This window comes from Artibeus jamaicensis, unplaced genomic scaffold (genome assembly GCF_021234435.1).
Source record: "Artibeus jamaicensis isolate MK-2021 breed Jamaican fruit bat unplaced genomic scaffold, CSHL_Jam_final scaffold_847, whole genome shotgun sequence".
In the NCBI taxonomy this organism is placed as follows: Eukaryota; Metazoa; Chordata; class Mammalia; order Chiroptera; family Phyllostomidae; genus Artibeus; species Artibeus jamaicensis.
The window spans coordinates 24205153-24275244 of record NW_026522057.1 but is presented as its reverse complement, the minus strand read 5'-3'; the positions used below and the strand labels follow the sequence as shown (position 1 = coordinate 24275244).

The window sequence follows — 70092 nt, the reverse complement described above, 5'->3', positions numbered from 1 at the left end:
GACTGTGACAGCAATGCCGGGGGCTCCAGGAATCCAGGGCCTGGGTGCTTTCCCAGCTGCAGAGTGCAAAAGGACGGCAAGGTTCCAAGAAGACACTCGAGGAAAACCGTGCCCTGTGCAGGCAATCGGCTCTCACCCGAGCCCTCTGTGTGAGTGTGTATGTGTGCGTGTGCACTCATGAGCACTGGGAGAGGCCGTCTGAGAGTTAGCTCGCTGTCAAAATGTGCATTTTTTCCCTTCCACTTGACGCAGTGGCCTGCCTTCACGTCCCCAGCAGCTCCGCGTGCTCCAAGCCCCCACCCATGACGGACCTTCCGAAAGTTTCCACCGTGGGCTGGGCCTGGCACCAGCTTCCGATTGGACAGTGAAGTCTGTTAGAGCAGGTCAGTGACCCACTTTGTTGGGGTTACAGATGGAGGACTCACCCTCCTTGAAAATTCAAATCCCTCTTTGGTCCCTAGAGGGAGACCTTAGCGCGGTGACTCCAGCCCACCCTGCCCTCCCGGTTCTCCGCACCTCCTAAGACCCCTCCTTCCTCAGGAAGAAGGACGACAGCCAGGGAACAGGGCGTCTGGAAGACTTGCCTCCTTTTGTCGCTTTGCTCTGAAGCAGACGGGCCTGATTTTAATCCTGCAGTTAGCACAGAGCACAACCTACGCATTCACCTTGTCTGGTTCGAATCCTTGAGGTTTTTGGCTGATCGTCTGCCTTTGGGACAAGGAAGCAAATGGGATGCTGAGTGAGGAAGGAGATGAGATAAAGGGATTTTATTTGCCAGGTTCCTGCGGGGACAGGGAAGTAAAGGGGGAAAACTGCCTCAAGGAAGCAAATGCCATTTCCGAAGAGAGACAGACCAGCCTAGTAGGTACCTGAGCATTTTAGTCTGGTGCTGGATGTGAGCATACTTTTTTTTTTTTTTAAATAAAACTTCCTTTTGCCTAATGTGGATACCACTGGAAGTTCAAGTCTGAATTCTGGGATAATTAAGGAACAGTATTTAAAAAGCAGCTAATGGTGGGTATTATGTGTTTTTTTCCCCCCAGAGAAGCTCAAAATTGATTTTCCATATTGTTATTTACCAGGGCAGTCTCCAAGAGGGCCTGCTCAAATGTGATAAATAGGGTGATTAAGCTGGCAGCTGCCCCCCCGCCCCCACGACCCTTCCGTCCCAGGATTTGGCCAAACCCTTCTGGTTTCTCAATAATGCTTCTTGCTCTCAGATAGCATCCCCCTCGCCCGCAGCGGCTGCCGCTTCCTGAGTGAGTGTGCACGCAGGCACCGCCTGTCCTCCGACTGGCAGGATGCCAGCATGAAATGAATCAAAGAGCTGCCACCTTTCACAGCAGCACAGCGCAGGGGACATTAACTCACTTCCAAACAAGACAGCAGTGGCCTTTCTCTCTATGGGGTAAAATGTGCCGCCACCAGGGTGGGCCGTGGTGTAGGAGCCACAATGGGCCACATAACCTTGGCTCTGGGGGGTGGAAGGAGGCAGGCAGGGGTCCTCTCCTCTTGGTCTGCAATGCTTTGCCGACCCCACTCCTGCCCCATCACTTTTTACTAGACCGCTCCTTCTGGTCCTCAAGGTTTCAGCTTCTATGTCACCTCCTCAGGGAAGCCCTCCCTGACCACCTCTACTGTTCCCATCACCACCCTGTTGGTTTCCTCCCCGTGCCAAACGCACCACAACTTATGGTGATGAACATTCTGTTCTTTCTAGATGACCAGCTCTGGGCGGGGCATGAAACCTCACCTGTCTTATGTGTCAGTGTTGACCCAGCAGTCACTGGCCCATGTAGGTGCTCAGGACATGTTGTCGTTGAGACTTGAGGAGTAATACCTGGCCATTCCTCTTGCCCCTGTCTCCATATTCAGCATCGAAGGAGAAGATGTGGGACTTCGGCAAGTGCAGGTTCAAAGGTCGGTTTCTTCCAATTACAGGTGGACTGGGGACTCTAAGTCCCCCACTTGAACTGACCAGGTTAGAAGCAATCTGAGGAATATGGCTTCCCTACCTGTGACCCACCTCCCAATATGTGATCCTCCCCCCGAAAGTGATTTCTACTACTTCAGGGGGCCCGATGGGAATGGACTGCCTCTTGAGATGGTGCTGGCAGGGGTCTGGCAAGCACCCTCACCTCGAGGCCCACCGCCAGTGGGTGGGCCCCTCAGGAAATCCACGGGCAGGTGGCCCATCCCATGCAGGACGCAGCACCCCAGACACTGGAGATACCGGTACTCAGAGTCACCCAGAGCCATCATTTTCTACGGGAGGCCCAGCGACCCTGGTTTTGCTTCCATCCCAGGGTCCCCTCTGAGTCCTCTTTTCCATGCACAACCGCACAGGCGCCTGCATTTGCTGTCTGTTGCTTTCACATTTTTTTCCAGTGGTGCATGTCTTTCCTCTCTTTCCGTCAGGGACTGACTGCTTGTGAAGGGACTCGCTGGCCATCTCCTGGGGCTGTGGGGTGGGGGAGGCGGCCAGCTGTGGCTTTGGGTAAAGATGAAGGATGACAGCCGTCTGTGCGGCAGGCGGAGGGGGTGGGAAGACAGCAGCAACCAACGCCCAGTCATATATAACTGTCCGCCCGTCCACCTACAGCGGGGCCAGCCCCATGCCAGCCGGGAGGGGGGAGGGAGGGGGCTCTGGCCCCTCTGCTCAGCAGAGCTAGGAGCGCAACCTCTCTGACCCGGTTTCTGAATTTACCCCAACCCTCCCTACGAAGCCCGCACAGGGGCGAGAGGGAGAACCTGATTGGCCAGAACTGAGTCCAAGCCCATTTGCTGGATGCCCATGTTGGGGGAGACCCCAACCTCTCCCAGCTGGTTTTCCCTTCCATCAAATGAGCTTAATGGCTCCCCGCTTTACGGGAGTGTGGTGAGGACCTTGGGAGAGGTGTGTGCGCGCGCACAGTCAGCTCTCATTGTTCATGGTAGTTACCTCCCACCAAGTCACGAAAAGGCTGAACTAGCGAATTCCAAACATTGGGCCCTGGGGGAAACTCAGAGTTGGTTCCTTGAGCCTCTGGTCACAACATCTTTGTCAACCGACCGATACACAACCTTGGTTTATGTATGTTTCTGCCCAAGACGTCTCCTTTCCTGTGTTTTGGGGTGATGACTTACGACCTCGACCCCTCAGCCTGCGGCGCTCTAATGCAGGCCAGAGTGCAGCTCACCCAACACACTATCTTCTCCGTGGGGCACCCCGCAGCCTCCTGGGGCTTAGACACAGGGGACAGCACATCAGCACTGCACTCGGGAGCCGTCGTAAACAGCAAAATCACCAACAAAATGCACAACAGAAGCCCCAAACGCGACACTAAGTGGACAGTGCACAGAATGTTTGCAGGAGGGGAGCCAAGACAAGAGGGCGGAGCGCCACGGTGTCTGACGTCAGCTGGGAGCGGGGCTACACGTCTGGCGGGTCCAGTTTTGCCGCTCGGAGTGCAGGGAGCTCCGTGAGTGACTGTGGAAGTGTCCTGGGTGTTGAATTTAGGGCTGCAAGTATGTTTTAGCGAGTAGGTGAATCAGAAAATGCAGATCAGCTGAACGTATGCATTCCCTGCCAGGGCCCCAGTCCCAGGTCATACCCGAGACTAAGGCTGGCTGAGGGAGGGGTCAGAATTTCCAGAGAAACAGATATAACTCATGTATATGAGATTTCTAGTTGCCTCCCGATACGCAGTCTCCGTTTCTTCCTAGTAAATAAAGCAACATTCTAATGGTTACGTGACCCTCTCAGCTCCATGGCTTCCTTTCTGACTCTGGTAAAGGAGTTGCAGCCTGGTGACCCAGTTCAAACCAATAGGAAATAAGCAGAAGTGTTGTGTGAAACTTCTAAGAAGTCCCTTCAAAAGGGAGTGCAGTGTTCATCCATTCTCTTCCTCCTTCTTGCCGGCTGGGATGCTGAAGTGATGGCCGGAGCTCAGGCAGACATCTTGAACTGAGAGGTAGAAGCCAGGTGCTGCAGATGGCAGACCCCCAGGGAGAAGGAACTTGGGGTTTCTGGAATTGCAGAGCAGCCAAAAAGTCCTTGACTGACCACCTGATCTGAGAAATACGCTGCTGTCTTGTTCCCAGTTTCTGTGGTTGTTGGCTTGTGTGTTGTTATTCATGACCAAACCCAATCATAGGTGACACAGGAGGGTTCCTACCCTGCGGTGCCAAGAGCCAGCTCTTTCACCGGACTGTGGTCACTTCACCTCTTTGTGTCTCAATATTCACATCAGCAAATTGGCAGGGAAATAAAGTAGCAGTAATTAAATAACCCTCATTCTCATTCGTCTGAAGTATAACCCTTTCAATGCATTTGTAAGGTCATTCTCCTATGAATGATGAAAGGAGAGATGTCATTGTCACAGAGATGCCCTTGTGACACCATGGCTAATCAGCCACAAGAAAATGCTCCAGGCACGTTCCTTAAATGAATGACCAAAGGAACCGGGGCCAGGAGGGCAGGCCAGCACGCGGTCGGAGAGTCTAGCCGGAAGATGGCGGAAGCCTGGCACTGGTCAAAGGCAGCCGCTGTTCCTGCCCATACTCAGGAGCCAGCAAGTGGGGAAGGAAGCAAGGGTTACTTAAGCAAGAAAACCACAGGCGGCTCCAACTTACCCCGGGCAGAGGTATCCAGAAGAGGGCAGTCTGGGACATTTAGAAAACTGGACCCGAAAAGTATTGCCCAGTCAGTGCTCCTAGTCCCAGCAACAGATGAGGCTTCCTGGTGGGGGTAGGGTGGGCGGGTATGTGGCCCCCAAAAGATGGAATTTCAGGTCAAGATCAGGGCCTCTGCCCAGGTAGGCCTGGACCCAGAAGCTGCCGTTACCTAGAGATGTCTTCTCTGCTGTGGAACCGCCAGCTACTGTCTTGTTAGAAATGATCGTTATGGGAAAAGGTGAACTCTTTTCAGAGAGGTGAGCCGCCTACTGTCTCCTTTGTCCTCTGTCTCCACGGATGCCTGGACCCCTGGGAAGCAGGATTTGACGTTAAGTCTGCCAAGGGGACACAAAGGTGTTCCTTGCTTTTGTTTGTTTCTCTCTTTTCCTTTTCTTGACTTTTTTTTTCCAAACATGTTTCATTTCTTTTCTAGGGCAGAGGCTGAACCCTGCTGGCTCCTGCTCACCCACTGCTCTATTTATATTCCTCGCCCAAGACCCCCGCAGAAAGGAGGGCAGGGCAGCCAGCCCATCGACCTTGCATTGCGATCGATCCTCTCCACGTCTGCAACCCCAAAGCAGAATTCTCCTTTCAACTTAGGAGACATACACGTCACATAGAATTCATTGTGTAAAGTAAGCCATTCAGTAGCATTTGGTACGTGCACAATGTGGTGCCCCGGTGCCTCCTTGAAGTTCCCCAACATTTTGTCGCCCCCCAAAGAAACCTCGTGCCCATGTTGGGGCTGTTCTATGAGCTGGGAGGGGGTTGCTGTCAGCCCAATTTAAGGGCTGCAAGCTCACCCTCCAGTGATGGGCAAGGGGTGATCTACATCATATCTCCACCAGGGGGCGCCACCTCAGCAGTTGGAAGTGGCAGTTTCAAGTACCTTTTTCAGTTACTGATTTAAAAAAGAAATCCGCTGGCTGAGGCCTGTGGACCTGTATACACCCTCCTGGGGGCGGGGCGGGGACCTAGGTTGAACTTGACCATATTTATTTGGATTTAGAAATGCACGTTATGAGGAAAGAAACAGGCGGGATTTAGGATTATACATTCTTTGTTCAGCTTCCTTAAAGAAATGTTCTGTCACTCAAGGGATCCCACAGAATCGAGACTCTGCTGCGAGGAGGCAGAGGTTTTCTTCCAAAAGCCTTGGCCAGAGCGCCTTCTATGCTTGTCTCCCTTGTGGTTAATCTGAGAAAATCTTCCCTTTTCATAAGAGAAAGATCCCTGGGCACCACTCATCAAAGCGCTGGGAAGGCGTTGGTCGGAATGGCATGGCCAGGGTTACAAAGCCGGCACTGTTTGCGCCGGGGACCGGCCAGCCTGCCTCAGTCCAGACAGACACAGGCAGAGAGCGCCCATTGGCACCTGTTTCTGTAAGGGGCTGGCTGCTGGGTAAGCGCCCCCACGGCCGAGGGCCCCCCTGCTCCCCTGAACTCTGCCTGCCCCGGACGGGGGAGGACTTTACAGTGGGCATGTGGCGTCCAGGGAATTCCCAGGAGCTGGCTGCATGACTATTTCCGTCTAAGCGATGGGCAGCTGGAGCTCTCCTGCTTCCCCAGGGACCCTCCCAATGCTGCCAGGTGGCCCACCAGGGCTGCAGAGGCAGCAGGGAGCCTGGAGGTTCAGAAAATGTCAGGATCCCTCCTGCCTTGCACAGCGTCACCCCAGGGTGACCATGCCCTTGCTTAGGAACTTCCGATGGCTTGCTGGGACACAATGTGGCAGGCCCAGTGCCTCTGCCTGGCTCTCAAGGACTCCACTGGCATGGAAAGCCACCGTTCCCAAAGGCCATCTTCTGAGGTTTGCTGGGTGCTCCTGGCTCTGGGGTTTCACCCACTCCCCCAGTGTGAAGAAGTCTTTGTGCCTCAGCAGCCACCCAGGGCCCGAGGAAAGGGCCCCGCCCCCAGGTGCAGTACCTGGCCTCCCTCTCCCACATCCCTATTACCCCCACACCTCTACCTCTCTCTTGAGTCCCCAAATCTCCTATGTCTTGCAGGAGCTTCTGCTTATAGCTGTGAGGACAAACAGAGGCACCTGGAGGGGACTGCCTGGGTCTGAAGATGGCAGATGAGAGGGGACGCAGTTGGTGGGGGTGTGGTGCTATGAGGAGAGCTTGGACAGGATGCACAGGAACTTTCCTGGCAGCCTGAGGGCCGGGGTCTTCCTCAGACCGCAGCCTTATGCTGCTGGACCCCTGCTAGGGTTCAGTGGCCTCCCGGTGCAGGGGCTTGGACGAAGTGGCTAGTTTTCACCGGAGGCATTGTTCCTGGCCCCTCACCCTGAGCTGGGCTTTGCAGGTGCCTGGCACTTCCTGGCGTTGACTCGTTTGCAGAATCCCTTATTTTACTTGTCTTTTCTGGTAGAAAACTGCATGTGGTCAGAGGCTGTGTGTGTCCCTGCCACTGCGTGACCAGTGCCAGGCCAGGGGGTAAAGAGTTAACAGCCACCGAATGAATGAATGAGTGAGCAGTCCGCGCCAGGTAAGGAGCATCTAGCAAAGAGGCATTTAGGCAGGACAACTTGGGGACATGAGGGAGGAAGGCAAACCCAGATGACCCTGGGGGCCTGTCACACTCTCCCTGGGACCTGGGGGACAGATTGAGGATGTCTCGGGGATGTGCGGTGGTGGCTCGAGGGGTGTGGGCGCTGCGGGTGGTTATGTTCCGCCTGGACGGGCTGGGCTGCTCCGTGCTGGGAGTCGGAGTGAAGACCGGAGGTCACCTATCATCCCCCCACCCCTCCTGCTATCACACTTGGTTCTCCCACCAGCAGCCAGGCTCTTTGGAAGATTGGGGCTGAGCGACAGAGCGAGCTCTTCGAGGGAACTCATCACGTGACAGACTGGCCTCCACGGGGAGCCAATCCTCAGGAACTTGAATAACCCCCACGGGACTCTGTCTCCTCCCGCGAGAGGCAGGTGGTGGGCAAGGACAAGCGAAGGCCATTTCTTCCTACCATCCCTGGGATTTAAGCCCTTTTGGCAGGGGAAGCCTGCCCAAGTAATTAATGGAAGTAATTAGGGGTCAGATGGTCACAAATGGAAATCACTCAGTACCCAGTCACAGATGCCAAGGCTGGCCGTGCGGAGGAGAGGAGGTTGCAGGGCTGGGGGGAGGGGGAGGACTCAGAGAGGAGGGAGGGTGGCTTCCACCGCCTAACAGGGCGTAGCTGTTCCATGGGGCTTGTTCTCCGGGTTCGCAGACCAAAGGTGAGGTGCAAAGTCTGGCTGGGGGTTTGTGTCCGCGCTCAGCAGCCTGCGCTACGGCTGAGGGGGAGCTTCTGAGCTGCAGCAAAGATGGGGGGCTGCTAAGGAAAGAAATGCCAGAGGTGGTTCCTGACACCACAGCAGCCCTGATCTCAGAACTGTGCCCCCTGCAAGATGAAGAGGCATTTTCCTTTAATGCAGTCATTGCATCTTATAAATCCCTCCTTGGTTGCATTCTTCTCATTTTATGTGTGGCTTTCAAGTCCTGGGAAAGGGTAGAAAAATTTTCACCCAGCCATTCATCCATCTATCTATCCACCCACTCACCCACTCACTAATCACTACCCACCCACCATCCATTCACTCACATACCCATCCATCCACCCACCTCATTCATCCACCGCACAATATTTATCGGGCTCCTGCCAAGCCCACGGCAGATCCGGGCTGTGGGGATGCAGGAGAAACAAGCCAAGCATGGACCTCACTCTGGTGGTTGCCATCTGCAGAGCAAACAGGACCCGGGCAGGCCAACAGGACCCAGGAAGCCCACACAGCCATGAAGGAATGCGATGGGGTGACGGTGCATTAGAGGGTGACGGATGAGGGTCTCTTTAGCGGGGACGGGCAGGGCGGACCTCTTTGAGAAGGTGACCTTTGAGCTGAGACCTGAATGACAAGAAGAAGCAAAGAGGGAGGGGAAAAGCATTCCAGGCGGAGGGAACGGCCAGGACAAGGGCCCTCTCTGGGGAACTGTAGGGGTGCCGAGGGGCTGAAGGCGTGAGCAGTGGGGACAGGGACCGGAGCAGGACCACTCACGTCAGCATCCCATAGCCTAAGACGCAGCCCCGGGTGAGCGGCACACCCAGCTCCGCTATGCTCCTAACACTCCGAAAGGGAGCGCTGAGGAACTCTGTTAGAGCATTTTGTTACTCCGGTATTGTAGTACTCAGGTTATACTACTCGAGAATATTCTGTTAGAGCCATTTCGGTGGTGGTGGGTCATCTGCAATTCACTGGCGTGGACCTCGGCTGGGACCCTGCCTCGCCTCCTTGGACTTCCTTCCCCAAGGGAGGGAGACCCCGTGGTGCGGCCCTCTCTCCAATGGGCAAGGTGTGTGTTCCTCTGTTCCTGTGACAACTGAGGGTGGTGACAAGTGAGTGTGTGAGAGTTAAGGGCTCCTGTCTGCCAGGCTTGGTCAAGGGTTGTCATTTAGTGATGGTGGCCCGCAGGCCCTGAGTTCATGGAGCTTACGGTCTAGAGGGTGTTTCTGGGGACAGAGGATTCCTTGGGGATACCGGGGATGGAGGAGGTGTCCGTGGTACCAGCTCAGAGCCCCACAGTGGGGATGTCCCACCCCTGCCTTTGTCACCTTCCCAGGTAGCTCCGGAGGGTGTGGGGAGCTCACAGCTCCCCACCCAACCCCCGCCCCTCCCACCACTGCCTGGCCATTCAAGTGGGAAGGATCAGAGCTGCTAAGAAGCCCCCTTCTCTTCCTGTCCCACTTGAGCCGGATCATGGCGGTTGCCATGGCTGCAGGAAGGGACAGCCCTGCCCCAGGGAAGCTATTTGCTGGCATTGATAAACCTGGACAGCAGGAAATCTGACAAAAGGGAGGTTTTGGCTTTCGGGGAACTGGGGAATCTCAGGAGGTGTGGCACTGAGCCCCGCCTGGGGACTAGTCTGACTCCACAGGGCGGGTGCTGTCCCTGTTTCCATTGGAAACACAGTGTCCCTGTGGGGCGAGTGAGGGCTGACAGGAAGGTCACCTGTGAGGACCCCTCCAGGACTGGCGGTTTGGAATTCAAAACCCGGCGGGATGGTTGGGGGTGTAGGGAGCCCAAGAGCCCCAGCAGGGTGAGTGGAGGCCACGCTGTCCCGGGCAGGGGTGGACCCTCAGCAGACACGATGGCCGCTCGGTGGACGCCAGTTCGAACTGGGTTTTAAGCCTGAGAGAGACTCCACCCCCAGAAGCACGTGGGACTCTGATCAACGCTGCTTTGAACTGTACGGGCTCACGTATATGCGGACTTTTTTCTCAATAAATGAAAAACGTCGGCCCTCCCTGTCCCCACGTTCTGGATCCGTGGATGCAACCAACCTCAAAACTGGACCAAAACACAATACTTAGTTATAAACAGATTTTTGACTGTGTGGGAATCAGCATCCCTAACCCTGTGTTGTTCAGGGGTCCCCTGTACTTAGTGTCTGTGGATTGGGGGGTGTGGGCTTGGGATTCACAGCCAGGCAGGTGGGGTCCAGCAGGACCACGTCACTTGAGTACTTGTTCATGTGGCTCCACTGTCTTCCTGGCCAGTGGCCTCCCCCAGGACATGTGGGTTCCACGTGTAAGAGCGGCCTTGACGTTTGTGCAGACTTGCGGGCTCCACAGTGGGTCCAAGAGGCCGGCAGCGGCAGGTCTGGGGGCTGATCACCAGGTGGTAAAGATGAGAACTGAGCTCCTGGTGACACGCCGGAAGTCTTCAGACTGCTGGCTCCTGACTCGTTTTTCTGGGCATTCCAGCTCGGATTCTACTCTTCTTAGAGACCAAGCTCTTCTGCGCACGTAGGAACGAATGCACCACCACTGGGCTTCCAAAGGAAGAGGGACAGGACCACGTGGGGGGGGGTGGTCCCTTCCCTCATTTCATTGCCAAGAAGTCAGAGCTATTCTGCTCACAAAGGAGGGCTCGAAGCTCCAGGAGGGTCCAGGGCATGGCCAAGGGCACTCAGCTAGGAGGACAGAGTGGACACCTCATTGCAGGGCTGACCACCCCTCCGCACCCCCAGGCTCCTTTTGATGTTGGTTACTGTGGGGTTGCTTTCCTCACGGTCAGAGGCTTGAATGGGGATGGAGGGTCTGTACTGAGTGGTAAACCCTGAAAGAACGGTTCTTGGAAAACCAGCTCCCAGCTCGGGTTCCAATGGGACATCAGTGAGCAAATGAGTTCACGGCTAAGGGACCTGAATATGAGTGTGAGGTTGTACCATAAAAACATGTATTTTCCCAAGGCCAAAATATAATAACCTCACACCTCAAAAAGGCATGTTTTCAAAAAATGGATTACATTTGTAAATAGCAGACAACAGTGTTCACACTCACAAAAAATTTTATGTGGAAAAACAATGTAAAGTTTGGCTGTGTGTTTATTGGCCTGGAGTCTTAAAAAATAAAGCTACCTTGTTGGCTGCAGACCAATGAAACCCACAGGGGTCTGCTTGGGGGGGGGTTACTGTACTGGGTACCAGCAGACCACTTTGCAAATAATAAATTAGTTTCACTCTGGAGGGCACTAGAAGCCACTAAAAATGAGTTCATGGCCAAAGTCCAGGGCTGACGGCTGGCTCTGTTGGTGGGGAGGGGAGATGTTAGAGACCTAGAGCCTTGATATGTTCCAGGGCCCAGTTAAATTTAATAGAGTTGGAAACACCCCCGGCCCCAGCCACTGGCTGCACCTAGAACTCATTCCTGTAACGTTGGTCATGTAAAACTGTAAGGACCCTGGGTGGGTGAGGAGGAGGATGAAGAGAAGGAAGAAGAAGGGGAGGAGGAGGAGAACAGGGAAGCAGGGATGCTCCACCCAAAACCCTTCTCCATCGCTGGTGGAAGCGACCTGTGTGAGCATGTTTTCCAGCCTCTCTGTATAAGGGCCCGTTCTGACCAGCCCCACAGGGCGGAAGTGGTGCCTAGTCCCAGGACCACCGCCAGGGTGTGTGGCTGCCCTTTGGTCCCTGCTGGGTACACAGGCCCTTCTGGAGAGCCAGGACAGAGTACAAATACCCTCCATACACCCATAGCTAAACATTCACAAGTCACAAATGAAGATAAAGTGTTAAAAAAAATGTTGTATTCAGCTACCTTGACAAAAATACCTTGTTGATGAATGGCAAGACCAGGGCTAAATGACATTCTTGAATCTCCCGGAATCTGGCCAGTGGGCCGAGCCGTCTGACACCTGCCCCTTTTCTTCCCCAGCCCTGGTTCCCCCTGTGTGGACACCCCACGTCTCACATCCAAACCCTGCTCACGTCCCCCAGCAATATCTACTGCCTGGCCACTCAGTCCCCTCTGGTGGAGCGATGATGGGAAGACAGGCTCACTCCCAAGTTTGGAGACAATTGAGCTGGAAATTCTGAAATCCTGAGTGCCCCACGAATGGTCTGGAAGAGAGCAATGATTCGGGGTGCCCTTGGCCTCACAGATTCTTCACCCCAGGGGGGAAGAGCAGAGTTGGAGGAGAGCCAGGGCGGGGACCCCTTGCCCAGGTTCAAGGGTTGCACTGGCGCCACCCAACTGGCGCCACAGTGAGACAAATTCGTTTGTGATGCTGTTGCAGTCTTTGGTCCTTAGATCTTAAGGAGAGTGAGACCGTGAGACAAGATATTTTGGTGGTTTTGATTCTCTCGATGGGGTCCAAGATGATGGATTTGACGCTCAAAATAACTCTTTCTGAGTGTGCCTACCCAGCGCAGGCTGCTTTTCCTAGAGCCCAGAGCACAGCCCCAAGAAAGGTGCCGCTCCACACTGCCCCTGCTGGCCATAGAAGGGAATGCAGCTGGATGGAGCCGCTGTGCAGCGGTCAAACACCAGCGGCCAAGGCGTCCCTCCACCTTCTCTGAGCCTTGGGGTCCTCGTCTGTAAGATCGGGACGATGGCAGCACTCGCCAGGAGTTGTGAGGATGCCCAGATGGAGTTCATGTCTGTAGTGTTTCTAGTATGGTGCCTGGAACTCATTTGTCTGCTCTTTCAGCCCCCGTTATCTTGTCGAACCACGACTGTGTGCCAGGCACTGCTTGAAACACCGAGACACAAACCACGCAGTTCCTGCCCTGGGGCAGCTCATGTTCAGGTCCAGATATACAGACGATAAACGAAGAAATGGGATAATTTCACATCACGGTACATGTCGTGTGGGAAATAACATGGATTGCTGCGACAAGAGTGATTCGGAGGGGGTGACATCTGAGACCCAAATGACACGTGTGCAGATCCGAGGGCCATGTCTGCTACATGGGAGGCCCTATACTGCTGTAGAGCATGGTCATTTCCATGGTCAATAATAATAATAATAATAATAATGACTGGAGACCCCACTGCAAGTCAGGGAGCCCCGAACCATCGCTTGTTGTCTGTGCCCTGTCACGTCTCCAGGGGCCCGTCCCCACTGAGCTGTGGCTCCCGGTCAGCGAACCCCGCAGATGTCCCGCCTGTCCCCAGCACCCCTAGTATTTCACGGGAGGTCTACATCGGGCAGTAACTGTTTCCGCGGGCTGTGTTGTAAAGCTCGTCCTCTTCCTCAGCATCGTGTTCATTCCTAGGGTGCAGCTGGCCGCAGTGACGGTCGGTCGGTGCTCAGGAAGCCCCAGGTTGCCCCTCCCCTTGTCACTCACTCATTCAGGAAGTGACTGCTGGCCCCTATGCCCTGCAGAGTCCACACTCACGGACCAGAAGGAGCCCCTTGATGCAGATAAGGAAGAAAATGGTCTCATTATGAGGGAATGCATTCACCAGAACCTGTTGTAACAGGGTCTCCTGCTATTTCCACAGTTCCAGACACCCTCCTGTTAGGATCCTGGAAGAAACACAGTGTGGCTTTGCTGGGGGCCCTACTGGGTCCTGAGAGGCTGCTCCTGGGGGTAGGGGATGGAGACTGCGATGACAGGCAGCATTCCAGCCCCACACAAGTCTCGGCTGCTGCTCGTCTGTGGCTGGGCTGGCACTAGACTGTTTTGTGTCTCAGATGCTTAGCCTGGGAACGCTTGGTCCTCCCTGTCATCTTTCATCTTCCCTCCAGGGGGCGCCATGTCAGTGGGGTTCCCTTCTCTCCAGGTCTGAAAACCTTCTCCGGGAACCTTCTCTCATAACAAGGTGTAAATAATGGCTGAAACCTTTAGACTGAAACTCGAGTACCACCTGGGGGCTCAGGATGACCAACTGCAGTTTGCCTACATGGTTTCCTCAATGGAAGCATGACCTGCACTCAAGGCGGAGCCTTCTACGGAAGTGGTCATTCAGGCGCTGAAGTTGCCATGGAGTCCGGGAAGAGGCTGCCTGCTTCTCCATCTGTCCGGTGGGAGGAGAAAGCCGCTTGGAGCCTGGGGTCTCCTCCCCTGGAGCCAAGCATGCTGGAGGCTTGAGGGCGTTTCCAAGAATCTCCTCCAGTGTCAGGGGTGGGGAAGAAGACCAGAGAGAGTGGAAGAAGGGAGGGAGGCAGGCAAGGGGGTGAGAGAGGAAGGAGGCAGGGTTCAGCTCCAAGGCACCCAATCAAAGCTCTTCCCCAGTGGGATGGCTCATTTCTTGCCTCAGCTTGACTGGGCCGAATGGTGGCCAGGTATGCATTGTTCCGGTGTGTCTGTGAGGGTCCTTCTGGAGGAGGTCAAGGTTAGAATCTGTGGACTGTGTGAGGCAGACAGTCCTCCACGCTCTGCCTGACTGCCTCACCGGGGTCTTCTTCCGCCCTCCAACTCTGAACTGCACACAGTGGTCAAGCCTCTGGACCCAACTGGAGCCAGACCACCGGCTTTTCTCAGCCCTCAGGGTGGCCAACTTCAGATCACGGCACTTCTCAGTTTCTGAAAGCATGTAAGCAAACTCCTTACAGCTGCTCGAGATGGATGGATAGATGGATGGATGGATGGATGGATGGATGGATGGATGGATGGATGGATAGATTACACATCTCCTCCTTTGGTTTTGTTTCTCTGGTGAGCCCTAATATATCCAACTCCCCACTTTATTTGTTTACTTATTTATTTATAGAGAGCAAGGGGGGAGGGAGACAGAGAAAGAGAGAGCATTTTTGTTCCGCTTATTGATGCATTCATTGGTTGATTCTTGCATGTGCCCTGACCGGGGATCAAACTTGCAACCTTAGTGTGTCAGGATGACTCTCTAACCAACTGAGCTACTCTGGCCAGGGCCCAGCCACCCACTCTTGAATGCCTTCTACCAGTCACTCTGTCACAAGACCTCCTTTATGCCCTTCAAGGGGCTCATCACCACTTGTAATAGGAGGCCCACACGAGCAGGGGCCTGTGTTTCTAATTCGATGCCTGGTGCCTAGCAAACCCTCAGTAATTCTTTGTGGGAGCAAAGGTGGAAAGGCGAGATGGAGGCAGACACAGATGCAGGAGGAGTGTATTACGAGGAACAATGGAGAAGCAACGCTCGACAGTATCCCTGGAGTTCCCCCTGAGCCCCTCCCCTGAGCGCCGGACCCAGCAAGAGCCGGAGCTGCTGCCCGAGGGTTTGCCCTTTGCTGGATCACATTAACCCACTGCGACCTGGAAGGACATTCTTTCATCATCGTCCGTGAACAGCATGCTGCCTTCCGACCCTGGAAAACAGTGCCTGTCACAGCCTGAGCTCCAAAAAATTGTCACACACACCCAAGGGCCAGGGATGGAGAGTTTTCAGAGGCCAAGCCCCAGTTCGTTTGTTTTGTTGTATTTTGCCATTTTGTTGCTCCTGCCTTCTGGAAGTGCAGCCACCAGGAAGGTTTTAGTGGAAGCCCTAGGACGGGGCCAGCACAGAGAATGGCCAAGTCTTATTTGGCTGAGAAGGGACTTGGGGGGCCGAGTATGGGGACAAGGAAGGGAAACACTTTCAGAGGGAAGAGCAACTCTGAGCAGAGGCCCTGACGACCGAACGAAACAGCCGTCCTTCCTCTTTGGATTGCTGCCTCTACGGGTAAGGATCAGGGTTTGAGTTCTGCAGACCGAAGTTTTCCTGACCCGCTCACCAAAACGTAACAACAAACACCCTGTGGCTAGTTCTCAGCTCTCTCCTCGGTGCCTCTTAGCCAATCGTGGGAGAGGGACCTGAAACCCAATCCCCACTCTCCGAGCTGCTGCCTCTCGGGAGGAAGGAGGTGCGGCATGGTCTCCCGGGCCAGGTCAGGGAAACGGACGACTTGAAATCATCTTTGTGGTCAAGAGCTGCTGGTCTCACATCCCCTAGGTTCGTTGTCAGCCAGCAGCGAGGAAGCCGGACTGGGTCATGTCCCACACGCACACCTCAAGCCGAGAGGCAGCCTCTCCTCCAGGAATCTGTCCTGAGCGCCTGGCTCCACGGGCTCTAGACTCGGAGCTCAGAGGTCCCGCCCGGTGTGAGGCACTGAACAAGTGCCGCTCTGTGCTCCGTGCACTGGTGGTGGTCGTTTTCCTTTTTGCCATTTCCCTCTCTCCTCAAAGGGGAGCCACCACCGTGGGTTCCTGAAAGTGAAGGGTGGGAGGGGTGGCTCAGTCGTCCTCGTCCTCGTCTTCCTCCTCGGCGTCTTTGTTGGGGGTGCACCTCTGGAAACACTGCACCACGGTGGCCAGGAAGAAGCTGGAGATGATGGCGGCAATGGACACCGCCACGCCGGAGAAGATGATGATGAACAGGTCTGTGAGTGAGAGGCTGAACTTGCACTCGCTGAAGCTGGCCTCCGACAGCTCTTGGAGGGACACCCTCCTGTTCTCCAAGGGCAGGGAGCACTGGATCTCATCGAGGCCTGGAAGGAGGCGGCAGAACGAGAGACAGGTTTAGGCTGCAACCCGGGTTTGCCTACAACCGGGCAAGGGAGTGCTTGCAAAGTGCAAAGCGGAAGCAGACCCCAGAACCAAAAAGGGGGTGGGGTGGGGGAAGGTGATTGGAATGGAATTTAAGCTTTTTTAAAAGCCTCAGAACCACCACCAGGGGAGACAGCAGAATGTGTCGGGTTTCCTTGGCCTCTTCTAAGACGTGGTACTCGGGGTGCTGATGGAAAGGCAGCAAAACCTGCTTAGGGTTGAGGACCTCTCTAACCCAGACCTGGTACCACTCAGCCTCCGGGAGGGTGGGCGGGGCAGATGCTACAGGATGGGGGCTGTGTTCGAGTTTGCTACCAAGCACAGTCTACACACCCCAACTGACACACGATATGAACTGTATACAAAGTCAAGTTGCTGCCATGATTTTACAGACTTCAGATATAAAAAGAACGCATGATAGTAAAATGCACAAAGAACTCACATCTTCTGCTTCTTATCTGGAAGAAGAGAGAAATGCAGAATGGTAGTGACTCACACTCATATTGCACTTACTAAGGGCAAACACTAATCTAAGTGCTACATACATTAACTCTCAATTCGCACAGCCGCCTTCCGAGGTAAGTACTGTCATTATGTCAGCTCAGCTCTGGATGAGAAAACTGCAGCTTGGAGAGTTTGTATCGTTTGTCTTCGGAAGCCCAGCTTCTCCAAGACCTGAGGACGCCGTTCTGACGTTGAGCACGACTGCTTGCAGTCTCTGCTTACCTGCGGCTTCCTTTCAGTTCTCAGGAAAACCTTAGCTGCTCTTTTTATTGCTTCCTGGTTTCAAAAAGCTGGCCCTCAACCCATGGCCAGCATCATCCGAAAGTCAAGAGGATTTCTGTGCGCGGCGCTAATTCGCTTGTTTCTGTCCTGCAAAGAGCAGCCCTGCTGACTGCATGGGCAAACCCGAAACCACCCTTTGGGTCTTTATTTGAATATATTTCCTTCTCCAGAAAGAGAAGAAGAAGGAGGAGTGGTTGGGCTTTGTCCTTTCTTCTGCCCTGGCCCATTTTTTGGTATGTCAATAGCCAACCCATGATGCTCTCCTTCCCATGGGAACCATTGCCTAGCAACCAGACTCTTGGTCCCTCCTCTCCCAGAATCAGTGCCTACTTTCTATACCCAAGGGATTTGCTGGACCACAGCTCTGCAAGTTTGTCCAGCTTTCACTTGATTATGTTTCACGGCTGTTTCTTTTTCTTGAAGATGCCAAACTCTAGTTTACTTCTTTTGAGTGTTGTAAATGCATTTGAACAGCCCTAGCTGGTGTGGCTCGGTGGATTGAGTGCTGGCCTGTGAATCAAAGGGTGGTCGGTTCGATTACCCGTCTAGGGCACTGGGTCGTGGACCAAGTCGGCAGTGGGGGACACGTGAGAGGCAACCACACATTGAAGTTTCTCTCCCCCTCTTTTCTCTCCCTTCCCCTCTCCAAAAATAAATAAATAGCTTCCCCAGGCAGCTGCTGCAGGTGGTGGAGGGGCAGGTCCTGGTGCTCAATGGCCGAGGCCATCTCCTGGGCTGCCTGGTGGCCATCGTGGCCAAGCAGGTGCTGCTGGGCCTGAAGGTGGTAGTGGTGCACTTGGAGGGCATCAACGTTTCTGGCAGCTCCTACAGAAACAAGCTGAAGTACCTGGCCTTCCTCTGTAAATGGATGAACGACAACCCATTGCATGGCCCTTGCCACTTTCGAGCCCCCAGCCGCATCTTTTGGCCGACCGTGCGGGGCATGCTGCCCCACAAGACCAAGCAAGGCCAGGCCGCCTTGGACCACCTCAAGGTGTTTGATAGGATCCTGCCGCCCCATGACAAGAAAGAGCAAATGGTGGTCCCTGCGGCCCTCAAGGTGGTGCATCTGAAGCCCACATGGAAGTTTGCCTACCTGGGGTGCCCGGCCCATGAGGTCAGCTGGAAGTACCAGGCAGTGACGGCCACTCTGGAGGAGAGGAAGGAGGCCAAGATCCATCACCGGAAGAAAAAGCAGCTCATGAGGCTACGGAAACGGGCCGAAAAGAATGTGGGGAAGAAAACTGACAGATACATAGAGGTCCTCAAGACCCACGGACTCCTAGTCTGAGCCCAACAAAACTGACTGTTAATTCCTCATGCTTGGTCTGGCCTGCCCCTCCTCCGTGGCCGCCCTAGGATGTGGGGGACCCCCAGGGACTGTGGTTCCGGGGCCACGGGCGCCCTGGGCCTTAGAAGGCTGGGAACCCAGAAGGGGCCTTAGTTACTGCTGTTTACGAAACGCCTTTTAAAAAGCAGATGTGGCTCTAAAAGCTGTACAGGGTGATTTCCCGGTGACCCACTTGTTCACGGGAGTTTTGGGAAACGAACCCTTGGAACAGCTAGTTTTCGTTCAGTAGTTACAGATGAGCTGGAAAACTCTTCAACTTCCCGCAGGGTCAGACACCATGCCCTGCAGCCGGTAGGATCTGAGCGAGCTCGGGGACAGGATGAACTTGGTGTTGGCTGAGGGCACTCAGAGGTGCACAGACCAGGAGGCCGGCCTCAGAGTCACAGGCCTCGCCTCTGCACGTTCCTGTGCCTTGTGATCACACGTGAGTAAGTCATTTTTAAATAAACAAACAAACAAATAAATCAATCCTTAAAAAAATAAATGCATTTGAACAGAACAGGAGAGCTTTAAGACATCATTATATTGGGATTTCCTTTTGGACACTTTTTTCTTCAGTGGAAAAGTATAAAAATTGCCCTGGCTGGTGTGGCTCGATAGATTGAGTACCAGCCTATGAACAGAAAGGTCGCTCGTTTGATTCTCCGTCAGGGCACATATGCCTGGGTTGTGGGCCCAGTCCCCAGTTGGGGGCATGTAAGAGGCAACTTGATCAATATATCTCTCGCACACTGACTGATGTTTCTCTCCTTTTCTTTCTCCCTCCCTTTTCCTCTGTCTAAAAATAAATAAATAAAATCTTTTCTAAAAAGTGAAAAAAATCAATTGACCTGCCTTAACACCCACTCGTCTGCAGCCAAAGATGCTATGAAAATAAATAATACAGACACCAGTGAGTGGTATGAACACAGGCATTTCTAAAGCCAAGGTGGTATTTGCTGTCTCCAAAGCCGTAAGAGGTCATTACTACCTAGAGAAACGTTGTTGAAAGTCCTTCTTCAACGCGGAGAACAAGCACAGCAAAACAACCCCGGTTACAGAGCCAGCCCCGGCCGCTCAAGTCACTTCTGATTTCCACAATGTTCTTTGTGCCCTCGGATTAGGTTTGGCATTTTTACAAAGTGCCACCTTTAGGAAATGTCACCTCACATTTCTCTGTGGCTCGAAATGACAGGCTGGTTTGAACACTGCCACACGCCACCCCCCTCCGGAGCGGGAGACTCTGGAACCTGCCCGGTGGTGCCGGTGTGATGAGATACACTGACATGATGGGTTTTCAGGGCTCACGAAGGGCGGGCCGGGAATACGGGGAGTCGGACAGGGAGTCAGCTGGGCCTGCAGAGGGGGCAGGGCACCGGGCGTTCTAAAGGCACCTTCAAGGCCCACCGCAGAGCTCAGGAGTTGGGGTGACCTGACTTTGGGGTTCTCTCTTCTCTCCTGCAAAATCTTACTTCAGACCAGGGTAGCTCAGCCTCAGCACAACTGACGGTTGTGGTGGGATAACCCTTTGATGGGGGGCCGTCCTGTGCACTGAATCACATTTATCATGACCCCTGTGCTCCACCCACGAGAGGCCAGGAGAGAGCAGGTCCCCTCCCATTGTGACAACCAAAAATGTTTACAGACAGTGCCCCAGTGCCAAGGAGGGGGCTGGGGAAAGAGGCAGAGTCCCTCAGTGCTCTGGACTTTTGCAGGCCCGGCTACTCTTAACTATTATCCAGTCATTTAGTTATTGAACAGCTTTCTTTGCTTCATGCATTAAACAGAATGGGTGAGGCTTCATGCCAGATACAAAAAAAAAGAGGAAGAAAGGTAGGAAGGGAGGCAGAGAGGGAGGGGAAAAAAGAACAGAGAGACTTACGTCGAATAGGAGGGCATCAGGATACAGACCCAAATAATGATCTCGTGAGAGGTCCACAGACAGCCCAGGGGGGAGGGGCGGGGGGGGAGGGGGGCGCCCTCCGAGACCCTCCTGCCCGATTGGGAATGTTCTGTCTCCTTCTCTGACCCCGGTCAGAGGCTGAGTTCAGGTTAGCGAACAAAAGCAGATACTTATATGGCATCTTGCATGTGCCGGCCGCTGTTCTCAGGGCTTCACATGCACCAGCGTATTTCAGCGATTTTCACCCAATGTGCCGCAAAGATTTTTAAAACAGGCAACACCCGACTGTTTAGTCAGGGGCACTGACCTCTCTCCCCTGAGAGGGTCAAATAAGAAAAGTGACAATAGCCAACACAACAATAGTTGTCCGGTCGGAATGAATGAAAATCATACCTATTTTCCTTTTGTCAGATTGTCAAGGTAGATATTTTTGATGTGTCACAGAATTTTAAAAATTAATTTGCGTGTGCCACGAGATGAAAAAGGTTGAGAATTGCTGGTCTACTTAATCCTCAGGCCCATTTAATGAGGAGTCTATAGTGCGATCGCCCCCGTTTTATAGATGATTGAACTGAGATGTCAAATGACTTCTCCAGGAAGTGGCTGAGCCGAGACTGACCCCAGCCACCCCAGCTTCCCACCGAGTCACTGGGGTGGGCAGGGCAGGGAGACCCAGGGCTGCACCAGCCCTGCCTGGGGCCTCAGAACAGTTCCCTCCCCGAAGAGTGTCTTTTAGAAGGATGCCCTTGAACTCTCCAGCACCTGGAAAGCTCAAGGTGCATCACAGCCTCTGGGAGCCGGGCTCCTGGACACTCCGAGGTGCAGACCTGGAAGGGCAGCCTTGCAAGCAGAGCTCAGGTGGGACATTAGACACCCACCATCATCTTATACGAGAGAACATTTGTACACCATTAAAGCTAAGGAGGGCAAGGTCACATTCAACAGGGATCGATACATTTGATTTTAAGGAAAACACACCACAACGCCCTCATGTTCTCATTTTGCAAAGGACGAAAGGGCTGCTGGTCCCAGGCCGCGTCTGGGCAGCGCCGTCCGATTCTGAAGTGGACGAAGGGCCTGGGCCTTGCTTCTTCATTCCTCAAGACTACGGCTCCGTAAACTGCAAGTCCCCTGCCTTGGCCCTCCCACAGGTTTGTGTCAATAAAGTCTTATTGGAACACACCAGGCCCCTTGGTTTACATGTCATCTAGGGCTGCTTTTGTGCTAGGAGCAGGTCCGAGTAATTGCAAGAGATCACAAGACTCGCAAGGCCTGAAAGCGAACAATGACAACCCTGGTTTGCAGGGTGGGAAACGGAACAGCTCCGTCATATACTTACAGTCATGCAGGTAAAAAACAGGGGGACCGGGGCTTGGAGCCAGGCAGTCCGACGCCACAGCCTGTGCTCTTAGCCATTTCCTGCCCCTATTGCCTTAAAGCTATGGTGCTGGCGGGGGGGTCCTCAGACCCAGTGGTCACGTTACCCCAAAGCTGCGCAAGGAACCTGTAAACCCAGTTCCGAGCCCCTGCTCCCTCCGAGGGTGGCCCAGGCCCAGAGTACTCAGCAGAAATAATATAAAAGGTCATCCAAAAGGATGGGTGTTGTGTTAGTTTCTCGGGGCCATTGTGACAAATGACCACAGACTGGGTGGCTTGCAGCCCACCTGTTCTCTCCCAGTCCTGAGAACCAGGAGTCTGGAGCCAGAGCCTCGGCGAGGCCCGCTCCCTCTGCGCCTGCTGGGGGCGCCACTTTCTCGGCCGCTGCGGACTCTCGGTGGCCCCAGCTCTCTGGCTCCTGCAGCATCGCTCTGATCCCTGCCTCTGTCCTCCCAACTTCCCTCTGTCTCTGTCTGTCACTGCTCCTGCTTAAGGGCACCTGTCACTGGATTTAAGGCTCACCCGAAATCCAGGACAACCTCACCTCGCAATCCTTAATTATATCTGCAAACACTCTTCTTCCAAATAAAGTCACAGCCACAGGTTCTGGGGTTTGGGGGTGTGCATGTCTTTCTGGCATATGCAGTCCAACCCACGACAGGTGTCCTACATGTATCAGTCACTTGCTCGCCTTTGGCTCGTCCCCTTGCACCTCTCCTCATTTGGAGGCTTCTCCCAGGTTTATTTTGAGTAATCACCTCTCACCCCTTGGGTATGTTTTGCTGTGCCTTTCTGAACACGCACAACCCTTCCCCAGTCAAGGGCTCAGTACGTGTCTCACACTGGGCCAGAGTCCCCCCATCCCGGTATACTGCATCTTGAGTGGATGGACCGAAAAGATGGCCGGGGCCCACTCAGGCCCACAGCCCCACCCCTGAGGTCTGCTTTCTAGACCCCAGAGCTGCCTCGTTCTTTCCTGAGCCTGCATCCCCAGCCTTCTCTTCAATGTGCGAGTGACCTGACGTCCCTCTAGTAAGTCCCTTCCTTGCTCACATTAGCCAGAGATGGCTGCTGCTGTTTATTCTCAAAGGCCCAACCCAAGGAGTGCAGGCAAACAGAGTTCGAGGATGGGCGGGACACCTGTCTTGTCAGCCTCTGTGGGCAGCCACAAATCACCCTACTCTGCCAGCTGTCCTCTGAAGCCACGTGCTGGGGAGCTCCAGGGTCCTAAGAGAGTGGGAAGGAGTTAGTACGGCTCTCCCCCTCTCCCAGGGAGGGGACTCAGGCGACACACATGCTGGTGGGAAGTCAAGTTCCTTCCTTCTGTCCTGTTATAGGTCTTCCTTCAGCTCACCCCTCCCTTCACCAAAGCAAAGTGGGTTCTAGCTCATTCTGGCCCGGCCAGACGGGCCCACTGCTCCAGGCCTTCAGAGTTACCTATTCCTTCTCCGCCAGGGCACATGCGGGAGAGACAGGCCACCTGCCTGGTGCCGAGTGGCTCTGTGGCCTGCCTGCTGCCACCCCTCCAGGCTCTGTCCCCTTGACTGATGACTTCTCCCCAGCCGCTGACACCTGAGCTGGAGAGAGGGAAGAGCTGCCGTTCTCCCGAAATAGCTGAGGACACAGCGGAAGGCAGATTGGGATTAATCTCTCGTCGCTTGATAATGCACAGGCCTGCGGCCAAGGATTTCTCAGGGCCTTTCCCCTGGTCTGGCCTCCGGGGAGCTGCCCAGCCTGGCTCAACAACAGGCTCTCCTGAGCACTCTTTGTTGTTAAAAAAAAAAAAAGTCTTTGTTTTCCTAATTCCACCTAGTTTGCATTCAAAGCCTGCGTACACATTAAATCAACAGAAGTAAAATGGAGGTAAAAGGACTCATGAATACGTGCCTGACACACATACCAGGGTAGATTTTCCCGTGTGGACATAAATGCTCCGAGTGGAAATATACTCTGCTCCTCTGCGGCCAGCCAGGCCCGGGACATCTTTCTGTAGGACTGATAAAATTATCAAACATCCGCTGGGATGGCTGCAGGGTGTGTTACCGAGTAGATGAGCGTGGCTCGCCCAATTCCGGGGTGTGTGCAGCCTTTCCTTACAATAGGCACAGCTGCTAGGAGCAGACGCCTGCACGTTCCTAATGATTTCCCAACACGTTCCCACAAGGTGAAGACTGTGTGAGGGAGTCCCCGAACTCACGCCAACAATGGCTTTTTGTCACTCTCTGTCTTTGCCAGTCTGGTAAGTCGTAAAATGGCAATATTGTCGTTGGTTGGTTGGTTGGTTTATTTATTCCTCACCTGAGGACATGCTTATTGATGTTAGAGGGGTAGGGGATTTTAGAGAGAGAGGAGAGAGCCATCGATGTAAGAGAGAAACATGGATTGGTTGCCTCTCTCACGCTCCCCAACTGAGGACCAAACCTGTAACCTAGGCTTGTGTCCTGACCGGGAATCGAGTCTGCCACCTTTCAGTTCATAGGACAATGCTCCAACCAAGTGAGCCTCGCCAGCCAGGGCCACGTCGTTGATTTAATTTGCATCTCTCCGATGGCCAGCAGAGCTGGATGTGGTACCATGTGTGCTCATTGGCTATTTGGGTTATTTTACTGTGAACTGCCTGCCCAAGACACCTCAGAGCTTCTAAGTCTCCCCAAGGTGTGAGAAGGCCCCAGTGACTAGGCATGTTGGTGACTGATGCCTTGAGTGGCTGATCCTCACCCAAGTCACTGCTAGGGCTACAACTCCGGGAAGGGGGGTCCCCCTCCCACACCCTGAAGGAAGGACCAACATAAAGCTTCTCCAGGGACCACTGGGCCTGGGTCCCACTGCCCTCGGCCAGAGCCCCCCACTGCCTTCCCGCCCGTCCTGTAGCCCCTGGAGTGAGAACTGGGCTCTCTGTTGACTACCAGCACCTCGGAGAGGTCATGGGTGCCATGTTACAGCCCCTGCTGCAAAGGAAGACTGCCCAGGGGGGCATCTGAGGCGTGTAGGGCTTCCTCTGCTTCTGGGGGCCGGGGACACCAGCTCTACTGTCCCACAGTGCTGACCTTCGTTCCCCACCATCATCTGCATTAAATGCCGGCTGCCACAGCAGGCACACCCCCAGCCGCCCTCCCTGTCTCAGCCGGCAGGTACTTCTCCTGGTGAAGTCATCAGCTGATTTCTACTGGGGGAGCCTGTCACCAGCAGCATCAGGTCAAGGGCTCCCTCGTGGTCCTGGCTCTTCAGAACCTGTCTGTAGAAGGGCCGCACAGACAGGGTCACAGCAGGTGAGCCCATCCTGCTCCCAGGACTGTGACTTGTGCCTGCTGTCCCCCGGTCCAGCCCAGCTCCCACCCCCGAAGCTTAGGACACCAACATCAGCCTCAAGCCAAGCATGGAAAATGAACTGAACCGTGACGCAGAGTTCCCGACCTGTCCTCCCCGGTAGAGAATGAGCAGAGATGATCCCTGACGTTTTTATCCTCTGGGTGGCAGGCGTGTGTTTTCCATTAACCCCACCAATGTCACCATCCGGGGCAGCATCTCAATCGTCACTGCCGTGGCTATTCCAGCGCCTCCCCAGTGTCCACCACCTCTCTCCACCCTGATGCACTCCTCCCCCATATCCATCACCTCCTCCGCCGCCATCTCTGTCACGTTGCCATTTCTACCACCACCACTGCCCCCCTCAGTCATCAATAACAGACGTTGGCTCTGAGACGTTGGGCCCAGGCCGAGTGCTGGGGATACCAACTCATGTCAATTAGTGTTGGCGATCTGGTTAGAGAGAATCTTCTGGTGCAGCCAGTGTGAGGATATCAGAGACTGGCCCCGTGCGTCCGGTGCCTCCCACAGATCTCAGCGATGGCACTCCGAGCTGCCTCTGGGTGCTCAGAGACCCCGCTGTGGCTCCCTCCCCGAACCTGCCCTTCCGAGCACCAGAGCCCCAGGTTAATCTCTGGCCACGTACTCACTGGTCAGCTGGGAGAAGCACCAGGGACGCCCTGGGAGTGAGAAGGGGCGTGTGTGTTCCTGGGTCCCCTCCGACCACAGGGTTGGTGAAGACGACACATCCCACGGGAAGCAGCGTTACTTATTGGGACGGCTGTTTACCAGGAGCTGCCATAAGCGGAGCACCACGACCGTCTCACTTAATCCTCGTTCTCAACCAGAGGACAAGGATTTCGCCAGTCACTGAGCATTCGGGGATGTCTGGGGTCGTCACTACCGGTGGGATGCTGCCGAACCTTCCAAGGGGCACGGAGTGGCCTCCAAGGCAGAGAGAGCGCCGGTCCACAATGTCAGGGTGCGGGGGTTAGAGGCCCTGCTGGAAGGTGATTAGTTTTCTATTCTCATTACATTTTAAAAATAAATCGTAGTAAAATAAAATACCATAAGAAATGGAGCATAAACTTTACCATCTTTGTCCTTTTTAAGTGTGCAGTTCAGTGGCATTAAGAACGTTCACTCTCTGGCCCTGGCTGGTGTGGCCCAGTGAACAGAGTGCCGGCCCGAGAACCAAAGGGTCGCCAGTTTGATTCCCGGTCAGGGCACATGCCTGGGTTGAAGGCTGGGTCCCCAGTAGGGGGCGTGCAAGAGGCAACCACACATTGATGTTTCTCTTCCTCTCTTACTCCCTCCCTTCCCCTCTCTCTAAAAGTAAATAAATAGAATCTTTTTTAAAAATAACATTCACATCGTCACGCGACCATCGCCACTGCCCACCTCCAGGACAATCTCCCCTTATAAAACTGAAACCTGGTCCTCATTAAGCCCTAACTCCCCACGTCTGCCCTCCCAGCCCCGGCAGCCCCCATTCTGTTTCCTGCCGCTGTGAACTGGGCGGCTTCAGAGCCCCTCAGACGAGCGGAATTGTACGGAGCTTGTCCTTCCGAAAAGCTGAATAGCTGCTTTTGCTCAGCACGGTTCCCTCAAGGTCCATCCAGGTTGCAGCCCGTATCAGCATTCCCTTCCTTTTAAGGCTAAATGCTACTTCACTGTGTGGATGGACCACATTCTGCTCATCAATCCCCCACCACGGACACTTGGGCTGCTTCCCCCTCTGGCCGTGGAACACGGTGCACAAATGCAGGGCAGTTTTCAGATGCAGAGACTTGCCCGAAGTCACACAGCTCCTCTGAGGGGGTCTTGATGGCAAGGCAGGCCTGCCAACAAAGCCCACCCCTCTCCATGACACCACGGTGCCCTCAGGACTCACAGGGCTCCCTGAGGTGTCCGTCATCTTGGAACTTCGCCTGACCGCTCCGCAGCGGACAATTTCGTCCGAGCCATGGGACTAGGCTTGGTGTCCCCCCACCTCCGCTCAGCAACACCAGCTTCCCTCTCGCCTCTGGACCCCGTTCATCCTTCCCCGTCACACGGGAGGCCGCCTCTCTCGGGGGCTCCCTGGTGGTCCCTCTGTTCCCCGAGGCTGCGGATGCCCAAACTGTACTGCTTGTGACCATCACCCTAAGACATTTCCCTGGGAGAGCTGGCTCTTCCCCTTCACCCTGTAAGGTTTTCTCTATGACTCCAAACAATTCTAAAATAATTCACCCACAAAATAAACAATTCTGATTTTCCCGGGAAGTCAGAAACAGGGTGTTTTTCCCCCCCGTTTGCTGTTTTTGTTATATTTCTGGTTCTCCTGGCAGGGGAACAAGGGCAGACACGCGATCCTGGGCTCAGACACCTTCTCCTAGAGGTTTTCAGGGGTCCTGGCATTGTGGCAACTGCGGTCACTGCAGCCAGACCTAGGGGTTCTTGGGAAGTGACCTCAGCCTGAGACAATTGCTGGGAGGTGTCGTTAGGAACAACCCGTGTGGGTAAAGAGGACACCCGGGTCACCTGGCCCTCTACTTTCACAGGTGGGGCAACTGGCCTGACAGGAAGAATGTCTCCTCATCCAGACATGTCCCCACGCTAATCCCCAGAATGGGGGGGGGTGTCACTTTATATGGCAAAAGGGACTTTGCAGATGTGATTAAGCTGAGCATCTTTAGATGAGGCGCTCATCCCGACTTGCCCTGGGGGCCCAAGGAAATCTCAAGGGTCCTTGTAAGAGGGAGACAGGCGGGTCAGCGTCAGAGAGGAGCAGTGTCCATGGCAACGGAGGCCGGAGCGATGCAGGGCCCGAGGCCCCAAGCAGGTGTGCGCTGCACTAGGAAACAGAGGGAGGGGGCGGAGGCCACACCTGCCCATTGTGTCAGGCCACACACAGAAGCAAAACAAGAAATAAAAAATTGTATGCCGTTCTGGAAAAGGCCAAACTATAGAGACAGCGGGAAGGTTAGTGTTTACCAGGGAGGGGTTCCGGGGGGGTAGGGTGGGAGGTGAGGGGAAGGGAGAGGCGGGGCACAGGACATTTTTGGGGCCGTGAAATTATTCTGTGCAATCCCGGGACGGTGATACACGACAGTATCCGTTGGTCAAAACCCACAGAACATATGTCGCAAAGAGTGAACATAATATAAACTCAGGGCTTTAGTTAAATGTATCAATACTGGCTCATCCACTGTAACCGAGGGGCCATGATAATGTAAGATGGCAATAATAATAGGGGGTCCTTGGGGGAGCAGCATGGAGGGGAGATACCAGAACTCTGAACTCTCTGCTTGATTTTCCATAAACCTAACACTTCTCTAAAAAATGAAGTCTGCTCATTGTGAATGAAATAAAATCACCATCAGCACTTAGATGCATATCCGTCCAGTCATTTTTCTACGGGACTCACCTCTGTCTCCTGGCCGCTGGGGCTCCGGCCTCTGCCTCCCGCCTGATGGAGGCCATCAAGGTACCGCCAGCCCGAAGGTGGCACGGCCTTCCAAGGTTCTGGGACAGCAGGAACTGGCTGGCTGAAAGGGCTTAACCCTTCAGGTAACGCGGTCACCTGGCAAGCGGTCACCTTCGGCTAACAGTGGTACTGGCCTCCCCAGAACAAATCCCCAGCTGGGTGTTTGGGGCTGTCCTGGATGGGCAGGAAGCTAGGCTCACTGTCCCCTGTTATCCAGCAGTAAGGTCACCCTCTGAGTGACAGGATGAACGTGACATTTCCAGAAAGAGCCAGGGTCGGGGACGGAACAGCAGGACCTGGGAGCAGGCTCTCTGGGAGCAAACAGGGCAGAGCCTCAGGTCGTGTGTGCGGTACCCTCTCCTCCGGAACGCCAGGCCACCGCGCCTGCCTGTAAACGCCGACACTTGGCCCTGGACACAAGCCATTGGGAGAAAGGTGACACCCGGGGACTCAACTCCAATTAAGAGACAAATTAAAAATGCAGTCGCCTGGGGCACAGGGGACTTGTACAGACCTGTCAAAGGCAGGGGTGAGACCTCAGTCAACCTCTGCCAGGAACAAGAATCTCTGGGGTATAATTGCAACATGGCCACTCAGCTGGTGGCCGAACGTGGGACGCTAATCACAGCAAGAGGGGGATGCTGTCGCCAGTCAGACATTTACCAGGAGTGCTGTGCAGAACTGGACAGGTGTGGGCACAGAGGTCCTCTCTGTCTGACAGCGGGCCCCCCGTCTGGGGTGGGACGGGGCAAAATGCATCCAGAGGTTTAAAATACACAGAAATGTTCACCCTGAGCTTCCCCGTCAGAAAACCCACCCCGAGGGAACCGGCAGGGGCTTCCGGCAGCTTCACATGTGTGATGGTGCTCAGTTTAGTGTTGTTTGTGGACAAAACATAAAAGGCAACACCTCCATGTCCATCAACAGGAGACAGGTCCGATGGATCAGTGGATACAAGGACCTGAAACCGGGCCATTGAAAGTTAAATTTTTAAAGAACTGCAGAGACAGGGAACTCCACAGCTCCATAACAGACACCAGATCAGCAGTAAGAGGTACAATGTAGCATCAATTTCTTCAAAAACATATACGTGCACAAGAATAAAACCTAATTAAACATGAAAACTCTTCAATACTGGTGGGATTCTGGGTCGTTTTCTTTCTTTTTCTTTTTAGTTTTCCTTTCTTTGTGAGATTTTCCTACAGTTCCCAAGGCTGTGCGGAACCTGTTATTCTATACCCAGGAGCATAAAACTGCTTTTGTTTTTTAAAGTGAGAAAGATTTGCGCATTTGGGAGAGAAACCAGAGTATTGCTTTCGTTTTTAAAGAAAAAGAAACAGGGTCACCTGGAGTCACCGGGAGAAAGGGCTCATGTGACCTCCAGACAGGCGTTAGCATTTGTCCCTCTGCCTGAACTGCTGTTTATTTTGTCAGCGTGACAATGAGTCCCACTCCTCAGACCAAACCAGGCTCTCAAGCCTCTGCCGTCAGAAAAGGGAAGTGTGGGTAGAAGGAGCCCGGGCAGGGACCCCCAGGGAGCTGTGAGTCAGAGCCTGGCAGGCAGGTGGGGTGAGCGATGTCACTGGTGAGCACCCTGGGAGGTTCCCAGCCAGTAGGAGAAACGGCATTTTACATTCATACCACTCTTTCCTCTCCCCTGCTTTATCTGGTTTTAATCCTGAAAATCACCAGGTCAGATGATTACACGGCATTCCACGTCCCAGTTTCACAAGGAGGAAGACAAGACTCAGGAAAAAGTTAAGCGACCCACCCAGAGTCACCCAGTTTTAAGGCAGGACGAAAGCCTGTGTCTTGAGACTCCAAATCAAGGGCCCTGTTGAGACCTCAGAGGCCAGCAAAATACTTCCGAGATGAGAAAAGAGAGGCTGGCAGGAGAGGTGGCCTGTTCAAGGTCACAGCTGAACTGAGGCTGAAACCCACAGACCCTGACCTTGTAACACCTAGCCCGCCCCCACCCCCGTGCATGACACTGAAAGCCAATTATTTTAGCCCAGAGGACAGTGGGGGGTGGTGATGCCAATGCCACTGAGAAGCAGGGGCAGGAGCCATCAACCAGGGCACACCCCTATCCCGCAGCTTTCACTGGGACATGCCTGTCTCCAGGGCAGCTCCTGGTGGGGAAGGTCTGGGGAGCCAGGCTGCTGAGTGAAAGCAAAGTCCGAAGCTGGGGGACTCTGCACCTTGCAGGTCAGGTCTCTGGAGGACTTGTTCACGTGTGAGAGCAGCCTGCCTGGGCTTACAGTACAGTGGAGGGTCCCGCGTCTGCTGGGGAGTGATCAGCCCTGCCTGGGGCATGTGCTTAGTAGCCAAGGAGGGAACGAAGGAGCGAGCACAGGAATCCAGGGCAGAGAGGAGCAGCATCCTGGATTCTCAGAACACGGAAAAGAGGATGCACAAAAGCTAACCCCCCACCTCCATCACCTTTTATAACCTGTGCCACACAGCTCTGGGTTCTCTTCTGCCGAAGCCTTGGGGACAAGCTGCATGCTGGCCAGTGGAAGGCTGGGACCCCCGTGGGTAAGGACGTTCTGCCTGCTCCCAATCTGGGGCTCGTCCCTAAAGGAAGCTGAGGTCCGCCCCTTCTCAGAACGGCCTTCCTGGAACCCCCTTAACTGCCATGTCCCTGTGTTCCCTTCTGCAGGTGGATTTGCAGGTCTGTGTCACCACCAGAAAAGTACCCAGGGAAGCCAAGGATGCACCATCCCACGTTTTTGTTCAGCAGTTTCACTTCTGGGCTGAAAAGCCACGGAACCACAAACCTTCATTGCCACCACCTGCTCTCAGCGAGCTGCCCTGACTCCCCACCAGAAACATCCTCACCCCTTCTGGGCATGTTGGGGGCCGAGAAATTGGCGCCTGCTGGGCCTCTGGAGGCCCTTGGAGAGTTCTCAGAACTGCCCTGCTGAGTCTGCAGTTTGGGGCGGAGAGAACGGGGCTAAACTCTTTCCTATGTGGAGTGAATTCCACTCACAAGGGGTTGTTCGATAACCTCCACCCACCAGTACTGGGACACAGAGGCCCACGAGATGATTTTGGTCACGGGTGTCAGAAAAATGGCCGATTCTTAACTTTGGAAAGTGAGTTGTTGGAAAAACTGGGGGAAGGGTACAGCATCGGGACCCAGAAACCCTGGAGAATCCGGGTGTGTCCCCCCCCCCCCCCCCAGCAGAGTCCCAGGAGAAGTTAGGGAAGGCTGGGATCGTGCACGCCCAGGGACCAACGAGCATCCAGGGCCGGCGCTCGTGAGCACCCGGACCTCTTCCAGGATCCACCCGAGCCCCCGGGCTCCTGGGCTGCGTGGCCTGTTGCTGTCCCTCCCGCGCTCGGCCGCACTGGCTCACCTCTGGGCAGCTTGGCCGGGTTCTCCTGGATCCAGGTGAAGAGGTGGGCAAAGTCACAGTCGCAGAGCCACGGGTTCCCGTCCAGGCGCAGGGTGCGCAGCGCCGGCAGCGCGGCCAGGGCGGCCACGCTGAGGCCGCGCAGGTCGTTGTCGTTGAGCTCCAGCACTTGCAGCGACTCCAGGGTCTCGAAGGCGGCCTCGTGCACGCCCGCCAGGCGATTGTTGGCCAGGCTCAGTCTGACCAGCCTCCCGGCCGAGCGGAAGGCGCCGGCGCCCAGCTGGGTCAGGTTGTTGTAGCTGAGGTCAAGGAAGGCGAGCTTGGCCGAGCCGCTAAAAGTGCCCTCCTCCAGCGAGCGCAGCGAGTTGTTCCTGAAGTCCAGGTAGACCAAGTCGCCGTAGAAGATGAAGAAGTCCTCGGGGATGCTCTGGATGCGGTTGCCGGCCACCAGCAGCTTGCGCACGTCCAGAGGGAAGGGGTCCGGCACGCTGGGCAGCCCGCGGTCTCGGCAGTCCACCGTGTGCGGGTCGGTGCAGGCGCAGCCCGCGGGGCACGCGCGCCCTGGCTGGAGCAGCAGCAGGAGGCTGCAGAGTCCGAGCGCGGCGGCGGCGCCCGCGGGGGCGCCGGGGGCGGTGCAGGGGCGCATGGCGGGGGATCCGCGCCAGCAGCGGAGACGCAGGCGCGGCTCTTGGGACGAGCCCGGGAGCGGGGCTGCGCGCAGGGCCCGGCGGCCCGACGCTGGGAGACTGAGGGCGGTCGAGGCGGAAAAGGCGTGCGCCCGGGCGCGCGGGGGCGACGGAGCGTAGCGCGGGAGGACTGGGGGAGCCCGAGGCGGAGGGTACGGAGCGGGGAGAGCCGGAGAGGGAGGGGCGAGGGACTCAGGAAGGATGGACCAGGACGGGAAATTAACGTGCTGTTAAATCCCAGGGGAGTGACGCGAGCCGCAAGCGCGGCCAAGTGGCGGTGGACAAACGCGGCCCCGACCCAATAGCTCTCCACCGGGACCGGATCAAAGATCTGCCCTGTGCACTCGGCCAGGAGCTCTCGACGACTCAGTTCGGTTACTGAGCGTCCCCCCTCCCCCGAACCCTGGCAATTTCTAGGGCGCCGCGCCCGGTGCCCACCCCACCCCCTCACCCCCCAGCCAGGAGCAAAAGCACGCTCCTCGTGCGCCACCCCCCTTGCCAAAGGGAGCGCAGCCCGGGTCACTGGCTCTGCGCCCAAGGTAATCCCCGTAAACTCCCGGGGCCCGCGCCCCGGGCTGTCCAGCGGGTTGGTCAGGGCGCCGGCGGGTTTCGGGTAACTCCGGGGTGGCTGGTCTTCCTCCCTCTCTCCCCCAGCCCCACCCGCATCTCAGTGAGGCAGGCGAGGTCAGCGAGGCCAGCGACTACCAGGGCGCCCGCTGTGGCCCCGAGGACGGCCGGGGCCAGTCAGCACTTTCCGTGTTGGCCTGGAGCTTGTCAGGACCTGGCAGCCGCAGGCAAGAATCTGCTGCTGGTGTAGGGAGGCCCAGCCGGCGGGCATGGTGGCCTGGAGTCCCGAGGCCTGGGTTCTACGTTGGGTGGCCTCAGTACCAGCGCCTTTGCTCCTCTAGGCCTCCTGCGCCTGATCTGTGAAATGGGAAAAAGTAATTTGTACGTCATCGGCTGTGGGAGAGGACCGCGGAGTCAAGAAACCAAATAATAAAAAGATCTCTTCCCTCTTCACTTTCACTCCCTCCCCCACCAAACTCCTGGCTTAGGTCCCCAAGGGTTAGGGAGGTGTCCAGGCAGAGGGACAGCAAGGCACAGTCACTTTAGCTTCAGACACGAGATTTTCCTCTTCACCTCCGCCCGACCCCAAGCCAAACTCCTCCCCACCTCCTGTTTCAGAAACTTTTATAAGAAGAGGTCCCCACAGAGCCATCAAGCTGTTGGCTATTTTGGTCCAAATACCCTGGAATTGGTAAGCTGGACCAAAATAACCCAGGGAACAGCTGCTGGGCGCCAGGCCCCCAGAAGCCCTGCCCTGGCCTCTGGCTCTGAGGCGCTTTGGTCGAGGTGCAGATTCTGAAGCCACAGAGCTAAGCCCCAGATTTTCCCCAAAGGTACAGGGAGGCTTGGTGCCTTCCGGTGGATCAGAAACCTGGGCCTCTGGGTCTAAGCCGGGGTTCCACAGAGGCTGAGTGTGCGGGAGCCGGGAGAGGGGGTGGAGCTCTACAACCACCTGCTTCCACGCCAGGCTCCGGCCGCAGGCCTCCTGAGGCTTCTGTCCTTGTCCCCCCTCTTCCAGGTCCCCAGTTTGCCTTTGTCTGAGCCAGCTGCACAGGCTCACACCCCTCTCTGCTCTCATCCCCTTGGAAAGACAGGCGCCGGAGCCATGGTGTGAATCCCCCCAGAGTGGTGAGAGTGCCCACGTGCTTACGTGTTGCACAAAGGCAGAGCCAGCACAGGCAGGCGGCAGGGTAAACAGGTCCTGCCTGCCACGACTCTCCAGGAGCACCCTAGAGAGATAGGCTACGCCCTCCACCTTTCCAGTCCGTGGCTTAGTTTCCGAGGCTGACTGCAGTGGTCGGGGAGCCTTCAGCATTTTGGCTCCAGGCCACCCGTGTTCCATTGGGCTGCCGTCTTGCATAAGTGTGCCTGAGTGTCTGAGGGTGCGTTGCCCTGTGCAGCGGGCTGCTTGGCTGGAGCCCAGGCCTTGGGACTCAGGCCCCTGAACCTGGTCCTGGCCCCACCACTAGCCACAGTGCCTTTCCCGGGCCACTGGACCTCTCTGGGGAATACTTCCCAGCCTGGGGTCCATGGGCCCCTGGAAGATAAACTCTTTTCAGGATTAAAAAAAAATCCAGTGAAAACCAGGCTTTTAGGAGGAAGTCACCCAGAGTAAATGCTGCCATTCTGGAGAGCGGACTCCGGGGCAGCCCTAGTTCTGTGCTGAGCAGGCACTGGCACTCATGGGAGACTTTGGAGAATGAAAACAGCTGAGTTTCTACTTAGCAAATGCAGGGCATTTACTTAGCAAGAGCTTGCAAACAGGGGGCACGTGGTAGTAAAATAATAAAAGGAGCCCCGGGTAATAAAAATGCGGAGAAGTACCACTCTTGGCCTTGATGGCCTCGTCTTGAAACTGGAGAGAAAATACGTCCAGTCTCCCCTTCTACAGATGGCAAGAGGCCCATGTGGGGGCACAGGGCTATGGAACGGAGGTGAAAAACAATCGGATCACTCAGTCTTCTCGAAGGGGCCATGCACCTCCCTATAGCAGCAACTCCTTGCTTCTTGCTTTGAGTGTCCCCCAGAGCCCTTTGAAGTCAAAGTTAAGCATTTTTCTAATTAATGTCAGCAGGATCAGACACGGCCAATTCCTGGGGAGCAGGGAGGCCCCCCATCTCCCAGGATTCCCAACCCTTGGGAAAACACAAGCTTGGCCACCTCAGATTCTCCCCCAGCAAGGAGCGCACTGCCGTGACCTCAGCAAGGTCGCACGGGCAAGCTGTTGACAGCTGCTGGAAATAGAACACAGCCATCCCAACACCCCAGCGGCCCCCCTCGCCCTGCTCCCTCCCCGGGAAGGGGGGGCTCTTACCAGGCCTGACAGGAAATGTTGCAGGTGACCAGACTGGCTCATCAGCTCCACACTTGATCTTGGCCAAAAGGCCGAGAAGCGATAATCATCAGCTCTGTTTCTGTATTTATTCTCAGAATCAACACAGATTGAGATTCTTATTCCAGAGGCTCAGAGCATGGGTGTGGCCTGATACTTTCAAAGCTGACATCACGCCTTCCCTTCCAGGGCTGGCCAAGCTGGATTCTGCCCCCCACCGCCGTGCACTCCCCGAGCTCCGCAGCGCTTCCTGTCTTGTTGTAGAGGCAGCCCACGTCTGACTCCCCGTGAGGACTTGGGGAGTTATGTGGACAGTGGCCTGGCTCTGTAAACAAACACAATCCGGTTGTAAGATTCTCTTCTTTGGTTGCCAGATCAACCTCTAAATTAGCCAAAATCCTAGGACCTACATTACGAACAAGGGGATGCCAGTATGGTACATGCAGGAGTCTGAATTTAGATGCAGACACTTGAATGATAAAAGGGTGGCTGGTGCTTGGTGATGTCATTTGGGTTACCAGTGGGTGTCACCATATTGAGCCCCTGGTTGACCTAGGTAGGAGGCATGAGGACACCCCGCAAGCCCCAGGAAAGGATGTGCACTCTGGCCCTTTGCCAGAAAAGGAGGGGCTGCTGGGCTTGAGAGACCTGGCTCTCCACAGACAGCTGTGTTTCTGTCCCTCACCCCTTGACTGGACGACCCCGCCCTCGCGTTCCCACCCACGGCTCTTCCTCACCACCACCGCCAGGGGGCCCCCTCTGCTGTCTGCACCCGTGACAGCTGAATCCTGACTCTCAGCGGGTCTCCTCCACGCTAGGCTGTGGGGTGGTGAGAGCCCCGGGGAAGCGCACTTCCGCCCTGCTCGTCTCTGGCAAGCCTGCGCCACTCTTTAGAAGAGGAGCTCCTGCCCTTAGTTCCATTCCTGAAACCAGGAGCTGAATCTTCAACCGGCCTAAACGGGAGGCAGGACGGTGCTAGTGGTTGAGAACTTGGGCTTGGAGTCAGGCCCCAGGTCAGATCCGGGCCCTCCCGTTCCCTCTCAGCCTCAGTTTCCCCATCTGCGAAGTGGGACACACTCGAGCCTCCACCGCTGTTTTCGGGAGGGGTAAGTGAGCTGTTGTCTATCAAGGGCTTGGCAGTGGGACTGACTCAGTGCATGGTGGCCACAGAGTTATAAATCCTTTATCTCTTCACCTGTAAGCGGGTCAACATTTCATGGTGGTGGCATTCTTCAGGTGAAGAATGTGTCTGTCTCGCTGGAATTTATTTGTTAGGGATGCCCTAACATGCGAGGGCCAGTTTTAGTAAATCTCCCTGCTGCCCTGAGCCGACCCATTTGAGACAAGGAAGAAAGACATGGACACGCCCCTTAACCCTTCCCGGACTCTGGTTATTGGTAGGTGGCCTCTGCCCCGCCCCTGCCACGCCCCCAGCCTGATTGGTCTTGGTGTGGGCAGACCAATGAGGCTGAGGACATGGGGTCAGTCCCTCAGCCTGGCGCCCGGAGAGATCTGTTCTCTGCTCACGCTGGTGCTCCGCATGCTGGCCAGCCATCCAGCAAATGTGTGACCTTGGGGAGGGCAGGGATAGTGCCGCCCTGTCTCTCCCCGGAGAAGAACATCTCAGAGCACACATCCCGAGAGTCAAAGTCACGGTCATTCCCCAGGCAGGGGGCACGTGTCACAGCCAGCTCAGGAATCATTGGTTTCCCCCTCGGCTCTCCCTCTCGGCCCCTCCACGGTCACCTCCTGAGTCCCCACTGCCTTCCTGCGCCTGCTCTCGCCCAACCCCCACTCACCCTCCTGATGCTTAAGAAAGCCCAAGGGATCCTCTGACAAGGTGCATCCGATCATCTCACCTCCCTGTCCGACACCTCAGGTAGATTTCTAAGGTGACCCCCCATTGGACCCCACCTGCTGGTATTCCTTTAATGGGGACACGACCCATCATGTGACCTCCTTCTAATGAATAAAATATGGCCAAAATGACACAAATGCCATTTCTGCAATTAGGTTACAAAAGGCAAGGACTCTGGTCTTGCTGTCAGACCCTCCCCCTGGGCTCTTTGGTGCATGTGCTTTGACCCCCCCCACCCCGTTCAGCCCCACTGTGGCAGGCAAGCTGCCACATGGCAGAGGCCCACATGTGGAAACCAGAGGACAGCCTCAGGTGGGCAGCCAGAGAGGGGCTGCTTCCTGACAACAGTCACATGAGCTTGGAGCGGAGCCTTCCCAGTCAAGTACTTAGATGTCTACCCCCGGCCAATGTCTTGCCTGCAGTCTGTGAGAGCCCCTGAGGTAGAGGACCCAGAGGAGGCCTGCCCCGATTCCTGACCCACAGGGACTGCGAGATCCAAAATGAGTTTTGTTTCAGACTGCTAATTTCTGGACCACTTGTTACACAGCAATAGCTAGCTAATGCACGGCAGCACTTCACATAACATCCCAGCAGACCCTGAGTGGTTTGGCCCCACATGCCCCTCCCACCCCACTTTGGACCACTCCCCCCTGGGCTCACCACCCTCCAGCCATTCTGGCCCTTTTGTGCATCAGTCTAACTTACTGCATCGTTCCCATCCCAGGACCTTCGTCTGTGCTGTGCCCTCTGGCTGAAGCTCTTTTCCCCAAGCTCTTGGCATGGGTGGTACCATTTGGTCTCAGAGGTTTCCTCAGTCCAAATGTCACCTCCTTGTCCTGGCCTTCCCTGTCCTCCTGTTCTGGTCACTGTCTATGCCACCGCCTTGTATTATTTTCTTCAAAGCCTTCACTAGTGTCTGACATTACCCAGCTTGTTTGTTGGTTGACTCCGTTTCTCTACCTTCCCCTGCTAAAATGAAACTTCCATGAGAACCAGTATGTTGTCCAAGTCCCTAGAATCAGACACAGAACGTAATAGACACTCAAGAAATGGTTAATTAATTAACTAATTGTTACCTGCAAATGATACTTCTCAAGTAGGCTGCTAGTTTCTCAGTGGCTCCCAGCGGCCTCTCACTTGGAGATGCCCCGTCTGTCTTTTCTGGAGGAGCACAGAGCCTTGTCCCTCCCGGGGGGGCTTGGCTCTGCTCCTGCAGAGGAAAAGCGGTCCCAAGTGCTCCAGCTGTAGCTCTGAAATAGTCAGGGAGTTTGGGTTCCTCCAGACACATTTCTGGTTCCTTTCCACTCCTTCGAAAGCGGACAGCCACCGTACATGGCTTTATCACGTCTGCCTTGAGCCTCACACACACTCTTTCTGTCTTGCCTCTTAGCACATTCCAAGTTCGGCTTAAGGAGACCTGGCTTCCTCCAGGGAGCCTTCCAGAATTGCCCTGGACAGCTTTCTAGTCCCCTTATTCTCCATCCTGGGAGACTAGGTGCCTCCCTATGTATGGAGACACAAAGATGGAGCAGGCACAGCCCCGGGCTTAAGGAGCCCATGGCACAGGAGGCAGCCATAAGAAGAAATAACCACATTTGGTTGGAGCTCAGGACTTGGGCTCCAATCTGTAAAACTCCGGCTCGCATTGCTTTATTGAGTGCCTTGAAATATGGGCAGTAAACTCGGACAGAGTCAGAGCTCAGAGCATCCGTCGATCGATAAGTCTGCCTGCTTGCAGGTCCTAGTCTCGTCACTTCTAGGCCACGCCTCTTCTGCAAGGGCTGTGGCCGCTCTAAGCACAGTCACCCCATCTGTAAAATGGGCATTCGCAGTATCCACCTCCTAGGGCTGCTGTGAGGATTAAAAGACATGATACGAAAATTAGCACATGGCACAACATCCGAGGGTGTGCTCAACACATAGTAGCATCCTGACACTGTCCTCGTTTGGACACCTCCAGTTACAAATGTCTGTCGCCTGCTTCAATGTTCTCCAGAAAGGCATTGAGCTGGGTCCTGGGAAGACAGAGATAGAATAGACAGCCTCGGTTCGTAGGTGACTCACAATCTCCTTGAAGAGAGGGGACACACAGCAGCAGCCAGCAAGCAATTCAAGGACTCGCCATGTATGCGATAGCTGCCAAACAAGTCCCGTGGGTTCATAAATGCCACAGGCATTTGGAGGAGTCAGGGACGCCTGGGCAGGCGTGACTGGGGGAAGGTACATCCTGACCCTGTTGACTGTATTTTCCGAATCAGATCTCGGAGCACACAGCCGTGAGGCTTTATGCTTCTGTACCCTGGCTCACCGTGTTCCCTCCGCAGGTCCACCTGGCAGGCTCAGGCTCACCCTTGGAGACACCTTGTATTTTTCCAGGTGGCCTTGACCTTCACGGGTGCAGCCAAAGATTTCTCCCTTTGCATATTTCACTTTCCCAGCTTCTGTCACTGTCCCTTATGTGTGCGGTGGCATTTATTAATGACATGTTTGTCTCCCCTGCTGGATGGTTAGTCAGCTCTGGTGTAAGAAGCAAGAGGTCCTTGTGAGCAGGTATTATGTCTTTTCTGTCTTTAAGGCTCAGATTCCTGCATAGGGCCCTGCCTGGGGCCAGCACTCATGGTCTGTGCGGAATGAATGAAGGAGTGCATGCGTGTATGAGTGGGTGATGCCGCCGTGTGAAATGACAGACAAAATACCCTAAGTCTGCATTGCGCTGGAGAGCTGGAGGGATATGGGTCTCTGAAACTATGCTTCGGAACGATTAGTTCAAGCCCACAGATTCCACACATGTTGCCGGGCAGCCCCTGGTTTCACCCCTGGCTACCCCCCTCGAGCCCCCACAAGAACACTCATGGTGATCTGAGTTCCCATTAACCACTGACAAGACTGAAGCTCCTTTACGCCCATGATCTCGGTGGATCCTCAAAGCAGTTGCCAGGCAGGCCATGGGTCCCTGTTCATTCCATGGAAACTGTGACTCGGGTGGCTCTCCTGCCACTCAGCTTTGCACAGCCATGAGCTGCAAGGATGGTGGGCATTTCAAACCCTGGAACGAGCTTCCTGCTCTCCCTTTGCAGCCTGGACCCAAGGGCACTGTTACAGGATAACGGTAGGTGGTTGGATGCTGCCGATGGAATGGACCGGTTGGTTGGATGTGGGGCCTCGGAGCCTGGAGTTTTGAAGTTTATTTTGGACGAGCCGCACACATCTGATCACAGAGCACCTCTCGCACATTTCCGTCCTTTCAGGTGGGGCCTGTCTGGGAAGGGAGATAGAGAGGCCGACATAACCCAAAGCAGGAGTGTAAAGCCACAAGCATTCTTTCTAGTAAATGCAGAGGCACCCAGAGGCTATTTGTGTGTGAATTTGTATGTGATTTGCATACATTTGCATGTATTTCCTAGGGCCCTCACAGTGAGTTCATGACATAAACCATTAAAGGTGAATCCACTTCCTCTGTGTCAGCAGATGGTGGATGTAGATGCTTCTCCCATCCAAGGGGTCATGGCTCCTTCCCCCCTGCAGCTCCTTCTAATTTAATATGAAATCATTTTCAGTATTACTGAAGGCCTCAAAAGCTGCAGAAAACACATTTATGCAACACTAATAATAACGATATCCGACACTGAGCGCTTACTTTGTGCTAAGCACTGCTTTATGAGCTATAAATATATTATCTTCATCTTCTCGATAACCCCAAAACCTGGGTCCAATTACTATCTGCACTTGATTTTATGTATTTATTTTTTAGAGATTGCATTTATTTATTTTTAGCAAGAGGGGAAGGGAGGGAGAAAGAGAGAGAGAAACATCGATCACATGCCCTCAACTGGGGACCTGGCCTGTAACCCAGGCAGGGACTGGGAATCAAACCAGCGACCTCTCAGTTCGCAGGCTGGCACCCAGCCCACTGAGCCACACCGGCCAGGGTACTATCTGAATTTTACGTGTGAGGAAACTGAGGTCTACAGGCTGAAGCTCACATGGCTTGTCAGTGATCCAAACACGGGCAGTCTAGTTACATTTGTTTATGCAGCAAATATCAGCCCGAGCCTGTACTAGGAGCCAGACAGTATTCTAGGCACTAGGAACACTAGTGCACAAAAAAGACAAAGAACCCAGGTTCCTCCAAGTCATTGCTCTGCTAAGCACCTAGGACACAGTCTTTGCTGCGTGGGTGGACCTAGGTGGCTGCCATGTCCTCGTGTCACCAGCAGGAAGGTGGGACGGAGCATGGGGGGCCACTCTCAGTCTGCTAAAGCCCAGACTGGGGGGAGAGGTGACCGTCACTTCTGTTTCTTTTCTGTGAATGAAACCGAGTCCCAAGTTCACATCCAAGTTCAAGAGGGGCTAGGGAATGGGGTCTGGCCAGGGCTCAAAGGAGGAAGGGAGAACACATCTGGGTGGGCATCCAGCCGTCTTCGGCACAGAACGGCTTTCACCAAGCAGACAAGTACGTTGGGTGAGGTCAGAGGGCAGGAGCACAAGGAAGAAACACAGAAGCAGGTGAAGGGGCTGGAAGGTGGGGGGAGGGGCCACATTGTTAGACAGTCACAAGCTCTTAATCACTGTCCTTAACTGCTCCCCAACCATGTTCATGTTCACAGTGACAATGCCAGAGGCTTGGAGGAGCCCCAAGCCCTTCCTGAACCAAATAAGGTCAATTCATGTCCAGCTGAGTGACCAAGTGCTCGGACCAAACAAGAGTTTCCTGGGCTTGACCTTCATGTCTTTTATCGAGGTATTTTTATGTATTAGTCACTTCATTCTTGTTTTAAAAAGTAGCTAGGCTAAGTATTTTCACCCCCCTTTGACCATGGAAACTGGAGGCCCGAAAACGTTCAGTCCAGTTAGAGTATAAACTAGCAAACTCCTGTGTGCCAAGGAGCTGGGATAAAAAGGCAAATGAGATGTGGTTTCCTCGGATACCACAACAGGTAGCTCAGTGTGGTATGTAGACGTGTACGTAAACATTTGTACACCATACAATATTTAAGGTGTGCGCAAGACAGTGGTCCAGAGGGGGAGAGGAATAACAATTCTACCTGGATGAGAGGGACCACTCAGGGGTCAGAGAAGAGGTGATGACTGACCAAGATTTTGAGGGATGAATAGGAGTTTTACAAGCAGGTGGAGAAGCTGTTGCAGGGAAGGAAAATAGGTTCCAGAGAGAGGAGCTGTGTGCAGGAACGCACAGAGGTCTCACAAAATGCTTCAGAATTTGGCCATGGCTGTTTGAGAAAGGCTCACTAAACCTCTAAAACCAATGCTGGGAAGTAACCCTGGTCTCTCGATTCTCCGCCCATGCTTGTTTTTTACTTTTTGCCTCTGTCCCATGGTCTGGTGGACCAATCCCTGGGTGCCGGACAAGCATTTTAAAAGCTCTGATGGCAGGGCTTCATTCCTCCTACCATACTGAGGGCATGCCTTCGGAGTGGACTTCGCCACTAGGGGGCACCGTGCAACCCGGCCTGACCCCCAGCGTGAGGGCGGGGTCTGCGGCGCAGTCTCCAACTACACTCGGTCATTCTGAGCAAGTCACTGAATTCTCTCGTCCTCGGTCTGTTCTCTGAAAGAAGGCCCCTGGGCTAGATGATGTCTAAGGTCCCTTCCTGGGGTACCTTCTCTCTAATTAGTGGCCGTGCTGGGGAACAGATGAAACAATCCCCCATTAATCTGCCCCCCTCCCCCCCCCCCCCCCCCCCGCCCCAGCACTTCAGGGGGCTGAGCACCACTGCTATGCAGGTCAGGGTCATTGGTTCCACCCTCGGAGTGGAACGTTGTGAAAAAGTGGAATGCCGTCCCTTCTTCACTCCTTGTCCCATTAGTTTTCTTGTTGGCGAATTCAGTTCTTCCCCATGTGTATCCTTCCGCTTTGGATACCGATCTGACGACTCTCTCCTTGATCAAACTCTATTCGGACCACTTTTCCGCTAGGCCGTCCTTGGGCGTGTCCTTGAGTCCAGAGTTAGCCAGAACCCCCACCCTCAGTTCTGACCAAGTCCCTCAGCCGCCACCACCCCTAAGTGAGGTCTGACCGCCCTGGCCTGCCTGCAGCAAGAATCCCATTGGATCAGTTTAGAACCCCGCCAATCCCTGATAAAACAGCTTTCTCTTGGTAATTTTCCGTCCACTCACTCCCCATCCTGCTGCCTGGCTATAAAGTCCCATTTTTTTAATTAATTTTTTTTAGGACTTAAGCTCGATTCCTTGCCCCTACTGCAAAATACCGTCGGATTAGCCCCATACCTATCGCTAGAGTCCTGACTCAAGTCCTGACTCAAGTCTGCTTTACTGTTTAAACAGTGTGCTGAGTTATTTGTCAGACTCCACCCCATCTTCGGTGATTGGGCCAGGCCCGAGCACGTGACTCAGTGGCTCCAATAAGATGCCAGCTACTGTTAAGCTGGAAGTTCTCAAGAGAAGCATCTTCTTCCACACAGTGTGGAAGGTGTGGTTCCTGCAGCTGCCGGGGCCCTTTGTGACCACAGTGAGCATTTATTAAGCGCCTCCTGTGTGTATGCAGGACCCTCAACCAGCGTGAAGCCTGTGGTACAACGTGGAGGGCCAGTGAGAAGCCATGCGGCCTCTCTGGGCCTCTTGGCTCCACCAGCCAATAGGGTCTTGCTTTTTGCTTGAACCGATCTAAAGTTTGGGTTGGGTTTTCCGTCCCCCCGCGACTCTGAAAACAACAGCGGCCAACAATGGCTACCTCCTCGGTGGGAACCAGCAGTGTCACTACCGTTTCAGCCTCAGACCAGCTGTCAGGGCCTTTGGTTCAAAGACGTCTTGGGAAAACCGTGGGGACACTGAGAAAAACCTTCCCTGTGGAAGACGCACGGACACTGGGCTGGAAGGATCACCTCTGGACACTGCATCATAAAAAGAACTATGCTGCCTTTGTCCCCATTCCTGGCACAGAGCTCCCAAAACCCTTGGAGGTTCCTGAAGGATGGGGTGCCTTTTGTTATTCATAACGAGCCCCTTGAGATCATACCTTACTTTTTTGCTAATGCAATGACTCAGCGTGGAACCTGTCACCAGAAAGACCGAGTAATTAGAGGGTAAGAACTGCAGTCCCACCCCAGACCTCCGGGGAGGGGACAGGCTGGGGACTGAGTCTATAAAAACTCCTGAGCGGGTTGATGCCCAGAGCTTCCGGACTGGGGAGCCCTGAGGGGGGCGCTGCCAGAGGGGCCCTGGGCAGCCCCTCCACGCCTTGCACGGTGCGTGGCTCCTCTTTGGTGATTTCTGAGTTGTGTCCTTGGTAAGGAACTAGTATATAGGAGTCAAGCATTTTCCTTTCCTTCCTCTTTTTTTATTTTCTAGTCAAGCATTTTTCTAAGTTCTTAAGCCGTTCTAGCAAATAATCAAATTTGAGGAGTTCGGTTCAAAACTCAGAAGTTCAGGTGACCCGATACCTACAGCTGGTGTCTGAAGTGGGAGTGGGGTCGTGCGACTGAGGCCTTTAGCCTGTGGGAAGTGACACCGCCCCCAGGTGGGCAGAGTCAGAATTGAATTGAATCGCAGGGCCTGCAGTTGGCGCTCACAGAACCTGAGAATTGACTGGTGTCCGAGAAAACACATCGGAGGCACAAAACAGGGTTCGCTGCAGTCGTTCCCCACGTCGATCTCTAATTCTGAATGACATTAAGTAAATAGAGAAAATATACAATGAATAACTAGATGTTTACAGTCTCACCATATCAGAAATTGAATTCAAGCCCTGGCTGGCATGGCTTGGTGGATTGAGCACTGGTATGTGAACTGAAAGGTCTCCAGTTTGATTCCCAGTCAGGGCACATGCCTGGGTCGTGGGCCAGGTCCCCTGTTGGGAGCGTGACAGAAGCAACCGACCTCTGTATCTCTCCCACACTGATTTTTGTCTCCTCCCTTCCTCTCTCTCTAAATAAATACATAAAATCTTTTTTTTTAATTGAATTCAAGGAGCCCCAAGAAACACACCCACCTCTGGTTTCTGTCCCCTCCCAGAGAGCACCTGGGTGACATACCACCTGCTTCTGAAGTGACGACTCCTTAGGCCCAGTGCTCATCCCTGCCTGCGCCTCTTGTGACTTGGGCGCCCTCCCCAACCCCCACTATTTCTACGCCCAGCTCTGTGCTCTGTGCAGTGGGGACTGCAAATTCCTCGAGAAGACTGTTCAGGTATTTCACCTAGACAAAGCTTTGTTTGCCTGTCCATGGTACTTTCTCCCCCCACCCCTACCCCCCATCAGCTGCCTCATTCCAGACTCCTGCTGGTTCCTGGCCCTTGTTTCCAGTAGAGAAGCTCATCAGAGCTTGGGAGGAGCCCGTGGTGTGTGGCTTCTGCAGTGGCCATCAGACTGGCTCTGGCTTGGGCAGCTTGCAGACGAGGCGAGTCTGGGCCTGCTGCTGAGCACCGTGCCGCAGGCCTCAGAGGTGGCCAGGGGCAGCGTGGAAGGGGGCGTGGACGCGGGTGAGCCTAAAATCACTCAAGGAAAGGAAGAGATGGAGCTAGATGAGCTAATCGTGTGTCTGTGTAAAGGCCACCTCAGCCGGTAAGCATTTATGGAGCACCTCCTGTGTACACAAGGAGCCTGAAACAGCCCTGGACCAGGCAGATACTCAAGGGAAGAGAAGGGTGATGGAAGACACAAATCTGAGCCACCGGCGTGGGTCCCTGGTTCCCAGCAGTCACTCAACTCTAATCCTCACGTGGCTGGCTCGAGGTGGAGATGCCGTTCATCATTACTGGGGTCAGAGGGGAAGGACTTAGGCAGGGCCACTGAAATCAGATTGGAGATGCTGAATCTGGGGACTCTCCATTGTCTATTAGGAGGCCAGCCATCTGATTCTTTAGGGAGCAAATGACCTTGGTACAGGGTGGATTTCATCACCCGAAAGGATGGGAAGAGGTGAGGGGGAAATGCACAATAGGAAATGACACCTAATTACCAATTTCCCACCCCATTTCCAGACCCTTCAAACGAAGTCCCTCTGAACATCTATCTGGTCTACCTTTTGGCCCCAAATGCAGGGCTCATGCTCACACACACACAGAGGGCGAATTAAGGCCATTTTGCCAGCTTCTTCCCAAGCCCTGTAAGAGCAGAAAGCAAGTTCCTCATCGTGATGCTCCAGCTCCCTCTCCTGATTAGGTATGCAGGAGCCGCTGAGGGGTGACTGTGGCCTTGGAGTTGTGGCGACTTTCAGTATCCTGAAGTACAGAACTCAGGGAGGGAGGCCTCTGAGCAGAATGACAATGCACATTGGAATAAGCCGAAAAGCAAAATTACTGCCTTGAAAATAGTGTCTTTGATGAGAAGGTGCCTTGCAGATGAGACTCTCAGAGCAAGAAGCATTGGGGTGATGGTCTTCATTGTCTGTGAAGGAATGAATGAACAGGAAGGGGTCAAGGGCACTCTTCATCCCCTCTCAGGCACACACGTGCCCCCACTTTAGGAAAGAGATGTGTTCCTGGAAAGTTACCTGCAAATTGGAATTTTTATAACCTACCTAAATCATTTTTTTCCAATTATCTTCCTTGTAAAAATGGGTTCTTGGAATATCCATATGCTTTAGGATGTAATAGAACTACAGCTAAGACTGCACCAAATCTTTTAACATTATCACTTCTATAGCTGGTACCGACCATTTTCTTACAATAAAAAAATTACATTAAAAAATGTGAAATAACTTAGGGTTACTTCTGTACCTGGCACAGTGATGTCAGCCACCCTTCCCTGGGCAGTTTCTAAGTTTGGGGCACCAGGCAAGGTACTTCTGCTGGGTGTCAAATTGAATTTCCACAGCAATCCTGTGATCTAGACATTATTACTTCCATTTTTTTGATGCATAAGTAAAGTTTAAGGAGATTAGGTAACTTACCCAGGTCCATGAATTAGAGGTGGCAAAGCTGGAATTCAAGCCAGGTCTGGATGACTCTGGGTTTGGTATGCTTTCCCTTCCCTACCAGGCCTGAAGGTCTAAAGTAAACCAAACTCACAACAATGCCAACAACAAGCTCAGTGGCTAAAGGACGCAAACACAGGCCCACGTTCTAACAGGTTCCGTTCACAAGAGTCTCTTAGGAGGGTGAGAGACTGGTCGCAACTTTCGCTGTGGTAATGGAGGGAAAACTTTCCCTCTTCCCTTCTAGGTGCTTTGGCCGGTCTCATCATTAAACTCATACACAAGACATATTGACAGGAAAAAATCAAATTTTATTTCATGGGTACGAGAGCCCCCAAAATGTAGGGCTCAAAAGGTGTGACCAACGCAGGCAGCTTTATATCTTTCAAGCAGAGAAACAATAAGCCCGTGAAGAATGGACGAAACAAAGGGCATGGGTTGGAGTAGCTAATTAGTGGGAAAGTAACCAGGTTTGTTTGTGCAGCCTTCTCAGCCCTGAGTTCCCTGTCTCCGGGGACAAGATGCCTCCTACCTTCCTGGCACAGAGAGAGAGAACCTTCACGTAGAGGATTTTTTTGCTACTTTCAGGGGGGCAAGTGAGGGTCAGAGTGCCCTTCTTGCGCCTGCTGGTTCCTGAGCACCTCTAATCCTAAACAACCGTATGCCAAAGTGGCATATTTGGGGGCTGCGCACTTTGCTCCAGTCCACTGCGTCGATCTCACGTCCAAACGACGTATGAAGGCTGTTGCCTTTCATGACCGCTTAGGTGAGGCTGAATGGGTGATAAGCCAAAGACCCCACCTCTCCAAGCCCAACCAGAAAGGAACCAGAGGGGACCGTGTGTTTGAATCACGTGTCAGGAGTGAAAGGGTGTGACTACTGACACCCCCCAAGGCCTGTGGCTCTGGGGAGCCCAAGCTGGTGAGTGCGGTCCCTGGCTTGGAAACCTGAATTTCTAAGGATGCCAGTGTTCTTGTTCGAGTGGCAGTCAGCTCTGCAGATGGTCCCCAAGGCCCCCCTGCTGGCATTGACACTTTGCACAGTTCACACTGTACGGAGGGGGTTCCCATGACACATGGCTTATGGCAGGCAGGTCAGTTCTAGTATTAGGTCAGGAAAAGGCAGCAATATCCATCGTGGACATCAGCCTTGCTTTCTCTCTCTCTCAAAACTCTCCCTCTGGGGGAAGCCGGCTGTCGTGTGGCGGGGACACTGAGGCAGTCTGGAGAGAGAAGCCCATGTGGTAAAATTCTGCCAACAACCCCCTCGGTGAGCTTGCAAGTGGACTGTCCAGCCCTAGATGCCCGCGTCCCAGGTGACCTTTTGACGGCAGTCTCCAGAGAGCTCTTGAGCCAGAACCACCCAGCTCACTAAGCCACTCCTGCACTCTTGACCCACATACCTGGTGCGATGATAAGTGTTTGTTACTTTAATCTACGCGTGGGAGTCATTTGTTTTGCAGAGGAAAAAAAACAACTACTGTTGTTTTCTTTTCAAAGCTTCCACACGGTTGACGGTAAACCACACCTGGCCAGGTTGTCCCTGTCCTTGACAACTCCTCTCCAGCTCACTTACCCTCTCACCCTGTTCAGTTTGAACAACTTCATCAAGGCACTAAGTCTCAACTCCCAGCTGCTGAATCTGGAGGACAGTAAGCCCCTGCTTCAGGCAACGGCTTATGTGAATGGCGCCCCCTGGTGGACGGTGTGCAGCCCTCACGTCTCCGTGCAGCAGCCGTGCCAGCCCCTACGCCAGGAAAAGGTCCGGAAGCCAGGTTTCTCTGAAGAGACGGCAGGCAAGGGTGACGGTGGTGGTACGGTGATTCATTTTCACTGGGGATGGCAGAGTCAGCCTGAGGTTGCAGGCAAAGCCCAAGGATTTAGGTCGTTAAGTTTCTTCCTGTCTCAGCAGAGCACCTGCGAGGCATGATGGGGCGGAGGGTGGTCGTGAGCTTGGGCACAGAGAGGGGCAGTCCCACCGGGCCATGTCATTAGCTGGGCGACTGCACACGTGGCTTCACCTTCCTCCAGGACTCAGAGTCCTCAGCTGTCACGTGGGAATGATGGCACCTCCTCCTCTGCCTGACTTGAGTGGCTGGAAGTTACAATGAGTTCACCATCATTATTATCTTTTGCAAGTACTACACCCTGCTTGTGACAGAGGGAACACTCAATAAGAATTTCTTTTTTAAAAACATTTTAATCGATTGAGTTTTAGAGTGAGAAGAAGCGGCAGAGGAGGGGGGAGAGAGAGAGAGAGAGACATCAACGATTTGTTGCTCTGCTCGTTCATGCATCCATTGGTTGACTCTCACATGTGCCCTCACCGGGACAAACCTGCAACCTCGGCGTATTGGGATGACGCTCTAAGCCACTGAGCTACCCGGCCAGGGCAATAGGGACTTCCTGAATTAATGCAATGAAAGACTCCACTTCTCCAGGAGGGAGACAGCCCTCCAGTTCTGGGTAAATTGACAACCAACCACAATGATGATGATGACAAAGTCACACTTTTCACTGAATGATACGATGCGTACAGGACAAAGAGACACTTCGTCTCCGAAACCATAGCCACGATTTAGCTAGCCTTTTTTCTGTGTTGGAGAAATTTCCGAAGAAAGGAAACGTCATCTGTTGGCAAAACACAGCAGCTGTGTGGCTCCAGATGTCCCTGGGGGACCCTGGGTGATTCTAACCTGAAGACGCCAACACTCGGCCGATAACTTAAGCACGACTTAACTTGAATCAAGCTGCCAAGCGCTAGAAGCTATAAATAGCCCCGCTGGCTGCTGCTCCCTCCCTCGGTCTCCAGGGCTGTGTCCGAAGGGCTCAAGTGGGAGTGAAAATGCCAGTTGTTTCTTCTCCAGCCTCAGAACCCAGGTGGGGTCAAGTGCTGGCGTCAGAGGGGAATTCGCTCCCCGCCCCCCCCCCCCCCGTTCCGGTCTAGAATTTCACAGCTTTTCCGTGCCACGAAAGACTGCTGCGTATCAGACGCACGGGCAGAGCAGGGCTGGAGCTGCCTTGCCTGGGCCTGCACACGAGTACTTAGCAAAAATCTAGACGAGAAAACTCCTCTTCGCCCGGCCTCTTGCCCCGCCCCTTCGGGCTCACGCCCACCCACCCTCCCGCTAAGCCCCACTCAGGCACCCACGGGGCCTGCTCTGTGCTCTGAGCAGTGGGGACATGGCGGGGGCAGGAGGCAGGAGCAAGAGCGGACGGGCACCTCCAAGGTCCTCCCAGACAGAAGTGGTTGTCCGGAAAATGAAACAACAGCTCTGGGACTGAGGGAGACCAGGTGAGGCCCTTTGAACCGGTGGCCAGGGGCGGCCCCTCCGAGGAGACGTTTGAGGTGAGAAGACCCGGATGATTGAAAGAGCCAGACATGCCAAACAACGTCGAACTGTTCCGTTTAGAGGCAGAACATGCCCTGTGATTCACTGGGTCCCCGGCGAGCCGAAAGCGTGGGGCCTCCTTCGAAACCTACTGAGAATTTGCAGATGGTGCCGCAGGGCCCCCTGCGGCGGACTGCCAGGGTCTAGGCTCCAGGAGCAGGCCCTGGGAGAAAGACGAGGCAGTGTAAGAGCCCCAAGGCTTGGACGGTCCTGGAAAGTTCCAGAATGAGAAAGGCCTGTGTGCCTGGAGGGCCAAGGGCAGGAGAAGTGGTCAGAAAGGTGTGTGTATCCGGGAGGCTGATGGGGCAGACTTTAGTAGCCAGGAGAGGGGGGTATGTTGAGGGAGGGACCTGATGCAATTAGTATTTATAAAGATCCCACAGGCCACGGGTAGAGGCTGGTTGTAGTGGGTCCGAGGGGAAGCAGGACCCAAAGTAAAAGGCAGAGATGGTGGTGGGGGGGATGGACGGGCCCAAACAGCCCACAGTGGAGTCAGCCACCTCCGAAGGTCTTCACTCACCCGCTCCCCTCTGTTGGAGATTCCCCAGTGCCTCGCATCCTTGGGACCTCTGTCTGCCTTGCACTGGGGGTCATCATAGAACTCCATCTCCAAAGCCACCCCCTCTGTGAGGCCGGGCACATAGGCTGGCCCCGCCCCTGGGCGGCACCCACCTCCCCAGCTAGACTGGGGACATGCTTTGCGTGTCCGCATCCATCACAGTGCCAGGCATGCGGTGGTTCGTGTCCAGTACCTCGTTGTCGAGTGAGTGAATGAATTTATTAATTCGCGGTAGAAGAAACGGCCCTGCTCCCAGCAGACCAATCTGAGCCCAGACCTTGCCCCAAAGAAGGAGGCTTCTATTTCCCAGCCCAGCCTATTTCCCTCTCATTAGATGCTTTTTTAAAAAGGCAAAAAAAGAAAGGAAAGAAGCTGGCACCTGAGGCTGTGACACCCAAATTGCAGTCTCTGACTATTGTTTACACTATATTTGTCCTGTCTCCAGGCCTCATCCTGGGAGACAGGAAGGAACCTGCCAACTGTCCCTCCCCGCCCAGCGGCAGCGCCCCCAGAGGAATGCTGCCCTGCCGCGCCCTCTCGTGGCCAGGATGGATATTGCATGTTCCCTAAAGTGATTTTTCCTCCCCCAAAACTGGAAGAAAAACGGAATGATTTGGACCCTGAATAATTTAGTTAGAAGGAGGAGTGAACTGCGGGAGAGGCTGGGGTTTCCGAGGGCCTTTGGGCTGGTGGCCTCCGTTAACCCGAGCTGTTATTTATCTTGGGTTGTCCCCCAACCCCAGGACTGCCAAATTGCGCCGCCTTGGATGGGAGCTCTCCTAGACAGACAGACGGGCCTTGCCAGGGAAGGACAGACTCACTGAGACTTCAGATGGCTCTTTGTGGCCCCTCCACAGGGCTGTTTTCTTTACCTGCAGCAGGGATGAGGTCTAAGAAAAACCCAGAGCCACCATGTAATTTGGAGCTAAATAGGTGATGGACGCCCGGAGATTTAAAATTAGCCTGTGACCTTAATACGGGGGCATCATGCCTGCTTTCAAACGCCTGAGTGTCTGTTCGGGAGGCATCACTTGGGAAGGACTCCCGATAAAATAATCAGACTCTATCCTCCCTGGAAATAAAAAAGGGACACGCTCTGAAGGGGACACTGTTGACCCTGGTGTCCCCCAACCAAGTCAGTGAGTGCAGCCGGTTGTCCCTGTCCACTCCTGCCCCACGTGGGGTGTTACTTTGTGGCTCGCACAAATGAAGGTGAGGGTTTTGGGGCAAACCTTACCTACGAGTTTGCTGTTTTATAAAAACACCCCACTTTGCTCTATGCACTGAGGTTCCCCTCTGCTCCCTGCTCCATGGCGGTGGGCAGGGCATGTGGGGCGGGGACGATGAGGGGGCGGGGACGATGAGGGGGCGGGGACGATGAGGGGGCGGGGACGATGAGGGGGCGGGTCCCTCGGCGCCTCGTGCAAGTTGGTGATGAGAAGAGACATGGGACAAATTCGCATGAACATCCAGGATATGCGGGAATCCTGCTCCTTACGCTCTTTATGTGCATGGTTTCATTTAATTCTCACAGCGATTCTACACGGCGAGTGTTACTGCCTTCACCTGCTGAGTAAGATGGGGACTTGCCCACGCACGAGCAGGAGGGGTAACTGTGGGACGGTGCGCCCCACGGCCGCGCCAGAGCCCTGCTCTGTGTCCCCCCAAAGCAGAACGGAGTCTGCCAGGTGTCCCACCTCAGACCCTCTCATCTGTTGGAATTGTGGGGCGCCAGGCAGTAACACCCCGGACCCCCCTCTGGAGAAATGGGCTGTATCAGTTACCTGTTGCTGTGTGACAAATTAATCTCCCAGTTTAGCAGCATTTCAAAGCAATACACGGTTCCCGTCTCAGTCTCTGAGGGTCAGGAATCTGGGAGTGGGTCAGCTGGTCAGCTGGGTGAGGATGAGGCAGGGTCTCTTATGAGGCTGTGGTCACGGGGTTGGCCCGGGCTGGCTCGGCCCAAAGCCAGGGGAGGCTGGAGGGCCTGCTTCCGAGCTCACTCCCTCAGTGTCGGCAGGAAGCTTTGTCCCTTGCCACCTGGCTGCCCTCGGCGTGGATGCTGGTTTCCTCTAGAGTCGTTCCCATTTGCTCATCGTCATATCGACCATCCCTGATGCCACGTGGCACAACACGGGACACGCTTACCAGGAGGTGGGGCTTCCTGGGCACCATCCTGGAGGCTGCTGCTCACCCTGTGGACAGCAAAGTTGTACAATGGAGAACAAAACTGTGGCCTTGAAACCATAAACCCTGCATCAAAGGATGTGGCATAAGACATGTGGCCACAAGGGACTTCTTCAGACTTCGTCTCCGACACAGGCACCTGGTCACAGGTGGGGCTGGGGAACCGCAGCCCCACAGCAGGCCATGTAGGCTTGACGCGTGGAGTTGCTGAGAATAAGACATTCTGCAGGGAGAGTGGGCTGAGCCGGGCAGGCTCGGCGACAGCCCATCTGCCCAACCAAGGTCGTTTCTACCCCCGCTCCCTCCCACGGGGCTGGCACGGCTCCTGGAACAGACTCATCTTCACGGGAGCGACAGCCCCGGAGTGGGATTTTCACTAACGTCGTCCCTGGTTCCATCACACTCGGTCCCATCACTGCCTGTCACCCCTGCTGGATGTTTCACAAACCCCTGTGGGCAAGGCATGTTTCTCATTGACTTTGGTGTCCCCAGAACCCAACACGGGGTGTGACATGTGCCAGGACTGTCGTTACCGCCACCACCATCATCAGCTGGCACTGAGTACCTAGCAGGCGTGAACCTTCCTTCACAGGAGTGACCTCCTTCCATCACCACAACCTGTGCAGCAGGTGCGAATGCTGTCTCCATGTCACAGAGACGGCAGGTCGGCCTTGGAGAAGACCATGTGCCCGCGATCACACAGCTGGCAGGTGGTGGCGGCGGTGGCATTTGAAGCCAGCCTGTCTGACTCCACCGTCTTGCTCTTAAACCCCATGCTAGAGAGGCTGTTCAGTAAATATTTATTAAAATAGACGAATTCAAAACCAACTATTGACTTAAAAAAAGGAAAGAGCACCCAAATAAGTAAAGTTGTTGGACCACAGCAGGTTCTAGGAAAAATCTAATTCCCGCGATGGGTCTCCCAGGTCTGAGGAATAAATTTGAGGTTGAAAAGAGGAGCAATGTCGTGGAAAGTAAATCATTAGTTTCCAAAAGGCAGAAGCCTGGGCCTGGCAGGGGCTTCCTTTTCCATGTAGAGCTGCGTCTGCTCACCCCCGTTCACCTCTGCTGATGCTGCCTCTGCGGTCAAAGCGAGGGCTGTCTGCGAGGCCTTAGCAAAGCCAGAGGAGGGCAGAGCCAGCCCCCTGAATGTCGGACAGCGGCCAGAGCACCAGAAAACGGGGATGGGTTCACCCTGCACTTCCCTGGAAACAGAAGCCCGGAGCTTGTTTGTTCATGAGGCAAACGAATGAAAGGCCAAGAGACAAGATGCTCAGGGTCCCCTGCCCCCTGCCAGCTCCGTCCCTCTGGCTGCACCAACTCGCTTTAGTGTCCAAACACAACCTCCAATGGCCACGAGAGTACCAATCCCATGTGAGACACAGGACAAGTCATGTCGGGAGACACAGGAGGAGGTAAGGACTCCCAGGGAGAAAAAGTGATGTAAGGAATCATCGCTGCCCTGTGCAGACTTGGGTTTGGGTTTTACTTGACTGTCCTCCAGAATCTCACTTCAGTCTTGGGGTGATTGAGGGGCATGGCCCAGGAGAAGGGGGTCATTACCAGGAGACAGGCTGAGAGGGATTGGCCACAATGCTGTGGGCGCTCACTCGGAGGAGGGAGGGCTTACCTGGGCCAGGCCGAGGAGGGACGCTTTCAGCGGGGACAGGGGATCTGAGGATTTGGGAACGTACACCCCAGTGTTTTCTAACCTTCATGCTCATGTGAGTTTTGCGATACTCAGGTACGTTTATACTATGGTTTATTTAACATTTTTTTTTACATCGAATCATTTTCATATATAAATTTATTCCTCTTTAAAGGAAACGATGTACACAGCAGTCCAGGGAAATCCAGTATCACTTTCGTCCTAAAATGTAACCACAAGATAACAACGAAAACAAACACAGTGCTTCATAGATAGATAACTTCTGGCTAGATACCCCTGCCGGGGAAGTCTCTGACTCTGAACAGGTGTCAGGGACACGGAGATACGTCATTCAGACTCTCTCCTTGACACGACACAACAACTGAAAACGAACTGAGTTGCTCTTCTGGAGAAAGGCAAATCCATGCCTCTGAAGGCCCCTCCCACCAACCTAGAACTTGACCCTGGGAAGATCACACTAAACATAATACCTGTGTGGTTGCTAGGCCTTTGTGAGAATAAGGACACCCTCCAAGGCTTGTAGGGGAATGGGAGAGGACATGAAACAGACAGCGGAAGGGGACTACTCAGCAAATATGAGCAGGAGATGGCGTGAAGACCAGCCCTGGAATCGGGGTGGAGGTGGGGGTGGGGGAGGGCACAAGGGAGATAAATGGTAAAGGAAAACAGTACAATAAAAATATACTATTAAAAATAACTGCTTGAAAGGAAAACAGAAGGTCAATTTCACTCAGGAACATTGATGCAAAATTGTAAAACAAATGTGGATATTATCAAATTCAATCAGCAATCTATAAAAGAGTTAAAAAAAACACAAAAACCCAAGTTGGATGTAATCTAAAAAATACAAGAGTAGTTTAACGTGAGAAAGAGTCATAAGCAATTATTACCTTAGCAAATTAAAGAATAGCATCATATGACTGTTGTAATAGATGCACAACACACATTTGAGGAAGTTAATACCTATTCATTATTTAAAACTCAGCAGAGTAGGAATAAAGGGGAATGGCCTATAGCAAGAATCATGCTAAATGGAGAAACCTTAGAAGCATCCCCTTTGAAATAAAAGGCCAGACACGGAGGCCCACCTCCCCCTAGGTTCCATTTCCCACTGTGTTAGAGATACTAGCCAGGGCAATAAGACAAGGAAAAGAAAGAAGAGCCTACAGACTGGAACATGAAAGTGTCCTGCATAACATCCTGATCTGACAAGAGACAGCTTAAAAGAGTTTCAGACCTAATTATTAGAATTAGGAAAAGAGTTTAGCACAGTGGTAGAAAATGAGGTCGGTACATGAAAATCAATCATGTTTTTAGACTCAAGCCACAAATGAAAATATTAATTTAAAAAAAGTTATTTTGCGACATCATTGAAGGTACCTGGGAATAAATATAAGAAAAGATGAACAAGAAGTTAATGGGCAAACATTTAAAAAATTTTGAAAGGCATTTTTAAACTCGAAATAAAAACTGCATTGTGGTTGGAAGTACACAAGGTGAAGATATTAAGTGTCTCCAAACCCATCTATCAAGTGGATGTAATTCGAATCATAATCCCAACAGTGTTCGTGTGTTTAAAAAATTTGGGAAGTATTTCCAAATGTATATGAAAGAAGGGCGATGCTCTTAAATTAATTGAGAGCCTTCCTCAACCAAGTTACTCCTCCAAACCACAGAGCACAGAGAATGACTTTGGCGACTGTTTTCTCAGCCTCCCAAAAAGGGCAGTAGCTAGTGCCACCCTGGAAGCCTGGGGGAGAAGTCACTTTTCACAAGAAACAAGTGGCTTAGGACAGAGTAAAGTTGGCTGCAAGGTGAGGGTGCAGAGATGTGCCTGATCCTATATTAAGACTTACTATGAAGTTACAGTGATTAAATAGTGGGATAGTGTTGCAGGTACAGACATGCTCACCAAGGCAACAAAACAGGCCTCTGATTACACGCAGACTCGGCATGTGAAGACGAGACACAGCAGTTCTGGGAGTGACAGACTTTCAAAAAGACCCCGAGACAACTCGTTATCCGCCTGGAGGGGGTGCTCGGGAAGTGTGAACCCTCTCACTTCACAACACACACGAAGTCAATTCCCAGTGGGTCGGCCACTTCCAATGCAAGAGGCAAAAGTTTCAAACTTTCAGAAAAAAAAAACCCAAAATAAAATTTTTATGACTGTAGCATATGGCAAGAATTCTTTTTACCTGACTTTTAAAAACACCTGACACATTGAGTGCCGTTAAAATAAATACTTTCTGTCCATTGGAAGGAGACAGCGAATGAACCAAGGTGTTTCCACACACTGGGCCCCTTCGCAGCGGAGAAACATGGAAGAACTAGGCTTACGTGTCACAACGGCGAATATTAGCCACCCAAGTTCGAGTGAAACCAGAAGTTGCTGAAAACTAACACACGTTAAGAAACTTTTTTTGTTCGAAACAAGCCAATTACTAATTATTGCTTAGACATATGCCTATGTGATAAACCTCTTAAGAAAACCGAAGGTGGGGGATAAATGCAAAATTGGTGATGCGGTTGGTGGTATTTCTGTTCTTCGGGCAGGTAGTGAGGTCGCATGTTCATTTCGTTGAGCTGCTTTATAACTTATGCTTATGCTACATATTTTCAGCATGTGTGAGTGGTTAAATTTTTTTATAAAGGACAATTGAAAAGAGAATGACTGTTTCACTATGGGATTTGTTGTTATTTAATGTGATGAAAAACACTTTGCGGCAGAAGTCAGGACGCAGACACTTCTTTGGGGGGTGGGGGGTGAAGTTTTCCTCATTATTTAAGTGGATGTCCTCACGCTGACCCCGATGCTGGGCACTGGAGGGACTTACCCTGGTGCTTGCTGACTCCATCTCTTCTGGCTCCGAGCGGCTCCCTGAGGTGCACCCGTTCTCTTTCGGGGAAATACTCGGATTGCCGGGATTTCCCTCCCTAAATGGTAGCTGGGTGCAGGGGACAGGGGGCGGGGCTGTGGCTCTTACACAGGCTGTGACTCCTTTGGCTTTGGCCTGGGGCGTCCTGTGTGCCTTCGGGCACTGGACTCTGTTTCTTGCTGATGGGCCGGTGCTGTCATCGGTCCTGTCTGCTCTGACGTCATGAGCTGATGACGTCTGCTGTTGCTGCCACTCCTCGGCTCTGCCGTGTGCCGTGGTCAGCAGGCCACTGCTGTCTGAGGTCTCCCTGTCCTGAAGGGGGCTTTGGACAGGACCACGGGTCCTGTTGGCATCGCTCCTTCCACCAAGGGGACATGAGGGACTTCGCACCGTGAGGAACCAGCTGGGTGGTTTCAGGGTTGCCTAGCTGGACACCTGTCTCACCATGTCACCTGCTTTCTCTGCATCCTGTTGGATGTTTCCGGAAGCAGAGCATCAATGCTCATGTTCTCAGGTGGTCTAGGGATTCTGGCCCCGGACAGAGCCCCAAGGGGCCCAGGTGGCATCTGCTTCCCCCTTGTCCTCCATGCTGAATGTTTTCTGCACTCTTTCCTCTCACTTCCGACCGAGAAAGGACAGCCCAGTAGGCAGCTGGATGTGGGGGCCTGGAGCTGGAGTCAGTTTCTGCCTGGAGACATCAGTATGGGCGTTGTCAGCACTTGAAAACCACAATTCTGATGAGAGAGGTTTGTAAAAACGAACGTCATGGCATCATCGGAGCCGTTTCCAGGTTCTGGAAAGCACACCCGAGACACATGACCAGCGCCTGTGGGGCGCCCGCTCGTTTCCCTGGCACGCGTCCAGTTAGAGGCACTGTGTTTAAATGGTTTGACTCAAAAACCAGTTGGGAAGATGAATACACTTTGCATTCAGGACATCTTTGCCAATGTATCTAAAGAAACTGATTTTTATCTTACTGCATAAGGGATAAATATGTAAATTTCTAAATAAAGAAATAATTTCTACTTATTTTCACAAAAACCTTGGAGTTGCGAATTTTGCTCGCTGAATTCATGGGAAAGCTCATCCATAAGACTGAATTTCTAAACCCAGTCAGTTAAATCAGTCAGTTAAACCCGATGTTCCTTCTGCCGAGACGCTACTCCTGCCTCTCTTGGTTCAAAAGGACGAGTGATGATACGTTTTCTCCAGAATCCTGCTTCTTCCGACTTCTATTGGGAACACAGTCAATAGCGTTACAACAGCCATGCATGGTGCCAGGTGGGTACTAGACTTATTGGGGTGATCACTTCCTAGTTTCATAAATGTCTAACCGCTGTGCCGTCCACCTGAAACTAATGTGATATGGAATGCCAACTGCAATGGAAAACTTTAAAAATTTTTTCAGAAAGAGGAAATAGCCACACGCCAAGACAAGACAGAAAACTCTTCTGTGGGCTTACGGCATTTCACTTAAAGGAGCCTTGCAAACGCCAGCATTTTGACTTGTCCCTTCTCTGCCCTTGGAGGGCTTTTACCTCCTTGGGCCATGTGTCCCACTAGGGTCAGAGGTGACTCAGAGGCTTGTCTTTCCACAACCAAGGGGAAGGAAAACAGTGGTGGAGGGGGAGACAGATCGTTTTAGCAAAGAGGACTCCTTGGCTGAGAATCTGAAAAAGTTGCGTACTTCCCATCCCCTTGGCCGGCCGTGCTGCCTCAGGTGTGGAGGTGCGTAGCCCACTGGGGGTGCACACCGACCTCTCTTATTCTTCTCAAACACTCGGCGCAGCCTCTGCTTTCCTTACTTGTTTCCATCCCTATCATCTGTCCCCACCCCGCAGAACGCAAGAGGCTCCCAAGCAGCCACCTGGCTGCCTTGTTCCCTGCCACACCCCGGAAGCCTAGGACACTGCCCGGCACACGGGAGATGTCCAACGGCGGAATGAGAGAATCAGCAACCTGTCATTGTACCTTGTGGCTGCCAGCGCCATCGAGAAAAAGATGACCAGGTTCCCTGGGTTGTTGGCCGAGGAAAAAGCTACCCCGCCCCCAAAAACACCTCCCAGAAATTCCCCTGTGCCCCTCGCCCCTCTCGGGAAAGCCGGCCACACTGCCGCAATGCCAAGAGGACCCCTGGCCCATCCGACAGCAGCCAGGGATGGGGTGGGGACCAGCAGCCTTGCGTGTTCGGCTGTGAACATAAAAACTGTTTTCTTCAGCTTTATTCACTTTTTATGCCTTTTCCTGTTTTCCTATCATGGCCAAACCCACCTCTTGGCAGATACTAAAGTCTGAACTTTGAAGTTAGATTCCTGAGTGGTGATTAAAGCAGATTCAGGACTTCAACAGGACAGATTCAACGGAAGAATCCCCAGCAAAATCCAGGGATTGAGTCCTGTGGAGGGAGGTGGGCAGAGGCCTCCCCTGGGCGGGGGGGACCTTCTGCTCTGGGCAGGGAATTCCTGGTTTGTGGTGGTTGTCTGCCGTCACTGTCACTGTCCCTGTCCCCAGCACGTGGCCAGGGCAGGAGTTGGCGGAATACAGGGTTAGTTGCTCAAGCCTTCGGGGCATGGCCACGCCTTGTGGGTGGGTGTTCTCACGGACACCCCAAGTCTTCCCACCAGCATTTCACAAGCCCACTCGCCACCCAGGGAAACTGAGGGAGGGAAAGGCTGAGACTGATGTCTTCTGGGCCACCACCGTCTGGGAGAGCAGCAACGTAGCAACACGAGCCTCTCATCTTCCTCCAGTGTCCCTGCGTGACCTTGCAGCCTCCCACACACTGAGATGCATTCATTCAGATGGTTTTCCAAGCAGTGCCGAGGCTTCTTCTATTTTTTTCCAAATACAAGTGAAAGTTTAAAGTCACAGGGGTAGAAGGCGTGAGCCGTGGAAGAAGTGAGCCAGCTGGGCTGTGCAGACGCGGAAGTGCGAGGGCCTCCCTGAACACACCCCTGAAAGGAGCTTTCTGTGTGTGTCGGGCCGAAGGGTAAACACATCAGCCTCTCCCAGTGCTTGTGTTCCCATTGCAACTCAGGGCTGATCCCCCCCCCCAAAAAAAAAGCCCAAACAGAAAAACAAAACACTGACTCTGCCCCCATCCATTCAAGTCATCGGTGACCTTTTTCTTTCAAACCATTCAATACCCCTGCATGTAAACCAAGGGGCTGGACGCAGTCAACTTTGGGGGTGGGGTGGGGGAAGGGTAGTATGTAAATAAGCAATTTGTTGTGAAGGAAACACTGCCAGGGGCCTGAGTTCTTTTTGCTTTTCTTTGGGGCAGCGTGGAGCTGATGTCAGATTTAGGACATGTAACATGAGGGGGTCACCCTCCGGGGAAGGGGGAGCTCACAGCATGGGCCAGGTCCCAGTCCCGTTCTGGAGTCTGTGGGTCTCACTCTGCATCCAGCACAGAGCCCACAGCTTGCCCAGGAGGACACAGCACACAGAAGCCTGTTGATCCCCTGAGTTGAATGTTGTCCTTTATTGCTTCAAGTAAAAGCTCTGCTGCTTTTAATAGACCAGCGAGGAACCAAACATCACACCTTGTTCCTTGTCCTGAGTCGGCCGCAGGGCCCCGCCTTGGCAACGAGGGCTCAGCAACCTTCCTCTGCCCAAATGGGGGCCAGGAGTGGGGCTGTGGGCCGGGGAGCTGAGGCCACACGTGTCAGGTACAGCGAGGACAGCAAGAGGACGAGGACGACCGGCTCCAGCCACTCCCAGGGGCTATCTCGGCCCCCACCACCCCCCACCGAGTGCCCAGAGCAGTGCTGGGCACCCCGCAGGCCTTCCCGGATGAGGGCGCCAGCGAGTCACCGCAGAGAGCGGAAGACAGCAGGAACCCTACACTGCCGCCTGATCAAACCCCAGGAGGAGATGGGCCAAAGTGTCTCGTGCTGTCCCCGTTGGCAATATCTGAGAAACAAGGACCCGTGACACCTTATCAACACCTGCTCTTGGGAAAGGGAGACGAACCCGTCCTCACCAAACTCTGCGAGACCAACCCTGCTAAGGGCCATCCTTCCCTGGTGCGCCTGCATCCTACAGGGGTCGGGCTTCGGGCTCAGGAATGAATCTCTTAAGGAACTGCAGCCATCAGCCCGCGTGCAGAGGGGAGGCGGGGCGCTCGGAGGCTTGGGGCGTGGCCTACAGAGGTCGCACAAGCGGTCTTTTGCTTTTGTCTCTTCATGGTCAGGCTGGCCTGTGTTTCATTATGTGACAATGACTCAGTATCTGGGCCGGGCTGGGGGGTGGGTATGGTGCGGGTCCTCAATGGCGAGGATCTTCTAGCAGGTCAGATAAAATCCCAGGCTGTCCTTCCACGTACATCTTCGAAGCCTGTGCCAGAGGCGGGGCTGCAGAGATGAATGTACCGGTCCGCACCGGGCCCAATCCTGTAACTACAGCAGGATGGGGGAAGCAGCCGCAATGCTGGGACGAGGTCCAGCCAGGCAGGCGATGGGCAGGGGTCTTCAAAGGGGGGAAGCACGCAGGTTTGCCCAGAGGGCACTCCGGAAAGGACTCAGTTTCTCAAATCCTCGATGTGCCTAAGTGTTCCTGTCTGACCGCCTGGAGAAGGCAGTGCCCTCATCACACCCCTCCTCCCAGCTGTAAAAGAAAGGCAGCCCCTTGTCCACCGGCATGAAACGTGGTCTCTCCCTGCTTTGCGTACATGCCGTTCAAGGTGCAGGTAAGGATGCTCCCAGTTCAGGATGAGACCGCCTTGACCACGGGACAAAGCTAACACCCACATGCATTGGGAACTGATGTCCTGGCCTCCTCACTGAGAAAACCACATTGCCACATTCAGCCAAAAATGCACACTTGAAACTAACCGGGAGGAAAGATCAGACAGGCCCATACTGAAGGTTGGTCTACAAAGCATACCAGCCCGCGGTCTTCAAAAAGCATCAAGTTCCAGAAAGACAAAGAAAGGCCAAGGCAGAGTCCCAGATTCTTCTGGAGACACGGCAGTCAGGGCTACGTGTGACCCTGGATCGGATTCTGGGGGAAAAATATCTATTAAGGGTGTCATTGGGGAAAGTATCAAAATTTGAATATGGAGTGTGGATCAGACCATAGTGTGGTTTTACTATTAAATTGTGTGAATTTGCAATTCCTACTGTGGCAACCCAAAAGCGATTGTCCTTGGGGAATTCACACCCAAGCAGGGGGGCCTAGTGGGCAGGTGTCACACTCGGGTGAGTGAGAACAAGACCGACACGCAGATGTGGATCGAGACAGGGAGGAAGCATTTGGCCAAAGTAGAGACACATTGGTGAGCTGGATACAAGGGTGCGTGAGGCGCTTCGGCTACTTCAGCGTTTCTGCCCGTTTGAAACTATATCCAAATAAAAAGTTGCAAACAAACACAAACAAAAATCTGGGCATGTGACAGTTTTTCTGCCTTCCTGTTTGCCACATTTCCTGTAACGAATGCCTATTTTTATAATGAAACACCAATACATGCACATGGGGTTTTGAGAAGCGAGGCCCTCAGGCTGCTTGCTGGGCACGGAAACCTCTGGAGCAGGAATAACACGCCCACTTTAAAGAAGCAAGAATCGGAGGGCTGTGTGGCCCAAGGCCACCGTGGAGCCGAATTTGATTCCCAAACACTGGGGCCTCTTCTAGCCAACTAAGCTGCTATGGGTCCCCTCAGTCCCAAGGCCAGCCCCCCCACCCCCATGCCCAGCCTCGGCCTATTCCTGCTGAATACGTTTTCAGCCCAGCTCATCCCCCGAAGTGCGTGATTGATTCCTGAGTCACAGAGGTGCCTTTACCATCAGAGATTTGTGTCAGGTACCAGCTCAGCTCTGGAGCAGGGCGTGTCCGGAGGCCAGGGAAGATATGGAGAAATCTTTCCAAGCAGCCTGGGGAAGCTGGGCATCCTGCTCCTAATGGGAGATCTTAAAGGGAACTCTCCATCACCCACAGCAAGGGTGGTCCCAGGTTCCTCTCCTCCCCCACCCTGGGGAGGGGGCTTCTGCTCCCTGAAAGTACCTTACAGTCCTCTTCCTCCAGACCCTTAAGCGAGGGAGCGCTAGTCCTGCCATGACCATTTCTGGATGACTCCATACGATATGTGCGGTCTCCAAACCGATGGATGGTTCTCCAAGTAGGGCCCCAGGACCAGCAGCAGAAGCACCTGGGAACTCATTAGACATGCAAATACTCAGACCCCATGCGGGCCAATCAGATGCACACTTCTTTGGAAGCCACTTTGCTTTGGAAACCCATTTCCTCATTGGTAACATGAGTATTAGTAGTGTTCTTGACCCAGGGTTGTTCTGAGGGTCAGTGAGATAGTGCTGGATTCTTAGAGTTCCTGGGGTATGGGGCAAATGTCACTGTTATCTCACTCGTCACCACTTCAGGGGCACAAGCTGTTTCTCGAGGGTGGAGGAATCTTCTGGCATGTTCCCTGCTTGTTCCCGTCTTCCCCTTTTCTGGGTTGGTCTCAGCCTTCCAGCCCCCACTCAGCTCACTGCCACCTCTTTACCTAACCAGAGTCCCTCAGGTGCGCCCAGGCTCCAGCCTGTGCCGTGCCTGTCTTTCCTCTTCTCAACTCTGCTGTTTGCGTCGCTGAGGAAGGTCCCCCAACTAGGCCCAGCCTCTCTACCCTGTTACTCAGGCCAACAGCACCCGGACCCCCTCTGTAGACCTTGGAGTCCAGGCCCCTTTCCCTGCCCCCAGGATGGCTTCCAACAGGATATGACACCCGTTACCTACTCCTCCTCCAACCTCTGCTGGAGGTCTGGTGACCAACCTGGTAGCCTCTAGGCGAGTCCCGGGGGGCGGGGAACCTCTTCTTCAACGATAACCTGACCCCCACACCCTCTAAATGAGCTGCCTTTAACCCGTGTCCCACCTGGGCTTCATTTCATCTCCATGTCCAGGAGGAGGTGGTCTTTTTCCTTTCTCCTCAGCTGCGGAGTGGGTTTGCATCTCTTCCCCGTGTAGCAGACTCCACAGGCAATACCTGCACCATTGGGTCCGTGCAGTGAACATCACTGAAAAGGCAGTGATCACAACACAAGGTACTGGCAAGATGGGCAAGTGGGTTCCGATGATCCTCTCTGTCCCCAGGTTTCTCTTCACACTTCCAGCCCCCTGAACTCTCGGTGCTCTTCCTCCTCTTACTCCGGGCATTGGGTCCAGGACCAGGCATCCCCCTGGGGGGCTTTGGCAATACAGAGCCCCGCCCACCAAACCCCAGACCCAGGAGGCTGCACCTGCATTTAGTCAACACTAAACATCCCCGTAGACAAGCTCTCCAGATGTCTCCGGACAGGGGCCTGGCCCTGAGTGGACCTGCTTGGTGTAGGGTGTGGGTTCTTGACATCGTGTAGGAAAGCATCACAACACAAGTCCCGGTGACTGTGAGGGTGTGTTTATTAACACTGGGGACAGTGACACAAGGAGGGGCTGAGCATAGCAGAAGCAACAGGAGAGCCCGGGCCACACTGCCTTTGCTCACTGGGAAGGCGGAGAAAAAGGGGCTTTGGGGACAGGTTCCGGGGATCGGCCTAGGACAACTGCCAGCTGCCCATTGCCTTGGAGTTTCGGAGACTTGCACCTATAAGGAAAGAAGGGAGGGAAGAAAATGGGAAGGGAATGGGTGGGGCTGCTTCCCACAGGGAGGGCGCTTGCTGGGTCCTTTGTCTTGAGGCTTTTTTTTATCTCTCTCCTGCAGGCTGGAATCTGGGGGAGGGGGGCGAGTCTCCGGGGAGGGTTCAGTGGACTGTGCATCGGTTCTCCAGGTGTGCTCTTCCAGGGTCCTGGTCTTTACTGATGGGTCAGTGCCAGGGCAGGGGGTCTTCAGTCACTGCAGTTGGCGCGGCCCACCTGGTTTGGCTGCTTTGCTGGGCCTGGGACCAAAACACACCTGAGGCCTGGAGGTCGACTCCAGGGGGGAAAGGCCACCAGGGGGGCAAAGTCCTTGTTTTTCCAGCTTTGCCCCCTGCCCGGAAGGCCTGTCCTTGTGACCCCGTGTACCTGGCCATCAATTGCCCTGACACCGTGTACAGCCCTCAGCCTCAGTTTCCCCAGTTCACTCACCAAGGAATTTTCCTGGCTTCTCCCTATGCTGTCTCCCAGGGACACTGGGGTAAAATATGAATTCCCAAAGGGCCTGGTTAATGAGCAGGGGGACCCCAGGAATCTGATTCTTTATGGCAGTCTCCCCTGGTGGTCCTTAAAAGCAAATTTGAATAACTAAGCCTAGGATAAAGATCTGAAAACAACCAATTTTCACCCCAGTATGGAGCTTTAAGGCCCTCGTTTCTCAGGGTTTTTTTGTTGAATCGGCGACAACACTAAACACCCCCGTAGACAAGCTCTCCAGGTGTCTCCGGACAGGGGCCTGGCCCTGAGTGGGCCTGCTTGGTGTAGGGTGTAGGAAAGTGTCACAACACAAGTCCAGGTGACTGTGAGGATGTGTTTATTAACCCTGGGGACAGTGACACAAGGAAGGGCTGAGCATAGCAGAGGTGGCAGAGGCCACCACCCCAACTCCTCTCCTTAAAAAAAAACAAAAAACCCCCACACGTTCAGAAGGGAAATAGAGTAAAAACTCTGAGTTATCGTCCTGCTGCCAGCACCCTGCACCTGAGGTCGGGGTGAGCTTGCTTGGACCAGAGGAGTGGGGATTACGTTCGGATTCCAGGATTGGAGAGTGGGCCCTGCCCGGCGGGAAGTGGGCACAGGCCTGCTCACCAGGTGGGCTGCTGGCTTCATTGGCGGGTGCCAGCATCACAGTGCTGCGCCCCCAAAATGCCAAAGCCACCAACCCTGCCAAGTTCCCCTCCACTTTGCAGACAGCCCCCCCGGAGCTCACCCCCTCCTGTCCCTCCTGGGCAAAGCTGCAATTACCGGCTCAAGCCTCCTCTGGGCCAACTCAGATGAGGGAGGACGGCCACTCTTTTACTTTTTTTTAAGCCATTAAATTCAATATTTACAGGAGCAATCCCATGCTTGGTTCTAAAATGACTGGCCACACAAGGAACCCCTTACTTCTCATTAACAAGAAAAACCCAGCGCTTAAAAAACAGAATGAAGTTAATTAAAAAAAAATACATCGCTTATGACACGCTCCCCCTTTGCCTCCTGTTGGGGAACACAGTGAAAGCCAATTTCGCCAGGGCTGGGCTCCTCCGCACGTCCCGGCGGCCCCCACAGCCTGCGGCCCTGTAACTTTAAACCTGGCCTGAGGTCATCGTTTCAGCACTGGCCAAACAGAGCAGGAGGGCGGTCCTAGTGAGCCCCGGACTGAGACCACCTTACAGCGGGGCGCTCCCGCCCTCCCTGAGAGAGATAAATGCTGACTTCATTCCCCAAGTTCCCAACTGCAAAGTTGGCTCCGCTGACTGCCGCGGGCAAAGGAAGCCTGGGGGCCCCTCTTGCGCTGAGACTTCTGCTCCCCGCATTCCATTCCCCTCTCTCGCGCCGGCTCAGCCAGCTGAGGGCCTGTGGCTGTGGAGCGTTTTAATCTCCCCCCAGCCTAGAGAGTCGCTGCTCTGCCCCGTGGAGAACAAGCTCACTGAAAGGATGTGGAAGGTGCCAGTCCTGCTGTTGGTTTTGGGAAGAACGCTGCTCTGGGGTGCGGCAGACGGAGGTAAGACCCAGGGCCCACGCCTCCCTGCAGCTGCTGTTGGGGACCAGCGAGCTGGGACTTGCTGGGGTGCCTGGGCCTGGTATTTGCGGTTGCCCGGGAAACAGAGGGGAGCAGGAGTGTGCGTGAGTGCCCGCCTGGAGGGCCCGGGACGAGGCCAGGCAGCGGCTTAGCCGGTGCCAGGTCCCAAAGAGCTGAACGGGTGTGAGGAAGGGACCCCGAATCCACAGGCAGCAAAAGTGGGGAACAGTGGGGGTCTCCCCTCACAGGCAGCTCAACTCCTGTCATGCCCTGCTCTCAAGAGATAGGGTGCCGGGCGACTGCAAGGAGCCATCCACAGCCCGGACGGGGCTTTCCTACTGGTCTGTGCACAGGAGGGGTGCCCGTGGCCTCTGGAGAGATCGGCCTTACAGCATGGGGAGGGACGTTCGGAGTGCAGGGGTGTGGGGAAGGCTCCCCCTGTGCAGCACAGCTCTCTCTCTCAGGGCTGCCGAGTCTTAACCTGCTGTGCGCCCCCATCTCAGGCACACTCAGGACCCCATCTGTGGGGACGGGCTGGAAGAGGCCCCAGGATCCTCTGTGTTGAGGACAGTGTGTGTGGTGGGAAGGACAGTGGGCAGCCCCTGAGTAGCACGAGGGAATGACGAAGGGTGGCTGGGAGCCTGAGGTTTGTTGAGTTGGTTTGGGGCTGGGTTGAACTTGGCCAGCAATGTCCATGACTGCACGAGTGTTGGTGACTCCTCAGACTTGAAATGCATTCGCTCTGATGATAGGGGCTCTGCCCGCCCGGTCATCTGCATCTTTCTGTTCCCTTTCCTCGTCCCTCGCCTCCTTCTGCCCAGTCGGTGGCTTCCTCCATCATATTTTATCTTTTTTCTTGGTTTTTTATTATCTGTTTTCCCCAAAAAACTCTAATGTCCCAAGGACACAGCTATGCCTTAGCCTTGATCCCCCGGGGCCCAAACAAAGTCTGGTCCATAGTAGTTGCTCAGTAAATACTGATCGAAGGAATTGTAATGGAACTGATGCTCTTTGGAGCTGGAGGTGGCTGAAAGGGAAATTTACATTTTCCAAGCTGGGGATCAAGGCAGCTCCTTGTCCCAGAGGCATCGTGGGAGGGAGTGGCTTGACGGAGGGATGGACCTGACCGAGGCTTCCGTAATTCCCCGCCGAGACAGAAATACCCAGCCCTGGGGAAATGATCCGGGGGGCGCAGTGCTTCTGTGCCGACCGTCCGTGACTGTCTGCTTCCGAGAGCAGGAGCGACTCTCTGCAGGCCCCTGGACGATTCGTGGTGGCCCTATCTTTGGCACTTCTCTTTTCGCTGCGACACACATGACTCTGCATTTCAGTCACATTTCCTTTTTGGCGAGACAGTGTGCAAAATGACAGCATTTTGTGTCCAGCAGGGCAAGGTGTGGGAGGTCCCCACACTGAGCCCCATCCCAGTCCTGCTCAGGAAAGGCGGCAGCTGGGTGCATCCTCTTGTTTGCGCCCAGGGAAGGGTTAGCTGTAATTATCTTTAAGCCCGTTCCTGAGTGTCAAAGTTACTCCTGAAGGGGTGCACGTAAACTTGGTCTGAAAAAACAACAGCCTGAACTGCAAAAGACAGAAGCCTCCCCCCACCCCGCCCCCAGGGCTGTGGGTGGGAGGGGGGATGGCTGTGTGTGGATGCTGATTTGCTGGCCTGCTGGCAAGGAGCTGAGGCCCCGAGGGGCTTTGTCTGAGGATAATGAGTGAAGCAACTTGCATATGGATGAATAACTTCATTGAGCTGAGCTATTGTAGGCTGTCTTTTGGGAAGCAGGGCTGGGGGTAATTATGGGGATGAATTTTATTATCCTCCTCCTAGTGCCCCTACTGCCTCCCGGGCCTCCCTCACCCAGCGCTGTAATCCCGTTGGGCTTTAGAATCTGGTCGGCTTCGTGTGCTGTCTCAGTGGATGTCAGTGGGTTCAAAGGCACTCCCTCCGTTGTGCACGCATCTGGCGTCTTCCTCAGTCGTCACGCCCCACCTTGGCTCTGAGATTTCCTCCACCACACGTACGTCCAGGCCTCTCCGGCGGTCGGGTCGTTTATTTGGTGGAATTCTGCAGGCTGCTGCTTGCTGCAAAGCCACATATGCTTTTCCGGGACCCATCCACCCAGGATTAATCATGCAGCAAACAAATTTCCCCAAAACTCTTGCCAGTTTCGGAGGCCCTGGAGTCTTCGAGAGTTGCCGAGAGTTTTTTGTGCTGCTCAGGGCTTCGATCAAGCGTCTCGGAAAGGCCCGGTCTGCGAGAGCCATCCGGAGGAAGGCCTGTCCAGTACACCGGTGCAGGAAATCCAAAAGATCGTTTAACACAGAAAACACACTGTCAAAGTGTCCAGGCGCGAGGAGGCTAAGTCAGGACAGTGCGCGTGGGGAGGAGCCCTGGCCGAGCAGAGGCATGTGGCCCCTTCGCTCTTGCTCTGGCCTCTGAAATCAGCGGCCCGTGAGTAACTCTACACCAGAAAATTAT

At 54.1% G+C, this 70092-nt stretch overlaps 2 protein-coding genes across 2 annotated transcripts; one reads left to right on the top strand and one right to left on the bottom strand.

Moving 5' to 3' along the window:
* Positions 1 to 11697: 11697 nt before the first annotated feature.
* On the bottom strand, positions 11698 to 33023 carry LRRC38 (leucine rich repeat containing 38). The gene is made up of 2 exons (XM_037165745.2): positions 31958 to 33023; positions 11698 to 16366 (listed from the first exon to the last, which is right to left on the bottom strand). Exons 1-2 carry the CDS (start codon positions 32598 to 32600, stop codon positions 16113 to 16115), a joined length of 897 nt encoding a protein of 298 aa, XP_037021640.1. The 5' UTR covers positions 32601 to 33023; the 3' UTR covers positions 11698 to 16112.
* LOC119064158 (60S ribosomal protein L13a-like) lies at positions 17233 to 18501 on the top strand. Its single transcript, XM_053660668.1, has 2 exons — positions 17233 to 17267; positions 17874 to 18501. The coding sequence occupies exons 1-2, from the start codon at positions 17233 to 17235 to the stop codon at positions 18499 to 18501; spliced, it is 663 nt and encodes a 220-aa protein (XP_053516643.1).
* Positions 33024 to 70092: the final 37069 nt, after the last annotated feature.

Bases quoted from the DNA above. Each gene is read 5' to 3' on its own strand.
- LOC119064158 (XM_053660668.1), top strand. From the start codon at position 17,233: ATGGCCAGCATCATCCGAAAGTCAAGAGGATTTCT. The intron at 17,268-17,873 runs GTGCGCGGCGCT...ATAAATAAATAG, and splicing joins CGAAAGTCAAGAGGATTTCT to CTTCCCCAGGCAGCTGCTGC.
- LRRC38 (XM_037165745.2), bottom strand. From the start codon at position 32,600: ATGCGCCCCTGCACCGCCCCCGGCGCCCCCGCGGGCGCCGCCGCCGCG. The intron at 16,367-31,957 runs GTGAGCCAGTGC...GCCTCCTTCCAG, and splicing joins CCCGGCCAAGCTGCCCAGAG to GCCTCGATGAGATCCAGTGC.